Source organism: Cyphomyrmex costatus, unplaced genomic scaffold (assembly GCF_001594065.2).
Source record: "Cyphomyrmex costatus isolate MS0001 unplaced genomic scaffold, Ccosl1.0 scaffold415, whole genome shotgun sequence".
In the NCBI taxonomy this organism is placed as follows: domain Eukaryota; kingdom Metazoa; phylum Arthropoda; class Insecta; order Hymenoptera; family Formicidae; genus Cyphomyrmex; species Cyphomyrmex costatus.
In genome coordinates, this window is record NW_017278373.1 from 698892 (window position 1) to 770980 (window position 72089).

Below are 72089 nucleotides of genomic sequence, written 5' to 3' on the forward strand. Positions count from 1 at the left end.
GTCCATCTTGAACTCGCATAGCTCGCACAGGAAACCGGTCCGAATTCATAAGCGCTTCATGCGTGTTATGCGCGCATTGAAAAAATGGAACAATTTCAAAGTGTTGTGCATCAGTATTGCAGTCCACACGCTTCATGCGCGACTCGGAACGCACCCAGGACTCTAAAGCCCATGGCACATACAAAAACGTAAGGCCGTAAAACGTAATCAGTAAGCGAATTGGCCAATCACAGTAGAGACCGTAAGGCCGGTAGCGAATCCAATGTTACGATTTCCTTACTGATTACGTCTTACGGCCTTACGTTTTTCTATGTGTTTCTGGCTTAACGTGACGTAACTTTCCACAGACCGTGCGGGAAGAGACTACTTTCCGCACACAGTCTAGTTATTTCCTGTACGGTCTTCATTTCCCGCAAGGTTGTCGGAAAATGGCTACTTTTCGCACCACAAAGAATGCAGGAAGGAGCCACTTTCGACGCACATGTCTGCAAACGACGCCATTTTTAGTACTTTTCTTAATAATTTTGCGATACTGACTTAAGCCGGTTGCGCTTCTCTGATATCTAGGACTCTACGTCACGTATGCGACAAAAGTAGCGCCACGAGACTTTCGACACAGCTCCATACAGTTGTCGTCAGCAGTCCGGAAAATCGCTTTCCACATGTCTGCATGCACGTGTCTAAATATATGTGTATGTGTATGCGTGTATGTATATATATGTATGTGTGTGAGTGTGTGGATATATGAATGTGTCAAGGGAAAGTCGGAAAATAAGGGAGAGTCGGAAGTCTTGCGGAGCGAAAAGAGAGCACTCCTTTGATTATCAAAGGAGCACTCGGAGAAAGCGCGATCGTGACAATTGGGGCTGTTACGTACCTTAGAACGAGAAGGCGAGCGATCGGAGGCACCTGCTGAGCAAGCCGACGAGAAATGAGCCACCAAACACTCCACAGGACCACACAGGACTTTGCGGGACACAATACTGGGCATTAAGGTTGCGAGCGACGTGAGCCTACTTATTGGCCGCGGAAAAGCTCCGACGTGTCTGCGCAATCCTCCGAGGGCTCCGAGAGGTATGTATTGATTGCGCATCGATTGAGATCGCGTCTGCCCTAGGGATGGCAATTTTTCAAAAGAATCGATTTTTCGAATCGATCTAGATCGAAAACTCCAAAATCGATTTGCCTAAAAATCAATCCATCAAAGATCCTTCGATTCACTCAACAAAAAAATAATATAAAATTAATAAGAAATGTCAATAAATAATTTTTTCTTATTTTATTTTTTTATTAATTACAATGCATTAATATTATTAATTAATGTTTAAAATGATTTTAATGTTTAAGCTTTTTACAGTCTGACTAGTAAGAGCGTGGCAGGCCTATCTAAAAAAAAAATGGCTTATTAGTCTTAATTTACATTGATTGTATTCAGTTGAATTATGGCCTAATGCAATTATATTATATTAATAAGGAGTCCAGTCACCAGTTGCGTCTATGATAAATTACTAAAGAAATCGTATATTCACGTGGCAAAAATCTCCAGATTCGTCAAATTTCGTTTTTTAAGGGGACTAGTCTTTTCCTGCGCGCGCTACGCGCGCAATTCAGAGTTATTGGAGATACATAAACAAGTCTGGAAAAGACCAAACTGGTTTGTTAATCCCCCTAAAATTACAACGTAAGTTCTTTCTTTACTTAATTTTTTAAAAAATTTAAGCATTTATACATCCTTAAAATTTTTTTCCGGATTTGTCTAATTTATAAGATTATTATTTGTTTTTTCCTTTTTTTCCGTTAGTTTTAATTAACAGTCTTCATTTTAAATTATTGATTTTCGTATTTTTTTTATTTTTTTATTTTTCCCCGCTTCTTGAAATAGTCATGAATAGAGACCTAGAAAACAGAGATGCGTCATTGAAGGGTATGGCTTGATTGGCTGTCTAAATCACGTGGTCAGAGAGCCATATTAATTCACTATTGCATCTAATAGATATAGTTTTATAACGTATGTACATATATATATATAGAGAAAAATTTAGACAATACAGTGTCGAAGTGCAATAAAAAACTATTATTATGGTGTAAGTATTCTTATTTGTGTGAATATTTAATATCGGATTTAACCTAACCTAATCTAATCTTTCTACCTTTTGCATCAACTGTCATCAGCTTATTGGTCAAGAGCACTTATATTGAATTCAAATGGCGGTGGTTACCTAACCCAACCGACGCAATGTCGCATCTCTGCTTTCTAGGCCTCTAGTCATGAAGATGATGATTTTCGTCTTCTTTTAATCTTATTCAGTTGTCCTTCGTTTTTTTTGATATTTTTCATTCGTATTTTTTCGAAAAAATCATTAATTTAGTAAAATGAATTCTCAAGCAATCGATACGAACTCGAAAAATAATCACTTGGGGGATGTTACAATCTTTTTTTGTGTGTAACTTATTTTTGGAGGGTGGACAAATGAAAATAACGGGTGGAAAAACGTGGACAAACAGTGGACAAACGAATGTAATAATGATATTACCAATATTCGCATTTACAGATTCCAACTTTACAGAGCTGCTTTATGAAGTTGGCACCCCTAAATGCGAATATTGGTAAAATCATTATTGCATTCGTTTGTCCACTGTTTGTCCACGTTTGTCCACCCGTTATTTTCATTTGTCCACCCTCCAAAAAAAAGTTATGCATAAAAGAAGATTGTAACATCCTCAAGTGATTATTTTACATTATTACGAAAAATATAATAAAAATAGGGTGGACAAATGAAAATAATGGGTGGACAATCACGTGCGCGTTGTGGACAAATGATACCCGTACATAATTATGAAAAATTATCACTTTGGGATGTTACAATTTTTTTTTGTGTATAACCTTTTTTTGCGGGGTGGACCAAAGAAAATAACGGGTGCACAAACGTGGACAAACAATGGACAAACGAATGCAATAATGATATTACCAATATTCGCATTTAGGGGTGCCAACTTCACAGAGCGCTACGCGCGCGATTCTGTTTTTTTTGACCATATAATTTTCTCTTACAAAATTTACACCAAAGCATAGTCGATTAAGCTTTAAATTATAATTACATTTCTTTGCGTCTTATTAAATTCGTCATATTCGGAAAATCTTATTGATTTCCGCAACACTTCCGTCTGCCATATTGAATTTAAAAATTTAGAACACGGAATCAAAATCAGCGTTCGCGGTAACCCCCTAATTTACCTAATTTCGCTGAAATTTTTAAATTTTTATGTATTTTGTAACACTTTCGTCCGCCATTTTGGATTAACCATTTGGAATTTCCTAATTTTGATCACAGATTCGAAATCGGCGTCCGCATAAGCCCCCTTAATCCAAATTTCGCCGAAATTGGAAAACCTTTAAGATTTTCGCATCTTTTCCGTTCGCCATATTGGATAAGTCTTTTTTAATTATCATAATTTTTACCATGTTTTTAAAAGAGCGTCCCCGAAAATTCCTTGTTACCAAAATTCACCATTTTCGGATTACTTTAACTGCCTCAACGAATAGAGGCTTCAAAAAAGCGTGACACGCCAATTTTAAGATATGATCCTAAAGTAGTCTGTATTATCGACTAAATCGTATAATTTTTGTATCGTAAATACTTTTTGTCATACACAGATTCGAAAATCCTTTTACAGAATTCAAGTTTATGCATTAATACGTGCCTGTGAGGTAGAATCTATGCTGAAAACGATAAAAAATTTCAAAATTGAGTTCTTCTTTACTATTTTTTAGTCCAATATGACGCTCCAGAGCTGTCACATACTACGTCGTTGCACATCGTCGTAATAACATTTGTTTTATATAAAAGCTGCGCAATCTGTACTTAAGAAATAGTAGTCCACAGGCATGTAGTTTGCCTGAAGAAACAGCGCGTGGAGTTCTTAAAATTAGATTTAGATGTCTAATTAAAACATAATTACGATACAAAAATCTACGTATATGTGTGGCGTGCATGAGTAAAATATTGATGTAGTGTTAAGTCTGATGCGCGCGTTTCTATGAGCGGCGTTACTGGCGGTATGGCGCGCGCTGCGCTAAAATTTTATGTTGGCACTAATGTATGTACGTAAGGAAGGTTTCATTACTTTGTACAACCGTGAAAAGGACAGAGTCTTCTTAGCATTAAGAATAGAATAAACTCGTACTGTGGTAATTGACTTATTATTCACACTGCGTATTTATTCTAGTCTTAATGCTAAGAAGACTCTGTCCTTTTCACGGTTGTACAAAGTAATGTAACCTTCCTTACGTACATACATTAGTACCAACATAAAATTTTAGCGCAACGCGCGCCATACTGCCAGTAACGCCGCTCATAGAAACGCGCGCATCAGACTTAACATGTAGTGATGTGTCATCGTCTGTGTGTAAGTGCTATTTCCTATATGATTAATTGTCTTAAAGACAAAAATATATTGATAAAAATATATCTACAATATACATATATTGTGAATATACCATACATATATATAAGATACGTATATAAGAACTTTTTTTAATTTTGCTTGTGCCAATATTTTCATGTCATGCTTATATCACTTCTTTTTACTGAAAATGGCGCGACAGCCGCAATTAATTTTATCGATTTTTTTAAGATAACCGATACAAGCTTTGTCTCGTGGATTATTATCAGTATACCATATCTCTTCGATTATTTTATTCAGAATATTTAATAATATATTCGTAAATTTTAGCTCTTATTTTAAGTGCATAATGATAAAAGAAAGAAGGTAGAGATAGAAATCCCTGATAGAGAAAAGCATAGCTAATTGCCGAGCACACTCTTACGATCTGTTGTCGCTCAGCCGGCGAACTTTATTGCTCGGATTACCATCGCACACTTGCCTGGATAACAGATAGTGTCCCCTTCTTTTAATCCATCCATCTGTTCTCTAATACGTTATTTCAATTACAGAAAGCAAAGTTGCAAAATTACGAATAATTTAAAAAGCAACATAATAAAATTAAATTAATAATGAAACATAAACAAATTTTTTTATAAAGTAAATATATAGTATGCAACAATAAATAATTAAAACTAAAGTACAATAAATTTTATTATATTATTATTTTTATTATTATTTTACTATTTTTTGTAACAATTATATTTTTCACGATTAATTAATTTAATTTCTTTTCGACGTTAATTTTACCCCTTTAAAAAGTTAAGTATTCGGGTAGAAAGGTCGGAAAACTATTTGACTAATTTTAGTTAAAATCCCACTATCAAGTATTAACTTTTTTTTGTGTCTGCAATACTTAAACAATATAAAACATTAAAATTTTTAATTATTTTGAGTTCTTATTTCTCCAAAACTACTTCTATACTTAACTTAAATTTTTTCTGAGAATAAATCTTATCATATGGCATCGTTTGACATATACTTAGTTCAATTTAAAATTCTAAAATCGTTTCCTTAAAAAATTTTTAAGTCCATATCTCAAATAAACTTCATAATCTCAAATTTGAAATCTTTTTTCTCAACTTTGCAATTAACTTGCATGCGGCGTCATTTAGAACAAAAATATCATAGAATAAAAAATTTGATAGGATTTGAAAGCAACAGTTTTAGGTTTTATATATATATATAATATATATATATATAAAGTGACCTTTTAGAAATCGATTTACAACGATATTTTTCTTTATGTCATTATCGATTATTTTTACATTATAGGTACTTATGGAAAATAGAAAGCCGCGCGCGCGCGCGCGGTGTAAAATTCCAAGCATATAAATAATAATAAATCATATAAATAATATTTTCATCAATTTTTTTATAATGGAAAACAATAATAATGCGATATAACTCCGCTCACAGCTGGAAATCACCCACAAATCGTTATCACTCGGCTTGTTCCATCCCACGCGCGTTCGCTACGTCACGTTTGTTTAGTTTAATCCGCTACCCTTCCAATCCCTCAGTCCACCATGGAGCAACATGAGGGTGACGAGAAACCTCCTTCTCCCTTCCCAGACGAACAAAAAGACAATCGTGGTTAATTGCCACGCACACTGTCCGATCACTTGTCACTCGTGATCCAATAGCCGGAGTCGGCGAATTCCATCGCCATTGTCCCTCTAGTCGCGTAGACGGTACGCGCGCGGCAGAGAAATCGGACGGGACTGTCAGAACTCGGGGGACAGTGTCGCGAAGAAAGTGATAAGAAAAAGGACGACGATTCCATAGAGTGACCGTGCGGCGGATGTATTAATTGTGATCGTCGCTATTTATTTGCTCTCCTTTCCTTCCGCAAATCTCATCGGAAAAATTGCCATGGCGGTCAGGTACGTGTTACGGTGCGACAACAGTAGAAACAGCGTATCTTCTCGTCTGTTGAAAATCATACCGATGAAGGCCACGACCGATGATAAGTAGTTTTTATACGCTACGCGAATTTTTCGCGCGCTCCAAGTGATAAGAATGTAAAGGATCAACGAATGCAGTGTCAAATTCGTTGTTGTAAGATGTAACATTATTTTTCTTATGAGCCATAAAAGAGTAAAAGATATTTCATACAACACTACTTCCTCTAATTTCAGAATGCGTTATTCTACGTATTTTTTAACAAAATAAAAAATTATGAAAAAATTATAAATTTTTCTATATTGTACTTGAAAGTAATACAAAAAAAATGTAGAACATTTTTAAATAAAAAATTATTTTAATAAAAAGTAGATATGTTTTAAAAAAAATAGTTGAGATAAAATAAGAAAATTTAAAATATGTTTGTGTAATATAAGACTCAATAAATTTAATAATAATAGGAGAAAGGGCTACGAGCCACAAATTCGTTATTAACTAATATACGTAATCCCCCCAAAATTGCGCGCCGAACAATCGTTGGTCTTGAAATGCAACTCGAATAATCTAAACATACTGTAAATAATTAAATCTTTTAATTATTTCTTATATATTGCGAAGAATATTACATAATTTTGGCGTTTCGTCCCGGCTTCCACTACTGGACTCATCAGTATTGTAGTGAAAGAAAATTTAAAGTATGAATTGTATTGTGAAATATAAATATTGACCCTATCGAAATGTTTCATATACATATAACATTAATTTTTATACAAAAAATATATTGTTATAAATTTCCAACTCTAATCACTTTTTGCAAAACTACACATCTTAATTGCATACATTTTTAATGCATTTCAGTGATTTATTATTATTACCATAATTCACACTTAACGATCGGAAAAATGTGTTGACTGCGTTCCTTCCTAGAAATAGACATTAAACGTTATTAAGCTACATGCCCAAATTACATTGCTGGATTTAACAGTCTGAAGCAGAACAAGTTACGATAACGTCAAATAATATTAAAATGAATTATGATTAATCGAAAAATAACTTTTAATAATAATTAATCATTTTGGAGCCATTATAATGGAGCTATTTTAATGTCGTCATAACTTTGTTCTATTTCGATTATTAAGGTAATTACGATAATCGCACAAGAAATTTGAGAAAATAGGGCGATTGCACATCCCTAATATATCTGCATGTATGACACAATCAAGTGTTCTTAATATATATATGTATAGAACGTCTTGCAAGAAATCCGCTTAGGAAGTTTATTGCAATCTCCTTTCTTTCACGTTGTAACGCGAACGAAAGAAACGTGCTAATATTCGAAACTTTGCTTATTCCCCAGAGTGTGCGCGCGCGTTATTATGCAGCTTGTCATCGTTGTATCTGCATCCAATTTCATCGCCAATACCGATGCCAGTGTAGATCGTCGCGAGGAGTGGGTCGTCAGAATAGCAGGGGGCTCGCAAGTAGCGTCGCTATTAGCCGCTCAGTCCGGTTACAAACACCATGGTCCGGTAAATCCTTCTATTAATTTCGCGTAAACACGGCATGATGCAACAAAGTCTTTTCGTCTACGTTGTCGCATAATATTGCGAAAATTACGAAATGTATTATTACATTGCATTCGTATATTAAAAAAAAAAACGAGAAAATGGAATTGGTAACAAGAGACGCGATATACTGTAACATTTCCACTACTTTAAATCCTTAATTGCTACATGCCCCGAGAACGAGCAGAAACTGTGATACGTGATTCGGACGTGATTATATATATGTATCATTATATATATGTACAATTATTTAATCGGAAACTATATGATATCGCGAAATGATTTCCGATTTATACCTACCAATGTTATTAATTTTATATTCTTCCATTTCACTGATAAATCCCAAAGATAAAAAATTTATGTATCATTCAATACGTCACTGTTTAACAAATACTTAAAAATAGATTGATTTTATTCGGGGATTATCTCGTGGAAGATGACGTTCTATCAGACAGACATGTGACATATGGCGTGCAATAAGCCGCATTATGATATCAAGTCTAAAAGCATATGTCACATGTATTGAAAATATATAATTATATGCGTATTTTTTTATAAACAAAAAATATTTATTTAATTTTAAATAAAAAACATCTCTTTTTGCTTTATACGATTGCCCAAAAATTTATAAATTAAACATCAATTAAAGTTTATCATACGAGTATATTTTGCTAATTAAGCGTTTACTATTATATCATTTAATAACTTAATTAATTACTTAAACATATATATGTATGTATACATATTATATGACAAAATTATTGAAGTTTAGTCAATCTCTTTAATAAGTGTCTTTTAAAAAAGAAAATTTTATATTATATCTCAAAATTTAATTGTCAAATAATTGGCAAAATTGTATTATTATGTTTAATTGTCGTTAAAAGGTCAATTCTTAATTTAAAATTTCGTACATTAAAAGTTCCACATATAAAATATACATATGTATATATTACATAAATAATTTCATTCTATAATAATTTTTAAAAACCATCTATCTTTTATAAATCTTGTTTTAAGAAATATAAAAGTTAAGTTTTATATATATACATATATAATGTGAACAGAATAAAGTAAAACTTAGAATTGGATGTTGCAGAAATGGCTAACAATAAGTTATCAAACAATTGTACAACTTTTAATTGCATCCTACTGTTCTTCACTTTACTTCTAAAAAGGAGTTACAAATATCTTGACAAACTTATTCTTTGACTCACACAGCAAATGTCCGACAAAAGAAGATCTAATCGATTTTTTTTAGTTAACGGTAATAATGATTCGATATAAACATATATAACATCAATCAACGATTTTTAATAAATGTTTGCAAAGTAATTTTTAATGAATGTTTTGTAAGAAGAGAGCTAGAAGAAATTTAAGTTTTATTTAAATATAAAGATAACTTTAAATATTTTAGGCAAAGAAATTTCTGCAATTTAAAAATTGATAAAAGAAGCATAATTTTGTATTTAAAATAATTAAATAATTTTTAATATCTACTAAAAGACTAATAAAGTCGCGCAATGCAGCATAGAGATACACATGGATACCAAGGAATGCAGTTCCTGTGGAGATTAACAGCATCTCATGAAAGCTGTAAAAACTATTCCAATTTTGCGAAAAGTTTCCGTCGTATGGGTCCCATTCAGCTCGCAAATATAGTTCGGGAAAAAGGGATGTCCATCGTATGTGGAGAAATTATCATTTCGCTCGATTGAGTCTTTGAAAAGGCATTCGTACATATACCTCATCGCCTCCGAATCTGACCGAAAAGGGCGAAATGTGTTTTGGAGTTTCGGCGGCGTGGATATACGAGAACGGATATGCCGGCGGCCGCGAAATCATTTCCTTTGCCATACGGATGACTGCAAAGAGATTATCCCCGTAAACGGAGCCTCACGAGCCATTTGATCGCACGTTCATTCCGTTCCGTTCGCGTTCGCTAACGTCGCCTTTACCGCTCGCAGACGTCTCTCGCGCGGATCTCAGGCCTGGTGTACTTTGCAAAACGAGTTTCTCTGCGAGATCACCGCGAGAACCCGAGAGAAAATATCGGGACGAATAAGGCCGATATCGCATCTTTTTCCTTTTCCTTTGACAGGAACATCTCAGGCAATCGTCTTATTTTCATCCGTAGACGAGGAGCGCCGCCGAGTGCTCCCTGCAGTTTTCGATGCGTAATATCGGAAGACGAGGAGAAGCAGCAATACCAGTCCAATTTCCTAGGAATATCTCGTTAATCGTGTGTTAAATCGAGCAGCATATTGCGTACCATAGTGTGCTATTTTCATGCGGGTTAGTAATGCGTTTAGAATAACTCACTTTCGTAAACGTACATATAATCCATATGAGAGCGTGCAATTAAATTTTAAAACATATATCACGTAAGCAAAATTTAAAGGTTTGAGTTTTTATTTATCATTAATTATATCGGATTGTATATAAAGATTTTGAATATAAAATCATAGATGTTTATGCAAATTTACACTTGCATACAAATTAATATTTTTTTATCATGTATTTATTAAAGAAACAAGAGTCTAAAGCTCAATTTTACCGTTTGCAATAACTTGTAGATTTTTATACATATCCTAAGAACGCTACATACAAATCTTAACGTCCCCGTGCACAATAAACCGAAAACGAAATCGCAGTTGTAAAGTATTGCCGCTTACACCCGCAAACGATAGTATCTTTAGTTATCGTGCACTTTACACAACGAGTTTTGCCTCGTGTGCAAGAAGCATTGGTAAAATGATATCGTATCTTTTCCCTTTGACGAGGTAGTATACTATCGATGCTTTCTATCTGTCCCACGATACGTGTTTTGCGTCGTAAATGCTAAATCTACTTCTCTAAAAGAAAGAAAAAATATTTTAATAAGTCAAATTATGCGCTTTGTAAATTTCTTTTACAATATGTAAAATAAATATATATATATATAAAGAAATTATTTTTGAAAGAGCATAGATAATTTTAGTTTACATATCAACGATATGAACGAATTGTTTAACAAAAATCGGTTAATTTTAACTAAACTTTAATGATCTTTGTTTTTCTTAAATTTGATTATTTAAATACAGAAAGAATGATTTTAAAGAAATATATTAAACTAAAAGAGATATTAAGTTAATATTAAAAATATTTGCTTTAACCCTCCCAATTGCAATCTGAGTCCTTTTGTACAAGCTTTTTTTATTACTCTAGGCTTTTGAAAAATGTGAAAAGTTCAAGATTTAATTTTCGACATCTCTTACATTTACATTACCTAATAGATTTTTAAATCAATTGGTAAAATATTTATAATAATAAAAATTGAAATTTTTGCGGAAGAATAAAGAAAAATGTTAATTTGTTTAATATTATGACTTAGCAATAAGGACTTCAAACTAGTTTATTTTAAAGAAATTTGAGAATGAAAATTTTCGCTTGTGTCAAGAAGATTCAAATTGTAGACGGATGATTAAATATATTTTTAAAGAAAAGCAATAATTAATAATGGAAGAGGTAAATATTTAAATCTACGATCTTTTTGCGCATATAAATTTTTTAAAACTTAATGATTTAGAAGGGCTACAAGCCAAAACAATGTCGTTTAATTTCAAGTGTAATATGATAAAATAAAAATATAAATAAAATTATAAGCATTAAAATTTAAATCATATAAACAGACTAAATTTTTTAACGTAAGAATTTTATATGCCTCCAGTGCTATGTCTTTATTCCTAATTTATCAAATTGTTACTATATGTTTAACTGCCAGCATTGTTGAATACATTTTCTTAACGCGATCTGTCATAATTATATAAATATAATATGTAAATTGCTTTTTCAACTTCTAAACATCTTCAGACGTTTTCTTTTTAAGTGTGATACTTTTAGCCGAGAAACTACATGCTACATGCGAAAGGAATCACGAGGGACCGTACTGCAGCAACTGCAACTGCCTCGCCAAGCACGCGGTCTACCGCAATCCGCGAGCGAGCGCAATGCGTGAGATTGCTCTTAGGTTGTCTGTAAGTGCATATATCTAGCGCGGTTACGACATGTAATTATTTCATATAATTAAGCCCACTCGTAACGACCAACCAAGAGTACGCGATGTAACCGCGATGTTAACAGGCCGAATGGAAAAGTGATGAACGCATTTCAAAGAGCTTAATTGCCCACGCAAAGTTGTACGTGTCTCATAGGGTATTCTATAATTTACAGCATTTATTATCATTTAAGCCTATTCTTTAGTCTGCATCGCCGTGTACTGTTAATTTATTTACTTATAGTGAATTAATTAATATAGCTAATTAATTAATAACAATTATAATTAATTTAATTCACGCAAAAACAATTAATTTTTTTTCGTCTTAGAATACATATACAAAAAAAATTAATATCACAAAATCAATTAATAATAATTGTTAAGACATTCATATATTAAAGCGATCGGACGTGGCAATTTATATGTTGTCAAAGTATGTGACAAAATGACATTTTATCAACGAGCTAAGCTGGAAACCTCCATGACTTGTTTCTCATTATCGTACATCTTACGCACCATCTTCTATTATAAAAGGCCGAGATTGCTCAATCAAGACCGAGCCTCAGGGCAAATTGAAATTTGGTTATCGAGAATCTGTTATAGAACTGTCGGAATGAATTTCCCGACATTAATTTTCCTGCCGACAAACAAAAACGGTTTCTTTATTTTAAAGGCATAGCGGCATGGATATTTAGAGATGGAATTATTGTGACGAAATATTGTCATCGGAATAAATTGTCAACAGCACCTGTTTTTATTAAAATAAACTATTTTAGATATATTTACTAAATATTTTATATAAACAATGACATATATTTCTCTTAGTAATTTCGTAATTCTAAGTAATAAATATTTTATATATTATTATAATAAATTTATCTTTACACATCTTGTTTTATTTTAAACTTTTGTTTAAGAAATATTATCCACACAAAAACAAAATATCAGTTGATCTTCTCTGAGGCATGAATATTAATTACACTCGTTTATAAATTATCGGACACTATCAATACGATGGTTCGCTGATTCACCGTTTGGCAGTAATTGAAATTAATGATATTGCGTCCTGCTGAACACTATAATGAACTTCCTGTAAAGTTATGTTCATTGACAAATGTCACAGTGATTTATTGTCTAGAATATGTCTCTTCGCTAGCGTACTTCCTTCTAAAATGATTTAATCTCACGACGGGATCCACTTATGTCACTAATATTTCGGCCGATGATAAATATATTGCGCGTAAATCACTGTAAACTAATTTCGCGTAATTTGTACAAGGTGTTAAGAGCTCATGTAACTTACAGATACGCTAAAATTTGATATTAAGTTTGATAGTTATAGACATATATAATTAATTACATATTAGCTTGATAATTAAGTTACGTATATAAACTTGATAAAATTTCAAATAGTTCTTTTTATTTTTATTTAATTATTAATTTTAATAATAAAAACAAATTGACAGATTTAAACATTAAAAATCAAATAAAAAATACCAGCATATATTACAAACCAAATATATTACAAACCGATTTTAATTTGTTTATATAAACTTTATAAGTTCTAACAGTGATCTGTAAATTTCGATAAAATGCTTATCAAACAAATCTCTATAAGCTAAATTAATTTGTTAGTATTGCACAACTATTTTCTTGGTTGCCAACTTATATACATAGTTGCTGATGGTTTGTCTCAGACATAGGGATAGAATATATAATCAATATAACGTTAATCGGTTCAAAACAATCGAGCGAGATCGACTGTATGGAACTAGTTGGAGCTGTTTGATCAAATTTACGTGATGCTGGTTACAGCGTTGATTTCAATTAAAACTTTAACTTTGACATCGACTTCGATACGATAAAGTTTCAAAGGTCGAACGCATTAATGCAATTTCTCTCTGCTTATACACGCCTGCAGTCCAATTATTACAAAGATTGCCAACTTATTCTGTCTCTTTGAATTTCTTAATACTTAAGCTATTCAAAACGCTCAAAACTCTCTCGAGATATTCTCTACTTCCGAAAAGCAAATAGCTATGAAGATAATACTTCTCTCTTTAGATATGCAACATCTTTTCTCTGAATGTTAAAATGGTAACTGTTCGTTTACTACATATTGAATAAATTTAATTTCTATATGAATTTGCAACGCGAATTCACTTGAATACATTAATTTTCTCTGTATTTTAAAGTTACATGTTTCCAAAAATAAACAAAAAACTGTTAAATAAAATTAAAATATATCGTTAAAATAGCATTATATCGTTAAAATTTATAGCAATCACATGTTAAATTTGCTCTTATGTAAAATATTCAATTGTTTCACTATTTCTCATATTGTTATTACAACTATATTACATCTCATGTTAATTGGAATTATTTGTTCACAATAATATCTTGTAATTATTGAATATATGACAGCAATACAACGATTTCGGATTTGGTAGTCAGAATATATTACTTACTGTAAACAAGGATCTCAAACAATTTATTATACGCTATTTGCGAAATTTGTGCTGAAGATAACTCGAATTGAGTCGAAACGTTCGTATTAATTTATATAAGAAGTTAATATACATATATATATTTTTTAATAATATTACGCAAATTGTTAACTTGCGGTTTAATTCTCACTCGCCCATTTTATTAATATTCATAGTGATTAATTTTTTAATTTTGAGAATCTGATATTTTATTTATAATTAAAATATATTAGAAACTTACTCATTTCTGTGCATGTGACATTGAGTCAAAGTAATCTCGAATTTAACACAAAGTATAAGAAAAATATTGATTATTACCCACATGTTTTCTGCTAAATACTAAATTGTAAAGACTAAGATGCGGTCGTTTGTTTGTACATGAATAACAAAGTTTAAGGTATCATTGTCAGTTTAGGTGTTTACTGTTACATATCACCGCAGTTGTATAAATGCTTGCCTAAAGTGTGAGCCTGCCAGTTTGGGAACCTGCACGTGAACTTGTAGATCGTTGAGAACTTCTACCCTCTGTTGAATTCAATGCATGTAATTGAATTTGCAGTCCGCAAGTGCCAGACATCGCGTAATCCCAAGTAACGTATATTAGAGTCATGGACTGCCACTCACAATGTGTTTAGCTATTAAGAGAAAAATTCCATGCTACCATCTAAAATTTTGAAATCTAAAACTTTGCAGCCCGAGTTATGTAAAATGAAGGAATGCTTGATAGGACATCATGAAATCTTTCTTTATTTTATATACACTTTATGAACGGAATGTGTATTGTAAATTTACGTTAATATGTATGTGCAATCTTGTTTAATATATCTTTGGCAACAAAATATATTTAATAATTAAATATTGTTTAAAATATATTATATATGTGAATATTTATATTACTTTTTATATGTATAATGTTTTTATGAACGTCACACACAGATAAATAAATAACGTATACTTTTTCTTATAAAGAAAGAAAATTTAAATTAATTTTAAAAGGTTACTATACTCTCTTTTATCAATACGGCGAAACTTTATCTTATTAATTTGAATTTCTTAGAAAATATTAATCTTTGATCTTGAAAAATTGAACTTTGATACGTGATGTAAATTCCATCTAAAGAAAACAATAACTTTTCCTTCTTCTATATGATATTTGCATAGAAGCTAACATGCAGTGTGAAACATCTTATTATGGTTCAGCGACGCCTGTCTCACAATACGGCTGCTTGTAAGCCTCTATGTAAATGTAATCTTTAACTTCCTCACAAAGAATCACAAATACCAAGTTAGTATAAAGTTTTGACTATCTAGGTATCTTGAAAATAGTTCTTAATTTTTACGAGAATGAAATTTTTACTAACACTACTGAATCTTCTTGGAGGATGTAAAGCTGTTTATACATATATCTGATAAGATGCGTCTTTTTGAAACGAATGAATATGAGGTGAATATCTTATATTTTGATACTTTTTTGGAACGATCAAATAAAAAAGATTCTATTGGTATAGATTATTTTCGTTGATTGACTATTGTCTTTCAAGAGTGATAATTGAATAAATTAAATTTTATATTTCTAGCTGAATTTGTATCTGACAATGAGTCTTTAACACGGAAAACAGACTTACAACTCTCTGTGCCATGATTATCACAATAAATATTACCAACTAAAATTTTTTTAATTAAAAAATTAATGAACTTTTCTGTTACGTTTTATAAAAATATGTAAATAACGCATAGATACGCGCGTGTGCGTTGATAAAATTTAATATAAAATATATTTAAAAAAAAGAGATAAAAAAATAATCTCATAAGAAACCACGATGAAACTATTTCTTCCATTCAAAAACATCGAGCATTCGATTTTGTGTATACATGCATATATATTGAGAAAAGAGGGGGGAGAGAGAGAGAGGGAGAGAGAGAGGAATTGTTCGATAGTCAGAGTAAAAAACCGGATTTCCTATACATTCGTATCTACGTCCATTTGCTTCCGGTAACACAGTAGCGACGGTTACGTATACATTGCTTATGTAATATACGAGTAAATACAGTTGCATACATAATCATGCATGCAATATGTGTATCAGTATTTACGTATAATATATGACTTACATAACACGATGTACATACAAACGCAATATCTATCGAAGATTGTCACACGTAACGAATTAATATATTGTACGTACGATTTCACGTACACACTTCGCGGGATTATTGATCTATCTTTCAATTTGTACTTAAGCCTTATTAAATTTAGCGAAAATCCCTATAAAAATTCTATAATTTGATCTATTAAGAAAAATACTCTTAAAAATTTTTCGTGAATTATTTTAAATAAAGTACTCCGCAAAATATTTAAAGGATATATACATATATTAATTAATTTAATAAAAACTGTTCCTTTTGAATACACTTATAAGCAAAAAAAGCTTTATTAAGAAAATTTATCTAATATTAAAAATTAAATTTTAAGTAAAAATATTTTACGTAAGATTTAACTTAATAATTATATTAATTATATATAAAATAATTATATTAAATTTATTACAAAAAATTTGGAAACCAGTTCATGCATAAAACTTTAATCAATTATTTATGCCAGAAGTGTTAACTTTGAATTGACTTAAGTTTTAGCTGCTCATTTAAATTTGATAAATTGCACATATTTCAAATTTTAATGCAAAGAAAAGAGAAATAAATGTGTGAAATATATGAAAAAACTATTAATACAATCTTAAAAGTTTTCACATAAAGTTATGATAGACTTACTTTATAAATTGTATATTTTTTCTAAATTTTTGATTACGGATTTTTGATAAATTTAGATACGAACCTTCGTTAAAAATAAAATTTGATTGGTTATCATCTTTTTTGACCATTTTTCAATATTAAATATCTCAGTAAGTGAACTTGAAATCAAAATTTTGATAAAATAAAATTTACTTAAAATTTTATGAAAAACAAGAATGTCGTCTTGATTACTTATACCTTTTTAACGGCTCTTCAGCTGCATTAAGAAATTATTGATGTCTCGACATCAAGACGTACTACATGTAGACTGCATGATGCAGTCTTGTGCAGAATAAATCTTGTAATAATAAGGTAATGCGTAAGAGTTGTCTAATTTCTCATTTATATATTATTTGACAAATTTTAATATGGTTTTCCTTTACGAATCTGTGTTAAAATAGATTGTTTAAAATAAAATTAAGAATATACTCGAAATCTTTTAATGATATCTACATTTCTGAAACTTATCTCCCAGAAAGTGCATTTTATTTTTATTAGTTTATAACTCTTTAGTTTATAATTTATTGCTTCTTTAATATTTCTTTTAAGGCAAAAAGTGGATCTTATTTTCGAGAACTCTGTGTAACTTGACAGATTTAAAGTCTATAAAGTTTGGAGAGATCACGCGATACCTACAACACCTCATATAAACATACGCAGGTAGACAGACATTTCTGTACGCAGAAATACCTCCAGAACACAGAGAATGCTCACAGGAATTCAAGAGACAGGCAAGGTGTGGTCGGGAACCGACGACGAGGGTTGCTCGGGCAAGACAGAGCGGGCAAGCCCGGGTAGGAAGAAGAGGATAGAGACGTTAGGGTTTTCATTGCAAACTGACGACGCCTGCGGGAGCTTACGGGTGCGGGATTACGAGAGACAGTTGGAAATCCGATCAAAACAAATGGACTGCGAAAATTCTCTCTCTCTCTCTCTCTCTCTCTCTCTCTGCGTGTGCTCATCTCTCTTTCCATTTCTCTCATCTTTGCTCACGCTCCACGCCCAATATTCGCCTGGAGGGAGATACAAGCGACTTGGACCATTGATGCGCAGACTTTCTTGTATCTATATCAAATACGAGACACCCGGAGGACATCCCTCTTAGCAGTCGGAAGGCGCAATCTGAATACCGATAAGACGAATCGTTCGCTGATCGCAAAGTAATGACCGGCACTGATTTCTCGCCTCTATCAGAGTTTCTTCCTTTTTACGCGCACAAAGATATTTCTCACGGACGCCTTCGCACACGCAAAAAATACTACTATCAGTGGTATGATGTTCAATCTCCGAAACGCTTTCACCCAAGCTTAAAACGATTGAATAGGAAATGTACAGAATAGCATAATCCTTTTCCAAAAGTTCGCACAGAGGAATCGTTAAATGGCAAGGAAGGAGGATATGACTAAGCGAAACTTCACCAATTGGCGAATATTATCTAACAGGATAACGTAATGTAATGATGTAAAATTAGAAGTTTAAATTGTAAACTTAACTGTGAATTATATACACAAAATAAAAATCGATTCGTACTTATATTATATAATTGAAGTAAAATTAAATTTTTTAACATAATTTATTTAACAGAAAAGTCATATAATTAAAAAACTAGAATTTTTGAGGTAATGATAAAACAGGAAATCAACTCTAAAAATATTTCTTTTATTGGAAAAATGATATACGATATTTATAAATCTCCTAATTTACCGCTAAAGGACAGAAGTGTTGCTTATTCTTTTAAATCAAGTTTACAATAATGTTTCAATAAAACAAAACCATATGAAGATTATGAAGATATGTTGTCAATACTAAAAAATACAGTTATAAAAAACATACTATTTTTTCTCAAAATGTTGTTTCAGTTCAAAATTAAAAAAATGCTCTCCTGAAAGTTATTAATTTGTGTCACTTTTTTATAAACGAGCGATATATTAGAATATTGATTTATCTAAAATTAATCATTGATAAAATTGTTGAATAAGTATATCTTTAAAAATCAATTTCTTTTTGGAAAATATTAAAGGATATTATTATACGCCACAACTTTTTACTAAATTATAATAATTTTTATTATCTATTCGCATTCTAAAAATTAATTTGCAAAAGCCTTCTATTTTCAATAGCTTATAGCTTTAATCAAGTTAAATTATCCATTTCAAATTTAACAGAAAATTGTGTGTTTACTTCTCATCGATTTTAGAATACAATACCTCTTAGTTTAATTAATATTATATTCTCTAATAGTTAAAGAAAAGTAAATTAAGGAAATTGAGTCAACTCGTGTTTATTTAAGGAAAAACCCGATATGTACATCCACGGCTTAATGTTACTAAGGAGAGCTATTTCGTATCAGATTAACATTGCGATATCACTGTAATACTCGGTAATAACCGTAATATTCGCCTCGTCGCTCGCTGATTGTGAAGTAATGACCGTCTCTGATTTTCTCTTCTCACGTACACGTCCGTGCAACCTTCGTGTTCTCTCCGACTGCTGTGCTTACCGATTACGAGGAGAGAGGAAAGGGCCATTATCACGTAGTCGACGAATTCGAGTTTGAAGCGTTCCCACGTGGAATTTAAGAGAGAACCCCGCGTGACACCTAGAAAGAACGTGCTCTATCTGTCCTATGCTTCCGTGTTAAAAGTGGCGACCTTGAAGTCATTTGGTAAAAGGATCGGAAGCGCTCACGTGCCGATCAAGAACCTCCTTTAAGAATTCTACGGCGGAGAAGTTTGCGGAAGCTACATCGAACCGCAAAATTTCTTGAATTAACCCCTTTCACGACGGAACACGTACCCACGAAGTAGAAGTTACTGCAAAATTTTATTATCAGTTATTTTAAAACTTACTTTAAAATTCGTTCATTCGATATCTTCCATAAGACTAATTCTGCTCTATCAGTAAAATAAACGATAATTAATGTCAAGCTAAAAGAGTACGCGGAAGTTATTTGATGAATCCGATTTCCCATAGCAAATATTATGATAAAGGAAAAGAGCTCCAATTAATGTAGTCTTTTCAAATAAAGCAGTAGTATTATTAGTATAACCTTATATTATAATGTAGTGTTCTTCTTTTTCATTATTTTAGTTATAGGCTTGAGAAAATGTTAGCAAATCTTCCTATCAAATTGTTCCACATGTTGTCATTTAGTACTGAATCTATATTACATTTATAAATCTGTGTTCTCACAAGATAGAAGGTCGATCGATCCATGAGTCGCGATGTAAAATCCTAAATGCTTAATGCGGCGTGCGTGGCATACGTGATCACGGATACGCAAACGTGCAACATTCATGCACCGCTGTATTGAAAAGTATATCCCGCCGGATATTCAGTAGTTTATCAGCGAGTTCAGCGAAGCATTTTGATGATCAAATTTATTCCTTCCAATCGAATGTACAACAGATATGATGGATAGTGGATTAAAGGATTTTTGCGCATGTTGTATGGGATTAAGAGGATAGCAGACGAAGGGATTATTGTTTTATAATCCCGGTGGCCTGAATTTCCTTGGACTCTGCTGCGGAGTTTGATCGCGTTTAGTATTATCTATATATTCATGAAAAACATAATACATGAAGGAAACCGCTTGTTTCCCTCTCGGAATTAATTGATAAAATATGCCCGAATAAATAGACAATCTAAGATGTTACAAAGATAGAATTCTTATAATTTAAATTCTTATTAAAAATATATCAATTTTTATTATCATAATAATATATTAATATATGTTTAACAACGTAATTAATTGCGTACATAAAATACAAGTTTAATATTTAATAACATTGTTAATATATAAAATAATTAAAAAGTTTTATACAAAATATATAAAATATTGATTATAGATAAAAGTAATTAGTTCAAAAATAATAACTACATGTCTTTATTTTATAGCATTTAAAAAATTACTAATTATTTAAAATTTATTTAGAATTATTATATATATATATATAGTGGATTAACTTTTTATACCGTCTATAAGCTGTCGAGTCGAAAGTAAAGCACAATTTGTCAATAGATACATGTCAAAATGTCACCATAATACCGTTCGAACTAATTTACGACAATGATGACATAAATGCCAATATGGTTCCATGCGAAAAAAGTGCATATCGACAATTACAAGGACAGGCAGATTGGAGTTAGGAGGTATCTCAAAATAAACGGCACGTGTCTGATGCGTTACGGAAATATCATAGTCTTTCCCCTTGCACAAACGACACCCAGTTTCCTACCAGGTGGTCTCCCCTCCTACACTCTTCCCTCGCTCAGTCTGTCATATTGCTTTACGCCATGCGGAACATCGCATGCGGATGCCATACAAAAACGAAGGCAAACCGGCCACGTGACACTGTGGATAATAATAACGTTACGATACCCCATTTAGACTTTCGATAGTTCCCCCCAAAAGAGTTGCCTCATCTACCAACTACTTTTGTATGCTATCCTGATCGTAGCGTCCCTTTCATCCATTTAACGGGCGCGAACGTCGGGACGTCTAGTTCTACCCTTACCCTAAACTTCAACGAAGGGTAGTTAATATCAATGCGTGAGATAGAGATTCGATATTAATGAATGTTCGAAAAAGATAAATTTTAATTCACGTATTAGTCCACATTAAACGTATTAATTTTGCACAATAGTGTTTTCATATTTTTTAAGTAAAAATATACATTTTTTTATTTTAATAATTCTGATATTTTATTTGATCCTATTATAAATATTATATAACTGTTGAACACACTTCAGCATTATTAATTTTGTAATGCTTTAATTGTTTTCAAAAATATAAAAATGATATCAATAACGTTTGTTTATATTTTAAAAATTAACTGTATATTTATATACAATAAGCTATTGTCTTTAATGTAATTATTGTATATCACTAAATAATGTAAATAAAGTTGAAATAGAAAATGTATTCAATTACGGAGAATATAAAATAACACAAAAATATATATTCGTCGATTCTTATAGATGAAATATATTATAGTAATAATCTATGCTGACTATGAATATCTAGGAATACTGAGAAAAGGGACCAACTGCGAAAAGAGAATAAATGGAAGGTCCGAGTTTTAACACTTATTTAAACAAAAATTTAAATAAAGGCTTAATCTTACTTCAAGTTCATTAAATATGCAATCCGTATTGGCCTTTTTGATAAATTTACATGTAATGGATCTCTTCATTTAGGTTCTCGGATTCAAGGACACATATATATGGCATAAGAATGATAATCCAAGCCAGAAGAAAAGAGGAAATATTCGCTTGACAAAGGCCCTTAATGCAAACTCTAAGGTAATATTTATACTTTACAAACCTTATTTTATAACTTCAAATAATGTTCTATAGAGAGAATTCTTTGACAGAGAGAGAGATTGAAAATTAATAATTTCTATCAATAACTTTAATAATAAATTGATAATAAATTAATAATTTCTAACATAAAATTAATGTATTATCAATAATATTATTAGTAATAAGATTTTTTGGCAACACAGTTACATAAATTTTCGATAAGTATAGTTATATAAATAATGTAAAATTATATACGAAGAGGAAACGCAACTTTCTTAACATAATTTACGTTTTATCGAGGGAAGATCATCTGGGCGGATCAACAAAAAACCATAAAACGTCTTAAACGTGATTACATTTCGTTTGCTGATTTGGAGTCCGAAAAACCTTTAACACGAGAGAAACGCGTACAATTCATGTACGGAGATGTATCAAATGCCATTAACAATGAAAATCATGATGCTGTCGATAAATTACGGATATTCAACGATGAACTTTGGGATCAGGAATGGTATCTGGTAATAACAGTTTGTATTGTTTATATATCATTTTTATTCATATTGTTCATAATTATTTCTATGAGAATTAATATTTAATATTATTTATAAAACATTTGTACATTTTTCCTGTAATAATTTTTGAACAGTTTCTTGTAATAATGCTAGCTGTAGTTACTGGAAAGATTTATAATAAAATAGTTTTAAAGTAAAAATATTGTAGTTTTAGCAATTGTTAAATTTATTTACGAAAGAAGTACTGCTATATGTAATATATCTTATCCATATAATTCCAGAATTATAAATATCATATTATAAAATTATGTATAAAGGACTCTTGTTAATAAATAAATTTAAAAATGAATAAAGGGCATAAGAGTCAAAAATTAAAACTAATCTTATATGTCAATTTTAAAAAAAATTTTTATTACGAAGATAAAATAGAAGATTGATGTTCTTAACAATATAATGTCAATATCATATTATATTGTTAAGAACATCAATCTTCTATTTTATCTTCGTAATAAAAATCTTTTTAAAAATTGACATATAAGATTAGTTTTAATTTTTGACTCTTGTGCCCTTTATTCATTTTTAAATAAATATTATACATAGGTGTAAATGTTTAAGTATACGCATATTTTTAGAATTTTGATTATGATACACCCACACACACACACGCACAAATAAATCTGCAAAAAGTCGGTAAAAAAAAAGTTTACACAGAATTTATACAAAAAATAAACATTGTATCAATAACAGTTCAAATAAATACTATTAATTATTTCGTTTGCTTGTATAATAAATGTAATTTATTTAATTTATTAATTACTATAAAACAATACATAACAAAAGTGTACATCGGTATCTGTAATAATGAAATACACGCGCATAATAAACATACATTGTGCAGTGACTTGTACATATATAAACTTTTCAGAAGCTAAACTATTATAATCAACTTCACTTATCGTAAATGATTAGTTTATAATTTCATCAATTTTTTTCTACTTCACATTTTTAAAAGTGAAGCAATTTGGCTTTTGAAAGGCTCATACATCATATTATTCTGTTCATTTTTTATTTTTAATTTGAATTCTCTTTATCAACTGTCGTAGCAAGATACTAGGACGAACAAAGCTTTGCCGAAGCTCGACTTAAACGTTCTACCTCTCTATCGACTGGGGATAACTGGTCGTGGTATAAAGATTGCTGTTCTCGACGACGGTTTAGAATACACTCATGATGACCTGCGGAATAATTATGTATGTAACATTTGCTTCTAATTTCGTGTTCATCTCATAGATGACGAAACAAGTAATTTAAAAAATATTTTTAAATCAGAAAATTCTCTATTGTTATATTTATGTTTTTCATATTTAATCATATGTATACGTATATTGTATTCAAATTACATACATACGAGGTACAGTCAAAGTCTAATTATAAATATGCTATCAAGCTTTGATTGATTAATTAAAAAAAAATTTGACGAATAAATAAGTAATCAAAGAATATTTTAAAGTATCTGTAGCATCATGTTGACTGTACTCTCATTGTATTTAAGATTAAACATTATAACCTAGTTTATAAAGTAATGTTATGTCTCTTAACAATTTAATATTATTTAAAAAAAGAATAGAGAATATTTTTGACGAATCGTATAATAACATATACATATGCATGTATATATATCTTAATTCTATCTATAATTGTAACATTTAAAATTAGGATGCGGCCATTAGTTACGACATAAATGAAGGTGATGATGATCCTTTTCCAAGATACGATCTGTCAGGTAATGTCTATTAAATATTTGTACAAACGTATATAAGATAATTATCTTATATAAGAGAACTTTTATATTATAAAAGAACGTTGTAAATTTATATTTTAACATATTATTTGAATACAATTTTGTAAATCGTCTTACCATTTTTTATCTTATTAAGTGTTCTAGGTAGCACAATGATATATTTTAGATTGAACTTTCATTTTGATAAGGATCCAAACTAGGATCGAAACGTAAATGTATACATCTCTAATAAACTCTTTTATACAACACACCAACACCAAGTGCATTGACTCGATTAGGCATTATTCCCCCTTCTGGATTTTTATCTTACGAGTCTATACTATCACAACGTATATAAGATAATTATCTTAATTATATTAATGTAATAAAATTCGTGAAAATAGCTCTTTCATTTATATTTATTTTGCTCGTTTATTTAATAAAATATATTTTAAATGTTCATATAATTTAAATCACAAAATACTCGCTTGAAATAACTCGTTTAAAATAGTTTGCGGTACATTAAAACATGTCCAGAACATTTAGTAATTAAATGAGTATCTACCACATAAACCGGTTTGTCGTAAAATTAATTGCAAACTCGCTTGCAGAAAACTTTGTTACTAACTACTACTAACATATAATTTTAATTATTAAAGATAATTTAATAAAATATTACATTTTTCAAGTAATTCACTTAGAAAAATTTTTAGTTGAAAATAAACGAATCAGAAAATTTTAATCACATAAATCAGAATCTGGTTATCTCAACTAAAATTATAACCGATTCAATTAGAAAAATCTGATTTGTATAATTTTAACCAATTCTAATGCAATCAGATTCTTTTTCTAATGTAGTTTATATTTTTGTATATGTATAGAATCCTTATATTTTTATGTTATTATATCATGTTTATTATATTCTTATGAATGTTAAAACATAGGATGGAGATATTTGCAACTCGGTCATTCGAATAACGTAGTAACGACGTATGTAAGAATTTGATCAATATGATTTAATAAATAATTCGCTTGCTGATAAGAGAGGAGGAGGAAAAGTGTTAACGCTCGATATTAATGAAATTTGGGTGAAACTACATTGAATATAGTCGTCAGTCGCTTTGTCTTCAGATCAATCCATTCACAAATTTACAGTTTAATTTCTAGTTTATTAATGAACTGCCGTTACACACACCATATAGATTGAATCAATCATGCAAAACGCAAACGATACGATTTTGATTGCTGCACATTTAAATAAAATATATGTTAATAATTATTACTTAACATTAAAGTTTTAATATTTAAAAATTTTTTCTCCACATCAAATTCTCTTTCGGAAAAAAAATTATTTCTATATTTCTATATTTCTTAAAACAGTTATTATAAATGAAAATTTTTATAAATTAAAATTAGATTTTTTATAAACACAATAGAGGTCTAAGGTAACTTTGCAGAAATTCTAATAAAATACATGATGGGAAAGCGTTTCTTCTTTATATAATTATATCCTACAAGACATACTGCTTGCATTTTTATCAGTGGATATTATATCGCCCGCATGAAATTACGTACGGTTGTAGTTTGAATTTCAAAGTCGAGTAATGCAGCATACTACATAACGAAATATCTCACATAGATGTTACCATCGTTTGATTGCTCTCCACGACGGACTTCGGCGAACTTCGCCGACCCGATTGAACATTACTGTTTCACGATCATATTACAAATTCAACTTCTCCTCAGGGATGAACGGTCACGGCACCAGGTGCGCTGGTGAGATAGCAATGGAAGCCAACAACCAAAAATGTGGCGTCGGTGTTGCTTTCGAGGCATCCATCGGTGGCATCAAGCTCCTCGATGGTCTAGTAAACGATCGTGTAGAAGGCGAAGCGTTGGGATACAGATCCGAACTTATTGACATCTACACGGCTTCTTGGGGACCAGCGGACGATGGGAAAAGTTTGGAGGCACCTGGTAGACTCGCTATTGAAGCGCTCAAACGTGGCATAACAGAGGTCAGATGGTACCAAAATTTTCTAAAATATTTTATAATAAACATATCTCTTAAAATTAAATTTCTTGTAAAAAAAATGTCTTAACAGAGAAAAGATTTATATTATAATTGTATATAATTTAGATTTGAGCCTCGAAATTGAAACAAATAATAGATTATCCTAAAGGCAAAGCTAATCCTATAATTATCGGTAATTTTTGAAAATGTAGCGAAATTTTTTCATTAAGCATTATGTTTTAAATTTTTTTAAATATAAAACTAAAATATAAAATCGTATGTTTTGTTTCTGAAAACATTTATGAAAAAAAATAGAAGTATGGAAGCTTCGTACTCGAAAGTCTCTCTAATAGGATTACGAGTGGGTTGAACTTTACGTCAGAGTGAAACAGATTTTCTGGTAATTTAATGTTTAAACAAGCCTTTAACACCAACTAAGCTTAACTCAACATAGTTAAAGTTTAACAATGTTTTCTACGGTGATACGTTACTTATTGATTACTTTTTTAAACAGTATAAAATTTTTAACGGTTCTTTTTTTACTTGTTACAAACTTATCTTTACTGGTTCATTTTTTTATGATATTTCGTGATTTATGCAAATACTGCGTATATACTTTACGTGAACGTCCGGCAAAATAAATTTATCTCACGATCATCAAAAATTTGTTTGTCTGAACTAATAAAATAAACAAAGTTTTGAGAGTTTTGAGGTTGTTCTGATTTTCGAATTTTGTTTTATCAATAAATACGTTTTGTATATGATTCCAAACGTATATATGTCGGCTTTAATATTACCACAGACATTAGTCCCAGGGCTTCAAAGAGAGTAAGCTTGTAAAACGCTCGCGTTTATAAAGTTCTCTTCTCATTTCTTTTCGAGGATTAAATATGGACGAGAAGAGTCTAACAACGGCCTGAGGGAAAGGCTCGATTTACTTGTGCATATTTATAACGGCATCTTTTATGCAACAGCATCTTTCTTTCTGCGAACATACTTTCCAAAATATTGCAGTCATTTTATAATATACAAAGTTTTCTTCTTCATTTAGTTTTAATTCGTATTTCTCTTCATTTTAGCTTGTTAATAAATTATTTGTTTAAATAAATTATCTGCAATTCAACATAGTATAACGTGAAAGTTTTATCACTTTGTAAATTAATTTGCTTTGATATCGTTTGTGGCAATATTAATATTTGAATATTTGACAGGGTCGCAACGGCAAAGGTAACATTTATGTTTGGGCTTCTGGGAATGGTGGCTCTAAATCGGATGACTGCGGATGTGACGGATACGTTGGAAGCATATACACCGTAGCTGTCGGATCAGCTAGTCAAACCGGAAGATTTCCTTGGTATGGAGAAAGATGTCCTGCTACTCTCGCTACGACATACAGCAGCGGCGCGTATTATGATCAAATGATAGTAAGTTCTTTTCTAGCTCGCGGTGTGTTAATTGAATTGGAAAAACAGAAATTGAATAAAAATTGATTGACAATTCCGTGTGTATTTTATTTATAAAACGTGATTGTATGAGGCATGCAACATTTTGATATCTCATTTTTTACATTAAATTTTTTTAATTTCCTTTTGAACTTATATCTGCAAAACAAAGAAAGTATATTACATATATTAATAATACTTTTAAAGCTTCACGAGTATTTTCTTCAAGGATGTTATACGATTTCCGTGTAATTTCCGGTTACCTCCGTGTCTTGTTATATCTTTAAATGCTATAACGTTTCATAAACATTGTTCACTTCATCAGGGCGAGAAGCAACCTGATACTCTACAGTTGTAAACATTAGGTTGCCTCTCGCTCTGACGAAGTAGACTGCAATATTCAGGAAACGTTAGCATTTAATAATGTATTAATTGTAAGACACGGAAATAACTCATAAATCACATAATTCCTTAAAGTATATTTCTGTTGCGCACGTAAATGTAATAAAACTAAACTTTTACTGAGAGTAGCAATGTAATGCCTTATTCCATACAAAATTCTCAATTATGTTAATTTGACTTTTTAACATCTCTTTTAAAACGATAAATATCCGCATGTGAGAGAACAAGATTCACCTTACAAAAGAGCGCTTGAATAATTTAATAACTTTCATTTGCACTGCGCAGGCAACAACGGATCTACGAAACACCTGCACGACTAGGCACACGGGTACTTCAGCTTCCGCCCCATTAGCCGCTGGAATATTGGCTCTCGCGCTGCAAGTAAAGTACGATCATACTACCAGCAATTCCCCATTGAAACTTTTCTTTGAAACCTGGAAATGCTAACTTGATTACTAATACTCAGCTACGTTTTATTTTTAGTTGCGCCGTCAGTGAAAAGAGATACTCCGGCCCAAATTTTCTTTCCTCGTGACAGTATTCACCCTCTATACCTATATTAATAGTTACAATACATCTCTTTATTAACCCCGAATCTCATAAACTCAAGAAATTAAAATTTGAACTTTATTATAATATCAAATAACTATAACATATAATTATAACAAAACAAACAGTATAATTAACAGTACAATTGCATGCAACACAATTAGTGTAAAATACATATATATTAAACAAATAGGACGAAATACGAATAGTATATAATTCATAACAATACACGCATTAAAAGTATACTCAGAAATTTGTATTTATACATTAGAATTAAATAGATAATTTGGATCATAAATTATTTTTATCATGAAAATTTGAATTTTTTATCAAAATTAGTTTTAGTTCTTATTATTATTATTATTTTTATACTTTGTATAATTCTTTTTATGTGATTTAATTTCTTGTGGCTATAAATATATCAATATAATCTAAATCATAAATGTATATGTATCTATTTAATTTTTCGAATATACTATATACATACATATATATATATATATACTCTATATATCGTTTTTTACGTATCTTTCTATCATATGTGAAAACTAAACATATTATAAAAATGTGTACACACAACCAATATAAAGTATATGTATTATTCAATATAATCTATACTAAAAAGCTGCAGTATATTGAGCTCGATCTTTTCTCTGTTAATCTATACTTTAAATAAAAACGTTATTTCAGCAGTAAGTATCAATATTCTAATCGAAGACGATATTAATATTTCCTTATTTTTGTAGCAACAACTTAACGTGGAGGGACATTCAGCATCTAATAGCTTGGTCATCGGAATACATTCCTCTCAGGTGAGCGTATCTCGAATAACAATTCAGGCCACGTGTATCTGCAATTGTGTCAGTTTAAATTCTTATTCTCTCATGTTACGGCAAAATAGGTCGTGACGTTGTTTGCAATATGAAACCATAATTTAGGTGAAACCTGCAGGAAATAATTTTTCTCGATATGCCGTTAAAAATAATTCTCAGTGCGATTGACCGTGATTGACAAGCGAGGTCGCAAAAGGATTCTTGAAATAAAATGATATCGAGATCTAATTAAAGCTTTCAGAAGTTGAACTCTAGTTAACTTTACATTTCATTTTTTTTATATTTTAGTACCTGAGCACACGATTATAACTTCATCAATTTTCTCTTTCTTTTCATTTTATGGAATTGATGAGTTTAGTTTTTGAAAATTTTAATCAATACTTGTTTGAAAAATCCAAAATAATTTTTTGACATTTTGAAAAATATCGAATATATTTGTTACATTTTTCACGATCATCAAACACACAAGTCACAATTGTGTCATGCATGAAAATTATTTCAAACAATGATATGTAACTTTTATTGAATAGTTGTCAAAGAAACGAGGTCACGCATACATCTAACGCGAGAAAAATTGTTGTTCGATCTGCCTACTGGGATGCGTATGCAGATGGTCATACATATTTCTATCCGTTATTGCTCGTTCTCGTGTAATTTATATTCCGTGCTAATTGCCTTCTATTGTCGTCTTGTAAATTATAAAAACGATCGTGATAGCTTTCATAGAAACGTATACCGTTCACGTTGATGAGTAATAGTTGTAATCATATTTCATACGGAAACATGTGATATTTGACTATTAGTGCTATAAAATATTTTATTTTTATTCAAGGGATATCAATATCAAGCTTCATTGTAATAATACTCTTCCGGAGCCATTGTTACTTTGAAAAATTCCAATAATAATAATACGAATATCATTTTACTTCCATTATAAAAATTTTAATAAGAGAAAAGGAAATCAAAAGAGGTCGAGAACAGTTTTTTCTACTTTGCATATGGTCACGGCAGCTTCTTTCCCAGGATAGGAACTTTAATATTTGAATAAATTTTCAGCGGAAATCCGGGCTGGTTTAAAAACGCTGCTGGATTTTGGTTCAACTCACACTTCGGTTTTGGACTTATGAACGCGTACGCATTGGTAATGGCGAGCTACAACTGGACGACAGTACCGGAGAAGACTATTTGCAGAGTGGATAACGCGTATATGTGAGTAAATTAGTTTAGCGGATTTAGAGCGGTGGCTTAATTGGGTGATATGCGAACATCATACTAACTGGGCAGCATAGGTCTTACGAATAAAATTGATTAAACGCTTCCGTTCTTGCTTAAACAGAAGCAAATATATTCACGCAGCATTTAGTGTAATTTATATTTAAATTTATTGGAATAACAAAACACTCGATCTTACAAATCTTGTTTTTTTTTTTACTTTGTTTTAATTGCTTAGAACTGCATATAATTGCAAAATTAAATTCTAATTTATTAAGCAAAATATTAACGCGGATTTTTTAACGATGAGTTATTAATGCAGATAGACTTTTATAATATCTAGTTATATATTTATGCTGAATAAAATCTAACGCAATGTCTATAATAAAGTAATAAAAAAATTATTAATTATAGTCAATTATTCTCTTTACATTCGACTATAACTGATCAATTTCTTACAGCTTTAGACTTACTACTATTACAAACATCGCGTTACATTTTATTTTACGTCACAAATGCTAAAAGAATAAAGACCTCTCGTGCCATTTTATAATTCTCGAATAATGTCGCATCAATCGAATTCGGCGATCTCGTTTTTCGGAGAAGTATTTGCAGATGCTCGAAGAAGCGCAAGATAAGAAGCACATCATTAACTTGAAGAAGGTCATAAAAGTCTTCATTCGTTACATTACGACAGTGCGATAGAAGCGAGAAAATGGAGCATCATGGAGGACTTTTCTTCGAAATACGTTCCTAGATAGAGTATTTTATTTAGCATCGAAAGGAAATAGAACTTTTCGTACTTATCATATTAGATCGCTAAATATGCATAATCATTTCAAAATGTCATGATCTCTCGTACATGTGACCGAAAATGGATGTTTATCTCGTTACAAGATGTCTCTTTAACCTATGTAATATAAATACACACGTGCACGTATCTCTACACTTTGAGGATTTACCTTGTTTCATGTCCATGTTGTTACCTACTTTGTACTAAGCTTTGCGATTACTCTCATAATCCCTTTGTGAGTGATGAGATACTCACGAAAACAGCTTCGGGCTTTTTACGCGATGCTCTACAGTATTATCATATCGTTATTCTTATCTATAAATTATGACATATCTTATCATATATTGTATATCTTATCATAAATATATGATGCATTAAAATTTATATATTTCAAAAGAATGCTGAGAAAATGGTTTATAGCTATATTATATAGTATATAATTATTATAACACAAATTTTATGTATCTAGGACGAATGAGAGTAAATAATCACCGCTGTTATAAGTGCGTAATAATATTTTAATTTTAAGGTTACAGAACCAATCCAACTTCCGGACGTTTCGACTGACTTCCAGTCATCTTCAGCATACAGCAAAATTAATTAAAACGCAATGGTCATAATAAAAATAACTAAATGTAGAACTAATACAATATATCATTACACATAAAGTTATATCGATATTTATATATATATAATATGTTGCGTTTTTTTAATAGAAATTGTATGAAAGAATTTCTACAAATTTCAATTATACATCAAAGTCCATAAGTTCTTCTTGTGTTCTGTCATTATTTCAAGATTATTCAATAACTTTGATTTTTGTAAAACGCTTATTTTCAAATTTATTGCTTATACATATAAATATGCAATGTAAATGGTTGCAGTGCCGATTTCAGACTGACATATAGATGTTTAAAGAAATTGCAATTCAATGCTACTAACGTTTGCCGGACATCGGGGAGTGAAATAATGTTTTTGGAGCACGTGGAAGTCGAGGCGAATCTCAAATATTCTCGTCGCGGGGCACTGCAGATGCGCCTGACTGCGCCTTCAGGTAGGTTATAGATTTGATTTTTGACTTTTCAATCATTTCTCTTCAAAATTTTCTCTACGTGCTACTGTTAGTAAATTAAATTTGTATATATGTGCAATAGAATTAAAAAATAGAACTTTTTTGTTTCTAAGCTTTGGACTATAGTAGTTATAGTCCGTATTGGGAAAAGAAACAAAAGTATTAAAAAGTAGTACTTTTAATAAAACTTTTTTATGCAACAAACAAGGTCGCATAAGTCTCCTGAGTCAGTTTACTTGACTATGCTTTATTTGAAATGTACCTCTGAAAACGTCAATTTTAATTTATGTCTGATTTATAGAAGTGAAAAAACAGAAAGACGAGGGAATAACCATGAAAATAGTCGCGGAATGGACTGTTTTACGTTCTTAGATAGAAAATATTTGAGAGAAAATATTTAGAAAAGTTCTAAAAATATCAAGCAAGGAAAATCCTTTATAATTACATCGGGGATGAAGTCTCTAAGAATATTCTCGGAAGTTAAATGCAAATATATTTAACTTATATGCATAGCAATTCACTCATCAACCAAAATTATCGAGTTCTATTCATGATTGCGTTTGAATTTATGAAAGAAGAAGTAATTGAAAAATGCGAATAGAAAAAATACATAGATTTGAAGAAAAAATAACATAATTAATATATTAAATATGTAATTAATAATAATAATTAATACATTAAATAATTAGTATATAAATGCATATATAAATAGTAATAATTAATACATGTAATGATTAAATATGTAGCTAAATTATGTTAAGCAATATAATTATGTAACGTTTGAAATAAAAAAAAGATATTGATGGTTCCACGAAGGGAAGATAAAAATTGAACTTTTAAGTCCATTTAAATTGTTATTTTATAATTATTATAGTTATATAAATCTTTTATAACTAATAAAATAACTAAATGTAGAACTAATACAATATATCATTACACATAAAGTTATATCGATATTTATATATATATAATATGTTGCGTTTTTTTAATAGAAATTGTATGAAAGAATTTCTACAAATTTCAATTATACATCAAAGTCCATAAGTTCTTCTTGTGTTCTGTCATTATTTCAAGATTATTCAATAACTTTGATTTTTGTAAAACGCTTATTTTCAAATTTATTGCTTATACATATAAATATGCAATGTAAATGGTTGCAGTGCCGATTTCAGACTGACATATAGATGTTTAAAGAAATTGCAATTCAATGCTACTAACGTTTGCCGGACATCGGGGAGTGAAATAATGTTTTTGGAGCACGTGGAAGTCGAGGCGAATCTCAAATATTCTCGTCGCGGGGCACTGCAGATGCGCCTGACTGCGCCTTCAGGTAGGTTATAGATTTGATTTTTGACTTTTCAATCATTTCTCTTCAAAATTTTCTCTACGTGCTACTGTTAGTAAATTAAATTTGTATATATGTGCAATAGAATTAAAAAATAGAACTTTTTTGTTTCTAAGCTTTGGACTATAGTAGTTATAGTCCGTATTGGGAAAAGAAACAAAAGTATTAAAAAGTAGTACTTTTAATAAAACTTTTTTATGCAACAAACAAGGTCGCATAAGTCTCCTGAGTCAGTTTACTTGACTATGCTTTATTTGAAATGTACCTCTGAAAACGTCAATTTTAATTTATGTCTGATTTATAGAAGTGAAAAAACAGAAAGACGAGGGAATAACCATGAAAATAGTCGCGGAATGGACTGTTTTACGTTCTTAGATAGAAAATATTTGAGAGAAAATATTTAGAAAAGTTCTAAAAATATCAAGCAAGGAAAATCCTTTATAATTACATCGGGGATGAAGTCTCTAAGAATATTCTCGGAAGTTAAATGCAAATATATTTAACTTATATGCATAGCAATTCACTCATCAACCAAAATTATCGAGTTCTATTCATGATTGCGTTTGAATTTATGAAAGAAGAAGTAATTGAAAAATGCGAATAGAAAAAATACATAGATTTGAAGAAAAAATAACATAATTAATATATTAAATATGTAATTAATAATAATAATTAATACATTAAATAATTAGTATATAAATGCATATATAAATAGTAATAATTAATACATGTAATGATTAAATATGTAGCTAAATTATGTTAAGCAATATAATTATGTAACGTTTGAAATAAAAAAAAGATATTGATGGTTCCACGAAGGGAAGATAAAAATTGAACTTTTATAGAAAGAAAGATTTTTAATATACATACACATATCTTTATACATTACATACTTGTATTTATCATAGAATTAAATAATCATCAAGGATCAAATAATCAATTCAAGAGCCAAAATTTATAATAGGGAATGTCGAATTTTACGATTACGTTATTATACATATTTTAAGTAGTTATATATATGTTTTTATATTTATGGATTAATTATGTTTTTAAAAATCTGTTTTAACTAGACGTTACATTAATTTAATTGTTTGACTCTTACATTGCCTTTTTTTCTTAGTGTTGTTTATTTTAAATAATCATCTTTTCTTATGTAATCTAATATAGAAAATAATTCATTTTTGTATAATAATTTTTTATTATGTTTATTGCTATTTTCTAAAATCACATTGTCAACAATCTGTGTTCAATTTCTCATATATAATTTTTTTGATCCTTTTGTTAATGCAATTAAAAATTAAATTTAGACACAATTTCTACATGCACACAAAAACAGGAGAATCATTTCTCTTCAAACAAATTGTTATACCAGTATAATACCACACCATGTCGCTTTGACCGTCAGATTATACCTTTATCTTATTGACATCGAAACATCTTTATGAATCGCTGAAGAAGGACCTATGAGTTCCAAAACATTCGATATTTTTATACTTTTATATATTTTTATTTTATATTTCTTAGTAATATAGTAAACTAGAAATCTAATAATTAAAAAATCTTATTACCGCTCGATTTATACTGTTTTTCTTTATACTTTGTTTTACAAAAAAAACGAGCGAAATCTAATTATTTATTTTTGTATTTATTTGTACAAAATTTTAAATTATATTTTAGTACCAAAATGTTTTATTATTTAAAAATATTTATCCTATATTATTAAAGTAAATGTTTAAAAGATTTTTTTAAGTGAATGACATTAATAAACATTACGCAATTTTAAGTTTATCGATCAGAAATATTATATAATTATTATATAAGAAATATTATATAATTTGATGTAACATAGCTTTGGAAAGACAGCAAATAACGAACGGATCCTAATGATAATTCCAGCAGAATTAATACTACCATTAATATTGCAAGTCACGTTTCTGTGTCGCATAGTAAATGCAGTTAACAGCATAAATACGTTCTTACTTCAATTTATAGCAAGAAATTCAATTTAATGCTACTTCGATGCGGCCTGTTTATTCGAAAAGGTACAGAATTGGATAGAAATAGGATTTATTCGTTCAATAATGATTGTCGAATATTGCGTTTAGTCACGTACTTTACTGTATAAACCTTATAAATGTATAATAAATGCCAGAAAGAAACTCTATAACTTTGTATCAAATAGAACGGTGCTTTAAACGTGGACACGAACGAATAGATACCAATCATCACATCGGCCAATACATCGCGTTATTTAATTCCGTACACGTTTTCCGATTGACGTTGTTATCGACAAACGACGTCACTCGCATCAGAATACTGAAAGAAATCCGAAATGTATTAAAATGCAAGAAAGAAGTGAATAAAAACATCCAGACATCTAATGTAACAATATAACTTTGGAATTTATTCCTTTTTACTTTTATATTTTCTGATTTAACTAACAGAATCAGCGAGAACACTCTTTTTGTTTCAAATCATTATTATATTACATTTTTTAAAATAAATATAATATAATAAATATAAAGCAGAAAAAATGTTGAGCCTTTCTTTATAATAATAGAAAGTAACTTTTAATATCAAGTTTTTTGGATTAAGAGCTTTAAGAAAAAATTTTAATCTTTTGGACGTTTATTTGTTCACGTAAATTATTAAAAACTTTTAATTCTTTAAATTTTTGTTAAACCATTTCATAAAAATATTGAATACTCTTTTTCTCTATTTTTTCTCTCTATTAAATTATTTTTATAAAAAAATTTCTAGAATAAAACAATATGATTTTTTATATTTTATATTTTTGTTGTTATTTCTGATATTGTTAAATTGAAATGTATAAAATTTTATTTTAAACTTATATTTCTGTTCCTCTTAAAAAAAATAGATGTAAAAAATACTTTTTGGCTAATAATATTCATATTTTATTTATTGTGAAATGACAAACAATTTTTCTATTAATTATATCAAGAGATGCTTGCAATTAACATTAATTAAGCAATAAGGTAAAATAGTTCATACGTGTTATCGTGAAAATTTACTTTAAAAAAATGTTATTTTCTTTTATTTTGCACTTTGTAATTAGGTCGTGTGTATAACGTTAATCAAAATGGCAAGCTTACAACACCTATAAGAAAAAATCGATGATGTTCACATGCAACTGTATAAATGTTTTCGTGTTTTGCAGAATCGATCGTATTTAATTATGTTAAACTAAATGGAATGTATGTACGCGTGCTTGTAATAACCAACGTATAAACCAATTTAACGTTTTCATATTAATGTAATGCTACCTTTGTTTCCTGTAATGTAACAAAAATACCGTATAAGAGAAGATATTTATCATGATATCCTTAAAATTGCATTTGCGCATTCATGTATACACAAATTCTACTTATGCAAACCATGTGCTTCATTTATTAGGGACCTCAGTCCAGATTCTAAGTCCAAGGAAGTTGGATAATTCTAACGCTGGTTTCGTGAAGTGGAAATTCATGTCCGTCGCGACGTGGGGCGAAGATCCTCGAGGAACGTGGACCTTGGACATACTTGACGAAGTAAAACTGAGAAAATGTCTTATACTAAATTCTATTATTGATTCACTATATCGCTCCTTTATTTCGAAAATAATACATCTCAAAAAGTTAAATTTCTTAGAAAAGAGTAAAAGCTATTTTTCAACTTGAAATTATGAACTAATCACATAATATCAACAAAAAGAATATGTTCTTAACCTGATCATGTCATTTTTGTCATTTTCATTTCACAACTCTTAAAAAACTACTCTTTTCAGGTTGTTTTTAACGATTTTAACGATATTTAATTTACTTTTGATAAAATAATATCTACTTGAATTATTCATTTTCGTATAAGAAAACTTTATATTTTACCATAGAAACATTTTATATTAAAAATACAGATATATTATTCGACGCAATATATCGTTCCCAAAACATATGTATTTAATAATAATAGTAACTATATAAATTCAGGAAAAGTATTTTGGTTGGGCACATAAAGTAGAAGGGACTTACTCCCTTATCCATCAAACATCTCAAATTACAGCCCATGGATTTCGAAGGTCTATGTATACCACATACAAATATATCTGTATGAATAAATCTGCATATCTACATAATATCTACATATACCAGTAAAAAATTAATCTCCAAAGATTTCTTTTTTATAAAAGAATATATCCGTGGAACCCACGGAAAATATCGACTGAGTAACAATTACATACAATAAATTATTGAAACGTTTAATTGATTTATCGCATACATTGATTCATTGAAATTATTTCTTCGCATGCATATTTGATCATGTATATTTACATCCTTTCAGATAGGCCCGGAACAAAATAACGGCATGATTGGAATATTTACATTAATTTTACATGGTACCGTACAAATTCCGGTTTATCGTCGGAATGGACCGCGAATTTACAATAAAGACTACAATCGAGTGCACAAAACTGTAAGTAAATATCATATATACAATTTGGTTACTTATTATATGTATGTTTTATTATTATTTACATTGTATGATATTTTATTATTTATTACATGTATATTTTACTAACATTGCTTCTTTCAGTATGACGTGGTAGAATCGAACGCAGCAAATAGCATAGAAGATAAATATGATCATATATTATTGCCAGAAATTAACGATATTTGGTATAAACAATGGTTGAGAAAGCTACTAAAATTATAATAATCAACTTTTTAGTTATATTATTGAATATTTTAAATTATTGAAATAATTAAAAGCACTCGAATAAAATTGCTACTATATCCGTCAAAACGGTCATATTTATTAATACTTATTACATTTAAGTTATATGTAGTATATATATATATATATACACATATATATATACTACATATAACTTGCGTTAAAATATACTAATCATAACAATACTGAGAAAAATGTCGAGTTAATTGGAATTCTAGTTAAAAATGGATGACTCTTTTGAGAATTCTAATTGAGATAACCGAAACTCTGAATGATATAATCAGAATTTTCCGGTTCATTCATTTTTAATCAGACATTCTTCTCAGTGAATAACATCTTTTATTAATTATATCGAGCTTCCATTCTGAGAATACGACATAATATAGAAATCGCAAATTTATGAGAATTTGCCTGCATGTATAACAAATGCTGGATAATGGATTGCGATATCTTTGTATCAATAGTCGCTTAATTAAACAAATTTCCCGCGAATACGCCAACGGAGGGAGTTCTTTGTAATATTCTATGTGTATATACGTATAATCAGAGATACATAATTTACCTTTAATTCATTATACGTCGAGTGTATCTCTCCTATCCCTTTGTGTGCAGCTGTCTGGACCATTTAACAACTGACATTAGCAGTAATAAACATTACTGAAATTCGAGACGTTACGGAACTGAATAATAGCTCTTAGTTCTGTGTACATACAGGGTACACTGTAAATCATGAGTTACAGGCGGACGTAACTGAACCGAAGTGGACTTGCAAATCACGAGCATTAACTCCTTTGTAGTTGCACGCAACTAAGATTTAGTAATGAGCCTTAAACAATGGCCTAATTATGGCATATTATGTCAATTATGATTTCATCTTAATAAATTATGTTTTAGCTTTGATAAATGCTTCATAGTTTCGATCTTTTTGTCGAAAAATAAGATTTTTCTGAAAAACTAAGGTTTGTATAACATTTTTAAAGATTCTAATATTCTAATATCTATTTTTTTTAGATTAAAACATAATTAGATATTTACTGTAAAATTTCTTAACCTGAATTTTCTGGAAAATTTCCTTTCCAAGAATATTCTTTAGATATGCAGGCTCTTTCATGCCGTTCTAAGAATCTACATACTCGGCTTTGCAATCGTCGTATAGATCCAAAAGATACATGCAAACGTTCCCCTTTGCGCGTACTAGCGATTACCATATAGGAAAAGAAAGAAAAACATTTGAGTTTACAATCTGAATCATCTTTATAAGAGATAACATTTTATTTTGAACATTTGAATTTAATACGAAAATTAAAAAATGCAAAATTAAAATATTTTTTTCTTACATTTTGCAGAGGTTAATTTTTAAAAATATAACAAAAAATCTGAAGTTTTAATTTTATATGGCAGAGTAGGATATTACAATAAAATATCAAGAATAAAATATAATAAATTGTTACCAAATAAATCATAAAATTTTCATTTATTATATTTGTAAATTAAAATAAAAAGCAAATACAAAAATGTAAAGTATTAGATAATATATGTTTATAAAATATTTATAATATTGCATTTTTACCTGTTTTATAAAGCAAATTATTTTTGTTTTCTCTATTTTGGAAACTATAAGTTTACTTCTTCAATTCTATAAGAAATCGAATATTAATTAAATCTTTTTAAAATAATCCTTGATTTATTAACATGAATCAAACTGTCACAGTAAAAGAAGAATAAGTCATAAAAGAAATAACTATATGTATAAGTTGAAAAAGCAATCTCAATAACACATCTCAATTACAATTTAAAAGTAATGTATAAATTGTAAATAGTTAAACAATTTACAAGTAATATGTAAATTGAATTTTGGATGCATATTGTAATAATTAAATTAATTATTGTTAATGCATTATTGTTAATGCATATAACTATTGTTAATGCATATATAATGTAATTAATTAAATGAATAATCGATGCAAAAATGTTTTAATCTATAATGTAAAAACAATGTTTGCAAGGCAAATACTATCGCTATTATATAGTACGCTGCACGTTTCGACTATAAATCATTCTCTACGCGAGCCTGCAAGAATTGAACTTATACAAGCTCACAAGCATATTTTACGATAATATTCTCACAAACAAAAGCAAAATATTGTATAATTATTTATCGCAACTACAAAATATCAGTAAAGATTCTTTAAATTTTTTTTAACAATTTTTTATTTTAGAATCGCATAATTTTATCATTTATTTTTTAGTAAATATATATTAAGTTTAAAGCAACATTTGAAATGGATAAATTTGTTCTGGTACATACCTTACTGCTGTTCATTTAGAAAATTAGTTTTGCGATGAATTAATTTAATGCTAAGAAGTTGGTTTAAAGTAATTTCGAGAGGAAGATGATCCTACGCGTCGCTTTAATGTCATGTACTGAAATTGCACAGTAATGTTATCTAGCATAATCCATCTCAACCTGAGAATCGCAATGACAAAACCAAATAGATTCATTATTGATAAAATCAAATGGTACCACAATTTAAATTGAAACACTTAAATAAATGAATGAAAAGTGATAGATAATAATCTATATAAAGATTACAATCAATATAATAAATTAAGTGTACAATCACTATAATAAATAAATTATATTGTTAATTAATTTCGTATATTTTAATTTCTTTTTTATAATATTATCATTATTTTTCAAAAACGTCAAAATACATATAAATTTTGAATACGGCCGGAGACACTATCGCGTCTCCTGATAATAAAAAAATCTTATTAAACTATACATGTGAAAACACAATCAATAAGAAATAAAGGTCCATAACTGTCGCGAAGCTAGAGTCGTTTAATGCTTATAAATAATTCCATGTGAATTTACACTATGGGAACCTTTATTTCATATTGATTATCAAAATATTAATATTTGTCCAGCTTTAATTTATTAAAAGTATTTAAATTTTGAATTTGGTAATAGAAGATTCCTGATTATCTTTGTGTATAATTAAATTAAAAATGTCTTCCAATGTAAAATTTTTGAAAATTTAAAAATAATGATATGTGTGTGTTTGGAAGCTAAATTAATTTTTAATTCGAATTCCTGTGCAACTTTGAAAATATTACAATAATTCGTTTCCACAAATTAATAAATTAATTACAACAACTGAAATTACACGTGAATTGAAAAGACAAGATCTTTGATAATGATATTTTAAAACCAAGATAAATCTAATCTTAATATAATTTAAAGTAAAGGTAAACTCGACGTAAAGGTAAAACTCGAGATAATTAATTTAGCGATGGCATGCGATGTAGCAAATTACGACATATTCTCGAAAATTATATTCCATGCATTTATTATTTTAAGACCCCTTAATTTTAAACCTCTAATGATGAGCTTTCAAGATTAATTAAAATTATTTGCTTAATTAATTTTCCCAAATAAGATTTATTTTAACATTTCATATTTCATTTTCACTAATAATACAGTAGCGTAACGAAAAGTGTTTACTACGTTGTCGCATATTGAAACTAATTTCCGCTTTACATTTCTTTATATACACATCCGCGCATAAAACTTGCATGTAGCTTATCCATCGGAGAATTGCAAGTTTGATACACCTACTTTTTATTACAGGTAGCGCTTCCATTTTTAAAACTTTAGATAGATTCATGAGACTAGATACATAGTAAAAAATTGCACTATATGTATCTCTCAGCGCATATGTATTACTTTCCGGAAGTTTACCTGCTGAAATAACGCATTTTAAATCACTTCAAAAGAATCATGTTGCTTTCATTCGTCAGAGTCTTTCCATAAATAACAGTTTTCATTCAATTATTCCACATTATTAAAAATGTTATATTTTAAGACACACTAGCACATTTTTAGATAATCAGATAATTAAATTTCCTTTGTCTATCGCACAAGACTCTTTTTTGTAAGATAGCATTTAACTTATATTCCTCAGGCGATGAGTTTGATTAAAGATCAGAAAAAACCCTGGAAATAACATACGCAATCACTCTGCAAATATGCGAAAAGTCGATTGCTACGCAATATTATTTATTTGCTCCGCGTTATTGCGTCGTGCGTTATTACTAAAGTTTTTTTTATTAGTCATGTCCAATACATCGCAATACAATCAACCCTGTAAAATCATGTAAAGTAGGAATTTACAATACGACACAAATTAGTGATGCTGTAATTACATTTCGCATCGATTGGGCACAAATAAAAATTATCGACGCCTACACACATTGTTCCAAAAAAAGGTCTCCTTGACCTTTCTCAACGAACGAGTTTTAACAAATGACTGTCAATGTATTTTGTAAAATCAGAGGACAATGTATTTATCATAAAAAAGTGCAATATTAGCAAACGACTTAATAGTGTCAAAATAGCGCTGATCTGTACGGTAAAAATAAATACAAACTGATATACGTTGAAGAATTATTTTATTTTATTTCTAGATAAATCGATATATGTTGGAGAATCATTTTTTCTCTGGACGAATATCCTGGACTTTTTTATCAAAACAATTGGCATATTATTTTTATACATTACCTTTCCTTGTTTCACGATTAAAGGTTCGCAGTTTTTGATTCTACGATAAGTGAATAAATCAAACATTACAGTCTTTTAAGATTGTGTTTAATTAATTAATAATAAGGAGATAATTGACATTTAGTAAAAGAAAATTGGTATACGTTTAGATAGAAAAGTAAATACAATAAGACAAATATAATTATTTTAATTATGAAAATTGTCTTAATGTAGTTTAATTGTACTTTTGAACTGTAATGAATATATTGTGGTTACGAAGTACTTTAAGTGCTTAGCGGTACAGTTTATATTTTCATATTGATTTAACCATTTGGTACATTTGCTAATCTTTTAAAATAATATCGGTCAAATATACATACATTTAGCAACATTAATTTTAAGATATTTATATCATTTAATTTAAAAAAAAATATTACGAATTTATTATTTAAAAATAATAGGACTTTTTATAAAACACACAAAGCAGGAAATGTTTAAATATAATCTTAAGTAGCAAAAAAAATTACAGAAAAAAAAGAAATTAATATTAAAATGGTACGAAATTGTAATATTGTCAATATATTATTAAAGTTCCAAAAATGCAAATGTTCTCAAGTCAAGATGGCTGCACTTTTGTTCGTTGATGCTTAGTATAATGGTCGAATAAGCAATGAAGAATAGAAAAAGATTGCTGCGATTTCGAGGCGATTTCAAGCTATTTCCAAATCGGCAAGTCCGAATATACGTGCCAACTAGAGCGATTATAATAGTGGTCCAACCCTCCACATGGCTGCGCTACCGTCGACCTAATAACGGGGGTGCCTCGCAGGCGAAAGGGGATGATTTGGCCAGTAGCATGCCGCCTCTCGTAGCATGAATATCGGGTGAGCTCTCATTGCGGAGAAATCGTGGTGGAAGAATACGACACTTACCTGACTTTTCAACCTCATTGTACCAGTAATCGAAGATCAAGAAAAGAGTGGCATTCTGTCGTGGCGACATTTCAGGAAAACGTAAGCGCGCATTTAACAGAAAAAATTTCTTCACACATTTGAAATTGAAAGAGATACGTAGCAGAAGTAGATAAATTTTATTTTAATTAATAAATGTATGAGTGTATAGTGCATAATAAAAGTGAATAAAGGTACGTGTATAAATTTAATTGTATGATAAAAGTTTCGCGGTAAAATTATTAGGCCTAATGAAGCAGTCTCACCAAACATGGCAAACTCTAAATGATAAAAGCTGAATGAAACCAAATCCCGCTATTAGTATTTCACTCTCATTTACAATACAAAAGTAATGTCGTATCAAATACTACGTTAATTACAGAAACCGGAATGTTAGTATACATTTTACATAAATGTTCGTGAAGTATATTTTATATGTATTCTGGAAAAAAAATCATAATGAAAAAAATTGTATGTTTATAATACTTGGCGAAATACTTCCGCAAATATAATCGTGACTTAATTGAATTGACCTAATGGAAGAGAAAGACTGTTGACACGATCTACGTCGTGCGACTCTACCTTGTACTCATTCAGCATCCATTTCTCATACGTAGTTTCGCATGGGAGGCATCCACGTTCAAGACGAACTAATTAATCATCAGAAACACATACCTTTACCCTGTTCGTGGCAATTTAACGGATTCTTTAGCAAATTACACTTCACGCGATTCCACAAACTAGTTAGAATTTATTTATCCGCGTTTCAGACTTGCGCGTGTCAGTATTTATTGAATCTCTACACATCATTAGAAATTGCGAAAAATTTCAGAAATAAAAGTCTTACTCAATCTTTTAAATGATTTTTTTCTAATATACATATACAATAAATAATATGTACATTAAATATTTCTGTAAAATTATTTGGTTCTTTTTTAATTTGTTTCTTTAGCGAAAATATTGATATACTAATGTTTTATAAAAACGTTTTTTGAGAACTGAATCGTTCAATTTTATTTTAACAAAATAATATCATATTGTTTAATGATAAAAATCAGCAGATTATGAAAGAAATAGAGAATTAAATTTCCATTGAGAAAAAATTGATAATTTGGAACAATCAAAGAATCTTGTAAATCTTTGAACATATGCTTCATTATAACATTATTTTATTATTTAGTTTTGTCTCTACATACATCAGCCTCGTTACGTTAAAAAGTACAGCTTTCCCATTACTGTATAACAGAATGATGAGAGAGGAGAGCGAGAAAGAGAAGCTACGAACTTTAAAATTAAAGTCCCTTAAGAGATTTATAAAAGCCACTCGTTAGTCCTGAATAGGAGGTAGCAGCTATTGTTATAACGTTAACAGAAGCATATTCATAAAGTCAGAACATCGGGAAAGTTTTTACAAAAGCGTAAACTATGATTTCAGAGGATTATACTCAGCATAGTAATACTAGTATTGAAAATGTACTCCGTCACAAAAAAGTTAAAAATTTAAAATATAAAAAAATATATATACTTTATTTTAAAAAATGTAAAACTGAGAGTGCTGTATAATCTTAAAAGTATAAGAAAAAAAAGAACGTATTAACGTATTTACATCTTATTCTGATTTATCAATTTCAATACGTACTTACTTTTCTAATAATTATAGAAAATTACGTAATATGGGATAATAATAAATTACAGCATTTTCACGATATCACTGTTTCTATTCTCCAAATAATTCGCTTGAAACGATATTGCATATTTTATATATTAACACCGAATCTATTGATTAATCGTAGTAATAATGTTGTCATTTGGAAGGGGAAAAATATTTTTAATAAAAGATTAAAAATTAAATACCAAGACATTGAAGATTCCTTCTTATAATAATAATCAGAATAAAGGTTAGTGTAATGATAAAAATATTGCAAGTAGCATTAGTAAATAAATTATGTATATATTATTGATCTAACATTACTACACTTAATATTTCTTAAAAGTTAAACTTGAAAGAACATGTAAAATTGAAAAAGGATAGTACAAATATATCAAAGTAGAGCTTCAAAAAAAAAACTTGTGTAATATGACTCGTTTTTAAATAAAAACGCCTCGCGTTTCAGCCAGTCCTATAACTTTTCAGGTCAGTTCGAGCTTAATGTGACAAGAACTGGAATCTATAATTAACAAAACTTACCTGGAGAACTAATCAGATGATATTTCTCGTGAAATTCAAAGTTGGGTGTATGCGCGTGACGCTAACAAGCACGGGGATAATACCTAGCAGTAACGCTAAAATAATTTAAGGCTACGCGAGAGAGAGAGAGAGAGAGAGAGAGAGAGAGAGAGAGAGAGAGAGAGAGAATGTTTCATCCGTGCATCCAGTTCACGTGTATGTACAACGATACACGGATGATTTACCGTGAGACTGATCGACGTTCATGTTTCGCCCAACACACGTCGTTTTACATCGCAATATATCGTATTCGACGAATACGTGAAAACACACAACGGGAATTGAAACTGACAGCGACGTAAACAAGAAGCGAATTAACAATTGCGTTACGCACGCTGCTGTGCCGTCATTAACAAATCAATATGAACTGAAATGTTTAGATGATTAAAAGATTATCATTGCAAATCGTTTCATCAGTATCATCCTTAGCGCATAGAACTTAAAAATGTTCTTTTATAATAAAAAAAAAAAACGTATATTTACATTGTACAATAACACGTATAGAATAAATTTTAGAATTAATATATTTCCATGATAGACATTGTTTGATATTTCTGCAAGCTTCGAAAAACGCACGAACGAGAGAAACTCTCTATTGCACAGTAAATATTTGAAAAAGGGCTTCCTTTTCTCTACACTTTGTTTTACAGCTAACGTACTCGTGTAAATAAAATATATATTCGAAATTTTTCAAACTACTAATATTTAATCTCTTTGAAATATTGTTTAAAGGAATGATCTTCATATATTGTTCAGAGAAACAGTGTTCTACAACGTACATTATTCACTCGTTTACGTTGGCGTAGCATCGGCTGTTCAACAGAGAGAATTGCGCAACCACTAAATAGCAATCGTAAGCGGTAGATACATACCTTCAGGTCTTGCAAATTAGGTTCTCAAATACCACAAGTCGATACTCAACATTTTCTCTTTAATGCTTTAATTAATAGCTAACGATTTCCTGTAATAAAATTTACTGTTCGCTTTATACTATTTCTGAATAAATAAAACATCAAATATTCTAAACCTATAATTTTAATATAATGAATAAATATTTATTAATATTAAATAGATTCGCATTAAATAAAATATATTGAATAGATATATTTATGTAGGGGGGTATCAAAAGACACAAATATTTCAAATTCAAATTTTCGAACATTTAAACTTTTCTTAAGAATATAAAATGGTTATAAAGCTGTGTCTAATAAATTTTTAATAGTCGAATTTAAGTAACTTTTATTAAGTCTTTGAAAGTATTTTAATTTAATGTTCTCTCTTAAATATCATTAAAAAAGCATGTTACATTATGTAGTGTAGAAGGAAGAATATAGCGTACCCTAGTTCCTGACTTTCTTCGGTAAAGCCTTAAAAGATGTTGAGATATAGTTAAGTTCAGGATCACACACAACAAACACAACACACACACACACACACACACACACACACACGTACGTACGATCTAAGAAATTCTAAACCCAGTTTTAAATTTCATTTCAATTACTGCACTTCTGCAACTTAATTATTTCTTCAACAAAATTGATAACTTTCTTACTATCTTTCAGCTAATAAACAATTAAAGTTCAATCGAAAGAAAACGTAATTCGCTCACAAATTCCATGTAACTTCCTGTATACTTTATGGAAGGTAGTAACTGGATGCTGCGCGCTGGAAATTCTAGATGCGTGATATATGTTTGTGCCGATGTTCAGATACTTTGTAGGTCCGTAGAAAGTTCCGTTCGACAGTAAGCTTGAATTATCGAGAAAGCGTGAACAAGTTCCTAAGTCTCGCTCAGTAAACTATGCTGCCGCCATAAGACAGACGACTTAAGTGTCGGGTAATTACACTTGCGGAAGCTCGAGAGCGATTATTTAGCCAGATCGTTTTTCACGCAAAGGAATAGCGAGGTGACTAAGTGATTTAAACATTTTTTACAACTAATCGGGTTAATTGCTGTTTTTTTTATCTAAAAGCATTTTTTATTCCTTTCTTATTAAGACCTTTAAGGCCCCTATTCTATAACTCTTAACAACGGTAATGATATCGTTATATTATATAACGTATCTTTTTTACTATGTATAAAACCTGAGCAACGATAATGTAATAGTACCATTACCGTCGTTAAGAATTGGTATTGAATAGAGACCTAAATCTACATGCACGCAAAATGTTTATTTCTCTATCTTCATTTCTTTGTACCATGATATACATATCTTGCTTGATGTTCATCGATATGATCGTATAGTTAGCATTTACAATAACTATATAATACCTATTGCAAGATCATATCATATGCAATACATTTTTTAACTTTCGATTATTTGCGCAATGCTTGATACATATATTGATAAAAAAAATGTTAAAATTTTAAATTAAAATTACGTTAATGTATCAATATAATCTCATTTATAAATACTTGATTACTTATTAAAAAAAAATTTAATTCTTAAAACAAAATATTCCTATTCAATTAAAATTTGATTTCAGATACAGGAAAATAATCTTATAATGAAATTTTACAAATTCTCTAGACCATAAATTAATAGATATTTATTGCGTGAACTTCGTTAACACGATTTATTGCTGGGTTTCAATTTGGTTCAAAAGTTAAAAGTTTTGCGTAGGTGTGTACAGACAATTATTTGTTAATATTATTACTCTATGTATCTACGATAAAATTAATTAAAATCTCCCCGAGTTTGTGACATGAGAAATACGAGTTAATTATCGTTATCGTTGTTCAACTGATCGTATCACGCTTATTTTTAGCGTGACTATGACTACTGTATACACGTCGGGGCGCTAGTTTAATGAAGTTCTGGACGATCATTCTTTCCTCTGAGCGATATGAGTATTCTATTTTTTTCCATCCGATTGAGCTCGTTCCTCTTCGAAGCGAGACTTGCGAGGGAAAAAGCAAATAAGCGCGCGCCTCGGAAAAGCGAACATTCGTCATTCATTCAGAGCACGATTTTTCATCGATCATCCGGCAACTGAGTGATAGAGCAAACGTGTGGTCAGACATCAGTATAATTTCATAATAGAGAAATGTGCGCAACCTATTTCTTTTACATATAAAGTCTCTGTTGTTACGAGTGCATGAAGATATTACATGCCATATGCAAGAAATAAAATGTACTTTTATATGATTCTTAAATTTATCTTCAACCTAGAGAATCTATAACTTTTTATTTACCATATGAAATTTCATTTCCTCGCTACGTAAATAAAATCGCACATACGTGAAGAAACATAAAATTTCTATCTTAACGTTTGATTAAAAAAATCAACTTTGCCGACTTGTTCTAAATGCACACATGTTTTTATTTAAAATTGTAAAAATATAAACCCTCTAGATTGAGAAACAAAAATATTATTTTCCGTCTAAATTGAAAAATGGCATTTTCAAAGAATTAAAATTACAGTTTGAGAGTACAATATATATTTATATTTTGCATATATCTATATTTATGAATATTTCAATCACAGTTCAATACAGAATATTGTATTCACAGCTCAGAAAAATAAAACGTTACTATTGCACAATTATTACATACTATTTTTTTATCATAAAATTAGTTTCTCAAACACAAACTCACTCGGCTTTATAAAATTAGATTACAACAAATTTTTAATTAAAAAAACTCGTATTTGCTGATATACTCGTACAGAGTCAAAAGTAATTTTAATTTCTCTCTCTTTCGTATATTGAAAATATAATTTTGTATGTATTGTAGTACAGTATGTAATGTATACATGATTTTAACTTTATGCCGACATCTTTTATATTTGAAACTCTATTAGAATACTTCATCATTCCGTAAAAATCGGCACAATTGCATGTATACATAATATCACAATTGACCCATTAATAGGATGTAATATGTGTTTCATTTGATCGGATTATTCATCGATTTGTATAAAACGTCATTCGCTTGTGCAAAATTGAAGCTACTCGATTAAGTATGCCGAATTATACGAGATATTCAAATCGAGTACATTCTTCTACCATAGCATAGAATCAAGTATCATTTGATGTTTATCACATTATTCAGATACGTAAAACCTAGCAAAATTTGTATGATGGTAAATTGGAGCACACATTTCTCTTGCATCGCAATCCTGTTAATATACTGTTCTCATATTACTTTTAAATCATACTAAAGCTTTTATTATTTATTGTAAGCTTCGAAACTTCTTTATAGTAATGATTTTTCATGCTTCATGAATTTAGAAAATGAGAAATAAAGGTTACAATTGTGCTCAATAGAACTAAAAGCTCCCTACAAATCTAGAATTTCAATAAAATTTGAAATAAATTTGAAATTTATAATCTTAACAATAAACTTTAATATTCTGATTTTAACTCAATTTGCTATTACTTCATTTGATTCTGCAGTTGAACTTCAAACATCGTATAATTTTTTAAATTTTCTTTACGAAGAGTTTCGAAATTTACTCAAATAATGAACTAATATTCAATTTGAGGATATATCTCACCCCTCCCTCCCTCTCCCTCTCTCTCTCTCCCTCCTCTCTCTCTCTCTCTCTCTCTCTCTCTCTCTCTCTCTCTCTCTCTCTCTCTCTCTCTCTCTCTCTCTCTCTCTCTCTCTCTCTCTCTCTCTCTCTCTCTCTCTCTCTCTCTCTCCCTCCTCTCTCTCTCTCTCTCTCTCTCTCTCTCTCTCTCTCTCTTGCTCGCTCGCTCTTTCTCTCTTTCTCTCTTATTGCTCATATATCATCTTCGATTTTAGCATGGATCTATTATCTGCCCGTGACATTTGAGTTCCATTCGAGAGGTCAGTACCATTGCATTGCACAACGCCGAAACCTTGCCGCATGTGTTGGCAATGGTTATACTGAGAGAACAATGGTACACCTCCAAACGTTCCTCGAAATCCAATTGCGCATCTGTCATTGGCCGCGTGTTAAATGCGCTTCGATCGCAATACCACGAACGATATAGCATTAAATACATTGATAATACGATGGATTTTTAGAAAATTTATAATAATAAAGAAACAAAGTTCTCTTGTAGAGCAAAAGTTATTTGCTAAACCATTTTATTAATAATAAGTATATAAAAAAATTTATTAATAATAAAACGGAATAGTTCTTATTTATAAAAGTGCTTTAGTTTGCCTTCACGTTTTCGTTTATTCTTCAATACAAATAAAATACAACAGAATGCATCAGAGTAGGTAGAATAAGTTTATTATTTATAAAATATCTTTTAAACGTTCTAATTTTTTATCTTTATAATTAAAAAATGGATTTTGCAAATTAATAATCTAATCTAAGTTATTTTATCTCTAAACGTTGAAAAATGATGTAATTTTTTAAATATTTCAGTCAAATATTTCAATTCCCATGACACTAAAAATTGTGTACTATAATATTAAAATTGTTATATAATATTGATGAACTAATCCAAAAATAAAACATCATGCAAAAGTGGCATAAATTACGGAAAAAGCAATTATATAAAATTTTATACGTGTCGTCGCAATTATATTATATAAAATTTTTCCTGTTTTTTCTCTTCAGAAAAATTCTCAAGCGAGTGCATCTTATTATACAATATTACAAAAAATATATCTTTATTAACACAATGCGTGTCACAAACTGCAATAACGAGATTTTAGACAGAACGTTAACAGGAAAAAGAAAAAACAAAAAGTTTCAAGAAGAATCAAAGAAGCATGAAATTCTCTTTAGAGAAAACTCCTGCATGACAGTAAAATATGAAAAAATATGGTAGGAGATAATATATATATTTCAAGATAATGCTCCCCTCTCGACGATAGAGATTTACGACTATATTTGCTGAATGTCGCTTGCTGCCTCTCTCTTCTGCTAATTTAATAACTGCACTTATCCCTTTGACAAGATGTTAATGCAACCAAGTTGTGAAATCTTTGCATTGAATTTCAAAGATGCTGTTTGTGAGAAATAAATTTCCTTGGAAATAATATTAATTACGCTTTGCGTACACTAGATTTATTTATATATATATTCTTATTCATTAATAACTTTTCTAAAGATATTAATAACTTTCTAAATTCTAAATTATACACACTGCGAGTAAATACAAAAGAAATCGAACTTCTAATTTACACAGTACGATGCATAAGTTTTGAAATAAAAATTATAAAAAAAATAAAGGACGTTTAAAAAAAATATTTTTAACATCTTTTATTTAAAATGAGATTTTGTTTACAATCAATGCACCTCTTTGCTCTTGTTTTTCATCTTTGCATCGTTATTGATACTTCTCTTTTATAGCAACTTCTGCAGTAACCGGTCAATCATTAAAATAGCTTAAAGTTTTGCAATATCGAAACTTTCAGTCTTCAGCAATTTCAATTTCGAAAACAAGAAATAATTAGGAGTTGTAATGAAGAATACTTTATAATTTATTTGCTCATTGCCCTTATCTCTTTATATTAGTTGTTAAATACAGATTGAGCCTTATCATAATCTTCTCTCTCTCTCTCTCTCTACATTTTAATATTTTATAAAATTACGATATTTCTTAAATATTCATCGATATTCAAATCTGTAATCAACTAACTGAAAACAATTAGGAGAATTTACTCAGCGACGTAAACATTGAAAACAAAAGTAGAATAATGTGTTTAACTATAAAAAATCTTATTTCAAAATTTAAAAATATTTAAACACTTTTCTAAGTGCTTTATTATATATATTTTTTGTCTAAAAACTTATTCTCTTAGAGTAAAATTTTACTCCAAAAGACTAAAAATTGAACTAGTTTTGAAAAAAAATTAAAAATATTTTTACCGTAGAAAAAGAATGAAAAATTTTCACTCTTTTAGGCTGGGTTGTTCCACCTTTCAGTAAACTTCGGTTCACTAATTTACTCTCTTATTCTCTTATGAGATTTTACTTGTTTGGAGTAAGATTTACTCCAAAAAAATATTACTCCCTTTTTCAAAGCAAAATCTTGTTCCTTAAAGAAAATCTTATTTCAAAAGACTAAATATCTGCCACTCTTTTTCAAAAAATTTTCTCAATTTTCATTCTAACAGATTTAAAGAACATGGACCGCACTATATACAAGTCTTTGTCGTTACTACATTTACCTTTTTATCATATAAAATAATTAAAATGATTACTTTGATTAAAGTTTATCATGCATCAACTTAAAATTGTTATAAAGTTTATTATTTTGGAATTTTACTTTTTAGTACACGATAAAAGGATAGTATATGTATTATGCAGCTGAAATAATATATTCAATTTAAAGCTCGAATAATAAAGTATTGTAATCCGAGAAGCTAGTGACAGTAATTTATGTCGCTTTGTTTACTACATTACAGATCGCACATTTACTTTTCACTACGCAGATGAATGCGCGTTACGGATGATCAGGAAACGGAAACATTTCTGATATTACATTATTAACGAAACAACATGCTACTAGCTGAAAAGGCACTCTGATCGCATGTAGTCATGGAACGTACAATGGCATGCAATGCATCAGATAATAGAGCTAATATATCTGTATAGAATAACAAAATAAATATCAAGTTGTATAATATTATGTCGATATATATCATGTAATATTATGTCTGTGTACATATATATATATATATATACATGTAACAATAAAAATGTATTCTTCATTTATCTCATTATAAAACAATTCTTTTAATTTATATATAATACTAATGTCCAAATTGTATCTCATGTAACAATTTTTTAAAAATATGTACGTTCAGAATTTAACTGACAGACTGAAAAAGTTGACATAATTTTCTGCATTATTTACACAATATTAATTTCGCAAATATATAATATAACAATATTAAATATATAGCATTATAATATTTACGACATTTCAACCAAATTTTTAGATCTGTCTACAGAATGCTGACGAGAACTGAAATGTATCGAGTTATTTTGTAACAGTGAGCAACGGAAATATCTGAGAAGTCATACAAGATTAAACGAATGCAAAACTTGCACAAGTTTCAGCAATATCGGATTATGTAGGATTTCAGTGATAAACTCCGACGTGGCGCGGCACCTTGGCCCGACAGAAAAGCCAGGCACAATCAATCATTAAAAACAGATGGCAGTTGTAACTTGCAATGCTAATGAATGTCTTATAGATAAAAGCGCGTTTTCCCAAGCGACAGACTTAACAATGAAATATATTCTGCAACTCGGAGATATAGTAACCCGTCAGTACGCTTTTCTACTGTCATCTCTGAAGAATATATTCGTCGTTGAATTAGAAATTTTATTTTATTATAAAATTTACTATAAATATTAATGTTACATTATGTATATATATTTTTGTATAATAGTGTTTTACATTATTTTATTACTTTAATCTCTTATTAAGTGTTCCAATAAACTGATTCTATAATATCATGAATAACTGACATTGCATCAGTAATTGATGAAATATCATCAGTTGTTGTATAATTGAACAGTTTATTGGGACATTAATCAATTCTCTTTGTTAAAGGATTCTAATACTATATTACAAATATATTATATTGCGCTTCACTGTGAAGCATATCTATTTTTGTTCAATGTCTGCCGACAGACATATTTTGCACATGTTACGCTCGTGTCAACACATGTCACATCCAAAATAGAAAAATGAGTAAATTTAAAAGACAGATTTTAATTATAATAAGAAATAGCGAAGATAACATGATTTCCTGTTAACGATCTGCGATCTATATCTAACAGATGCGAAAATGTTTGATATAATTTCCATTCGGATGATGATTATTGAAGTTTCCGCAATTTCGTGAAGATCTGATTCAACTACGAAGTTCTGCTAAATTTATGACATATTGCCGCAAATGCCGTTATAGATATAACGGAAACCATGTGGTAACTCAATCAGCAAAATTAATGTTTAAATTTCCCACATATTTGAGCAAACGAAACCGACTCGCTTTAAATATATATATCAAATTTATTCCGGAAAATCGTAATTCAAGTTGCAAGGAAAAAATGTATTGTACGTTATAAGCTCATAATGCGTGATTCCTTAATTAACAATGATATAAACATAAAAATAATGAGCATGCAGCCACAAACACAAGGATGTTGTTTGCAAAGTAATATATATATATTTTTTTAAATTAATTAATATAGAATTCAACGTTTCGGTCACTATCTGACCATCTTCAATACAATTAAAAAATTTCTATACATATAATAAGACAATGGTAATAAAACTAATTAACTTTTCGATGTTTCTTCTTGTTTGCATCTACGATTTCAGCCGTTATCACATTGAAATTTATAACTATGTTTTTAACATCGGATTTCCAGATTCGGTGTTTTTTTTAAACGGTCATTTTAATTTCTATACGCCAGTATTATAACTGTGGACTCTTTAACCAACGGAGGCCCTCATTGAATTGTACATACAGCATTATCCATATTTACACTGATGAGTTTAAATTTATCTACCGATCGAAATGTGTGTCTTGCGAAATGCGTTATACGAAAGCAGAAAAAGTTGATATGATTTTCATCTATGGTGATCTATATATTTCGCAAGCACGTACTTCGATTGATAGATAAATTCAAACTGATCAGTAAATATGAATAACGCTGTGTGCGATTCAATGTTTATTTATATATCGTGATATACTCAAACGATATACCAATAAACAGAGAAGACACGAAATTATTCGAAGAGTGCCTTAAAACATTTTATTTTCCATTCAATTATTTTCCATTGACCTTGCGTAACCTTGAATGACATTCAATTATAGGTCACTGTATTCTTAAAATGTTCTATCAAAATATAAATAAAAAAACGTATCATTCCATTTAAAAAAAACAGTTTTGACCTTTGCCTATCCTTTATGTCTCCACCTATAAAACAATTATTAATAATACATTATGTATTGTTAATCCTCAAAACCAAGCAATTTTCGTTTGATACTTTTTCTTCTATTGTTAAAAATAAGCTAATTATTCAGGTGATATATCTGTTTTAAATGCCTCACCCTGTATATATTATATACATATTAGAAAAATATATATAAAGTCAGTTCTCAATATAATTGTCCAGCTTTACAACACATTCGTGTAACGATCTACAAATCTTCCAATACCGTTTGCAAAGATTTTTAGCTGCGTTTGAAGTCATACATGCACCGTTTACTAAACAATAGTATATGTATGAAATCTTACCTTCTTTCACATATATATCCAGTTTGTACTCTTGACTTTGCTACTTCGATTTCCATTTGTTTGGACCATTAACAGCGTTGTTCCACCTTCAAATAAACTATGTGTTTATCTCATGTTTAACTCATTTATCTAATGGACAAAAGAAAAAGCGAAAGAGAGAAGGAGAGAGAATGAAAGCAAGAGCGAAAACAAGAAAGTGTATATCGAAAGATTTTTATCGAAAGATAAAATAATCTTGTCAAAAAGAAGTTCTGCGTCTGATTATACCAGACTAATCATACCAAATTTCATTTCTTACATCAATTAAAAGAAATGAACTTATTTTTGATCAAAGCTGATCTTAGTGCTTAAATATCTCAGTATAAATTATTTAAGTACATATCCAATTCTGCAAACCGCGAACTGAAATCTTAAAACGCAATCGCAGACAGAACTAAAGTCATGTCACATATTAAATTGACAAGTAATTTAATAATATTGATGTTATTAATAATTTTTATTGCTCATACAAACATCTTAAAAACTATATATAATTTATTGCGAATGAAATATTTAAACATTAAGATCTATTCTTTAATTAAAAATAGATTTATTTTTCATAATTTTATTTATTTTTCTTAATTAATATATTCTCGTTGATTTAATTTCGAACTATAATTGTTCAGTTCTTAGAGTTTAGGAAACGATGTAACGTGGAGATAGAGTAGCTCGAAACCTTTGCAGACAAAATCAGAAGACTTGTAAATTGTTACACAAAATGTTTGTTGGAAAGCGATCATATTAAGAAATAAAAATGTTTTGCTAATGTGTATCGTACGTGAGAAATAAATTTTCTTATTTTCCGATTTTTCTTCGTATTAAATCTTTAATATATTTTTGTATTAAATTTTAATGTTATTATTTATCGGTGTATATACAAATTATATTATAATTAAGAAGCAGTACAAAATGTCTTAACATATTAGGTAACAAATTACAATTGATTGTAGTGCTGGTTAATTTGAAATAATTTAATATGAAATAATTTAAAATGTATGTAAATGCACCTCTTTTACATTTAGTATCATAATGTCTCTGATATAATTACGAAAATTAGAATTTATGAATGAATTATCATTCATAAATTATATATGTTGTACTCTGCTAACCAAGCTTCCAAACATATTGTAACCGCATTAATAGTAAATTGTAATAACAGATTTCACCGTGATAAAACACGAAAATTCGAAATACGACAAATTGAAATGTAGAACGAGAAAGCTCGTGATTAATTTGTCATTAATATGTTCCAGCGGCTACAGTTGTAATTGCACAAGATATATATGCAAGTTTTAATAGACAGTAATTCCAATTTCCGTAATAAGCACAGAATATTTTTGATAATTTGTACTCATGATAAATTAACACCTATACAGTAATAATAAGCCAACGACATATAAATGCGTTGCTGTATTTTAACTATGATCTTTTAAATCAAGGAAAACAAACTTCATTAAGTAGGTATATACATCTGCTATATAATATTTGTATCATTTAAGTCATAATTTCATGCAATATTTTAAATTGTATTTTTATTTCTCAATTCAATCATACCTCCAAAGTTTATGTGATGCGGATATGTCATCACATTAATTTCCTTTTTTATTTAAAAGCACTATCAGAGATTTATTATAAAGACTTCGATTTCTTTTAAACTGCTAATTTCAACTATTTTTGTAATTGTTATATTTCGTTTTCTTCTTTTGATTTAATGATGACTTGCCGATGAAATAACGGCAATTTCAGTCAAAAGCGGTACATTTCGTCACTCATCACCGTTTGGCTTCCTAGGTCGTTGATAATTAGCAGTAGAGCTGCAGCCCAGACGCATTAACGTCACACACAATCAAGAAGCGGCGACACCGATGACAATGCTAGGCTCAGAACAACGGCAGTAAAAGATGGTGGACAAAGAAAAACTGAGAATAACGAAGGCGAAGGCCCCACCACCACCGCTGAATCTCAGCGAGGCGATCGAGGATGAAGTGCTGAACCAAAAGACTGCTAGAAGTGAGTAAAGCACCGCATCTGCCTCATACAAAATGTGCTACGAAGCGTGCAAAGATTTAAAGCTGTCTCGGCAATCCTAAGTAAAATGTGAATATATGAGAAGTGTAGAAAAATGAAATTCACGTTCTCCATTTTCCAAGATTTACGGAAAAGCCGGAAAAACTACTCATCCATTTGAAGCACTGAATTGCCTGGATTTCTTTTAACCAATTGGTTTTCTTTCGCAATTTCCGCTTTCTTCTCTCAAATCAAACAATTTTTTTTGTTTTTACAATGCAATATCGTGTATAACCATTTATTATATCTCTATAATAACGGTGGGCTTTATTATAAATGAAATAAATATATACAAATATAAATTACTTACATTCAGAAACAAGCCTTAACAGTCAAGTTAGATCTTGGGTGCTTCTATAATCGCGTGTGAATTTATATACTACGTATGTAGATTAATTGCGCGCCGAATTACTTTCAGACTTGAAACGCAAGCTCTACTAAACTATCGCAATAATATCACAAGTGAAATTGATTAATATTTAACAATTTTTGATCCTCTTTACGCATCTTTGATCGACATACGTAGTACATAAATTCACACTCGATTATAGAAGCACTCAAGATCCAGCTTGACCGTTAAAGCTTGTTTCTCAATGGTTTTAATTCTTACGGTCTTATAAGATTTAATATTATAAATTACTTATATTTATAACAAATATACAAAAGTGTGTGTATATATATATATATATATTTATTGTTCAATGAATTATATAATTCAGAAATGTAGTATAATTGTAGTATAATATTATACGGAGATCACTTTAATCACTTTCTTAAATACACAGATAAGATGAAGATAATTTCTTTGAAGAAACTGCCGCGTTTATTTTTCGCCTCGTTTAATCTATTTATTTAGAAAAGAAAAAAGAAAGAGAAAGAGAGGGAGAAATTAATATTGTAAATACGCTTTTGTGTAATTAAAAAATTTTTTGCATATTTTTCTGTTTGTAAACTATACAGTCCATACAGTCGCGCGGAAATAAAAAGATATTTAATTTGCATCGGACATTCGCAAAATCAACCATTCAACTAATTAACGACACAGTGTGCACTCCCGTATTTCATTCCCGCTTTCCTTCGTTTCACCTCAATTGCACATACGATCGATATCTGTGCGGACCGAAATTTTCTATAAAAACAGTGTGCACCAAGTAACGACAGCATGTGTGCGCTACTACGTGACTGTCAAAAGTTAAAATAAAAAGCGAGTAACGTGCACAAGCGAATTAATTGAATCCGTATTATTTCACGTTTCTCGTTTAAGATCACTTTCGCAAAAACCATTACAAAGCGGTTGAAAAATTAATCTGCGTACATCTATGTTGTATTAAAAATACGATTCAATGTGTATTTTACAAAACCAATATAAAAAAAAAATAAAAAAATAATTTCTCTAGATCTAAATTACTGCATAGATAGAAAAATGATTCGACGTATTTCATAAAAAAAAACATTGTAAAGAGATTGAAAAACGTTACGCTCTGGAAAAGTCATTTGATGTATTTTGATAAAGATTCGAATGAAATTATTTTCTAATAATTTATATCAAAAATTAATTTAATAATATTGTAAAACAATTCATATGCTTTAATTGTGCAATTGTATAAAACTACTACATTTTATAGATAGTAAATACTCAATTTTACATGCTTTCTTGTATTATATTTTTTGTCAGTTCTTAAGAATGATCTTCTTCTACACGAGGCTGTGATAAAGAACGAAGCGGACGCTGTTCGTAAAGTACTTAAGGAGACTGTCGACGTAGATTCCAGAAATAACGTAAGTCATTATAAATGCTTCGAAGAAAAATATACACAGAATGCTTTTCAATTTAAAGTCTGCTTTATTTTTGACAAATTTTTAATTGAATGTCATTAAAAGCGACAAGCACTTCTAATATTTATTATTAAATCTAGTATGGTCGCGCTCCGATTCATTGGGCAACATCTAGAGGAAACACAGAAATTATTGAAATGTTAATACAAGCCAAGTGCGATATTGAAGCGAGAGATAAGGTATAATACATTTTCCCTTTTCCTTTTTCTAATTATAATCTATTAATAAAAATAAGCGACGGGATTCATTAAATATAATAGTAAATTGAGATAACAAAATAAAATATAAACAGTTCCTTGTAAAAAAAACTCTTACACGTAAAAATAAATGGAGCCTTTAGATTTAATACCGTTGAGTGCTTCCACATAGAAAATTAATGTAAACGTAGTAACCCATAAAAGGGCACTTTATTACAAATTACGTTAATACGTGTTTGGAGCGACACTTCTTTTGGAATTTAATCTAGACGACGAGCGACTTGATGAAATTCTTCGTCGAACATTAATTTCCCGACTATTCATTTCTCTTTCAAGTATGGAATGCGACCCTTGCATATGGCCGCCCAACATGGACACCGAGACGCAGTAAAGATGCTGATCAATGCTGGAGCAAACGTATCCGCGGTTAACAAGGTATCATAATCGTCCTTCAACAATCGTTTCATTAAACATTTTATATAAAAGTGGATTCAAAATTTGCTTGAAATGAAATTTACGACACTTCGCAAGTGTCAAGACTCTGTAAAATTTGTTAAGCATACATAAAACTTGTGCGGAATATTGTGAAAATAGTCGCGTGAAAAAAGTTTGATTTAGATAACGAGGAAACTTAGTTCAAATAATTGCAAAAAATTTTAACCAACGGAAATTTGCAGAACATGCTGTACAGAATTAAATCAAACGTTTAATTAGAGTTTATTGATCGCGGATATTGTACAAAAAGGAAATATTGAAACAGAAATCTCGCGGAGGTCGTGAAAAAAAGTGAAATAAGTCACCGGGAAACCACGACGGAGTTGAAATCAATAACGTGTCAATATTGATATTGGCATCGGTCTTAAATAATAGGGAAGCGCTTTCATCATGGCTCCTTGGCGCGTCGCACAGCATTTTATCACGCACGATACGAAGAAAGTGAGAGACGTGAATTGTAAGAGAACCGATACGAAGGCAACAGCGGTCCATATTTTCCTTTGCGGATTGAAATTATGAGACAACATTATGGTGTAAAAATCGCAAATTTCCCTTCGCGGAAATTCTCCTTTTATGAGATGGCACAAAAAAATTTTTTTTTTCTGTTTAGAAACAACACACCCTTTTAATGTGCGGCGCTCGTGGTAGCAACGTCGCCGTAGTGGAATACCTCGCGGAAGCAGTGGAATCGTTAAACGGTGAGGCAACTGACTCCACCGGGGCGACTGCTCTTCATCATGCAGCCATCACCGGACATCCGGCGGTAATCACAGCGCTTGCAAACATCCCGCGGATCGTACTGGACACCACGGACAAGGTAAATGGAAATGTTCCCTCATTTTAGTACGTCACTTCAAATTTTACCGCACGTCTGCACGTGAATACCCATTAGATTTCATATAGAAAAAATAATTTAGACTAACGTGTAAAAGATTCTCTTTAAGTCATTTTTCTAACGAAATATTATATTATTTCGTTGATTTCTGCAGAAACCACGGAAACGTACTCTTTCAAGAATTTTACTGTATAAAGATATTATCGTAAGGGAAATAGATTTTATTCAAAGATAAAAGATGGATTCTGCGTAACATCAAAGCAACTCAAGAAGTCACAGTAACTATTTCGATAGTTGTATTGTCAATAAAATGTGGTGTACATTACACACGCATACATGTACAAATATAAAGATATTGACAGTTTGAATTTGAGCATAATCGTCAAAGAAAAAATATTTTCCGTGAATTTGATATCAATTATTAAATCAATGAACAAATAACGTAATATATATATATATACAAATGACGATTGATCTATCTCGTTACAAAATTGGATGATATATATTAATTTACGCATCGTATACATACCGAAATGGACCAAATACGTTCTTGCGCAATACAGGCGTATTCCGACCTCAGTTTCTCGAATTTCGCATTGCAATTTGCAATGAGATATTCCACACTCGGAAATCTGATTCCCACCATTTTACCCAGATTCGGTGTATGTATTATATACATACATATATAGTATACTGAGATAGGATGTGCATATGTATATACATATATCTACAATATATACATACATATATATACGTATATATGTATAATATACACACACATATGCATACATCTTAAAGGATACTCGTCCATCTATCCATCCATTAACATCTTGATTGCCCGAACTTCTCCGGCGGAAGTTCTCTCGCGTAACAACACCACCAGTCAAAAGTGCTTCCACATAGGAAAATCATTTATGCGATCGCAACTGTGCGTACAGTTCGTTCTCATAAATTATTAATTAGTTGTCTCTCTCAGAAAATATTTGCATACATGAATTATGCGCAATTTCATGCCATCCTTCGCTTGAGAATCACAGACTAATTGCCTATAACAATATTTCGAAGCATAATTTCGCCTTTAAAAGCAGTAATTATTTGTAAAATAATGCAGAGTAGTACGGTTAATATGTGAATACAACGCTTTCAGCGATATATAATTCTTTGCGCGCGAATTGAAACTTGAAAGTAAGATGATTTGTCTGATTTAGCTCGAATAACGATCAATTAGTGTCCAATATAGCGTTCAATTAGCCATAACGTTTAAGAGAATAAAAATTCATTATCTTCCAATTGTAATAATAATTCAATCCAGCAGAAATTGTACATAAAGCGGATTTCGGAGAGAAAATCCGCTTTCTGGAATCAGTTATCACTTGACAACGCCATTCTCGATAAATCATTCGTGCAATCAATCCTCACAAGCGTATCTCTCTCTCTCTTTCTCTTTTCCCTCTCTTCCTCTCCCTTTTCTCGCTATTTCCGCTGGATGCGGGTCTCCTATGATTTTTATTCATACGCCACAACGACGATAAGCATCTGTCTACAATCCAGGATCAGGCTTGACGTGTGACCTGGGCATTCTTTGGAAGCTGCTTTCACAAGCTGCTTTCCGATGCAGAGAATATTGTTGTAGCATCCCTATAAGCACATTTAGGACATGCTTAAAAGCCCTGTTGATCCTCTGGCCCAACCCTTTATCCATCGAAAATATGTTATATCAAAAACGAAGCTCGATAAATGGAAGGGAAATTCTTATTTCTCGTACCGATCTTATTTGAATCTATATTTTCAATCGAATAAGATATTCTGTGGCGAGCTCCTGTATATTGCGTGAGTTTAATTCGTTTATCTCAATTTAATTTATTTTATACAGGCATTAATCTTATTTATAATTTCTTTGTCTTAATTTAATTAATTTCATCACGTTTTAATTAGATTTTGCTTTACTCCGAGACTTGACCATGAAGAACGTATGACTATATCCAAAACAAGATCGAGATTTATTCTCGCATGCAGGGGTTGACACAAAACATTTCAGTATGTACAATCTTATCACCATTCGTTGAAACATTATAATTTCAATCCACACATTTTCAATGTTCCAATTAAAATTGCGCGTTCGTTGGTTTCTTTTATATAAACTAAAGAAGGTCCGTGCTCCGAAATGTTCATTATATTATATGATATACATCTCAAAAATTAAAATTTAATTTTACCTTTTTTTTGGCTCGCTTCCTGACCTTCATATTGCATAATTTTTATTTTATTTGGATGCTGCATAACCTAGCAACTATTATGTGCGTAATAAAAATTAACGATTCAAAGCCGAACTTCTCTCAGCAGAATTGATAAATTATATTAAATTAAATTATATTGTTATTTGATTATGCTGTTATAAATTATATATTATTGCGATGTATTAAATCTTCCCCGCATACACGCAAAGTTATAATAAACATTTTAATGATAAAATTAAATATCACAAATTTATCTGAAAAACAGTGAAAACACATTAAAAATTGTACTAGAATAATAGCACGATGACTCGGCCATGGAACAGTACGGTATCGATCGCGGGGCGAATGAAGACACAAAAGGGGATATTTATAATTTATCGACAGGAACAATCGACCGTCCGTTTAACGCGCACGACGGTAAGAGGAACCGCTCGGATTTCCGCATGTGTAGTCGTATGTGTATATATACGTTCGCAGGTAGGTCAGAGCGCGAGCGCATCTCTCTCTTTCTCTCTTGATTTAAATCCTGGGAAACTGGATCTCTCTTTCTCTCTCTCTTCGGTGTCGACTGCCACAGTGTCCTTATCGAGAGGCAAGCGCAATCCCCTGAGGACTTCCGCAACTGTGAAACTCGACCAATCGCCAGCTTGAGTACATTTTACGGGAGCCTTTGTAAACAGACCCTCATCTCCCCGTATCCTAGATACTCTTGCTTTCTCATTCAATTTACTCGCGTATCCTTTCTCGATTCTCTTCGTTGCCGCGTACGGAATTCTAATTTCCCTGCGAGATAGGCGCGGCGCTCCTATTTTACATGCCACGCCGATTGCCGCGTATCGGTTAATCATTTTTGAGTAATCAGTTTTTCTTCCATCCTCCCAAAAATATCGATTTAATGCTGACTTTTAAAAAATCATAGAATCTATTGGAATAAGTGTGAATAAAAATTAAAAAACATATTAATATTTTCTATAAATAACGCAATTAATAATAGTCAAATATCTACGTATTTCTAATTTTGTGATATCTATGAATTAAGTTATTTTTATCCCATCAGAATTTTTATTTGATTACAAAAGCCGATTAGGAAAATTATTGAAATAATTGTGGGTAAAAGTAATCGCTTATTAAAATAATGTAATTGATAATCATCAAATCTGTATATCATAATAGAAAATGGAAGCAAGTCGTAGAATATCTTATCCTGTTTTATTAAAATATAACTCAGTAGATATTTATGTGACTAATTTTGATACAAGTTTGTTCGCTATAGAATGATACCAATTATGCTATAAAGAGTTCAGGCAAATAGAACGAATGTAATTTAAAAACTAAAAAGGAAAAAGAATTACTATATCATAGAATAAAAAGAGGGATACCCTAATTATCGTACAATAACTTTATAGGTCGTACATATTTTTATACGTATAGTTATATATACAGTTTCGTGACTAAATTTAGTTCAATTATATCATTTAAAAGACAAATTCATGGCTTCCAAGTTAGACCAAATTTATAAAATAAATATTAATTTAGTTGTCAAAATTACATAAAGAACATTCATCTGTAAAATTGTCTGCTACTTGCAAAACTAAAATGCAGTTTTTATGATAACGCAATAAACACCACTGATCAGTGGTCATGTTACAACGTCTAAACTAAACTATGAAGAAGTAATTTTGAGTCACTATATACATATATATATATATATATATATAGTCCATAACTTTTCACTTATTCCACTGTCTCCTTTCATGTAGTTATTAAATTAGACTATTACAATATATATATAATAATTATATATATATATATATAACATTTATACTTTCATTATATTATGACCAATTATATTTATTATTCCAATATAACATTTATTCAATATCAAATTATCATAATTTACAATTCAGATATGTATAATAATAATCTGTTATCTATATAACAGGAAATGTAAAAAATGGTTTCAATATGAAAATTTATATCTAAAAGATATTTCTCAATGTGACATTCAACAACTACATTAAAAACATTGCAATGCTGATATAATAGTCTCACTGCTAGTTAAAATTTTTGCTCAAAATTTCTTTAAATAAAAAAGTTCTCTCTCTTAGTTCTTTGCAATAAAATTGTTAAATGTCATTATAGATAATTTGTAATGAGATAAATTTATATTGAGTTCACTTTCAATGTTGCACAACATTAGATCATAAGTGTAACAGATATAATTGATATCTGAAAAAAATTGATATTAGAGAAAAGAAGTCACCCTTAGAGCTGAAACTATTATATCTAAAATTTTCAAACAGCTGTATTTAACATCCTGTCACTGCCTAAAGTTTGTAAAATGTCATATGGATCACAGAAATATTGCTTTTAAATTCCGCATGGTTTTCATTCGTTGAATAAACGTTCTGTAAAATAAGAAAAACTAAAATAGTATGTTTTTCTACATTCGCTGTAGAAGATACCTATAGAGAACATATGAATTGTATAAAAACGTTGTATTTTCTTTTATGCAAATATTACTGTTCAATCGAAAGATCTAAATAATTTTCAGAAACTTTTTTATTTGCATTTCAAAATAATATGATTAATATTATATTAATTCGTGTACACAAAAAAATAATTTTACTAAAATATCTAAAAATTTAGCTAACCACACAGAGAGATTGGCGAGAGAGAGAGAATAATTTTATTGAAACTATCAAAATAATTATATAAGCGAAAGTCAAGCGTAATGAATATAATACTGCAAAAATTATGACAATCTTATCTCGGGAATTTTACACGCCTGATTAAATTACTTTGACAGTTTAATAAAATTATTTTCAAATCTATATTTCATTAGCTTTTTCTGTGTAAGTATCAGTGTTGAATCATGAGAACGACCTACACCGTAAATATGAGAAAATTGCGATAATCGCGTATTTTTTTATAATGAATATACATATCAAAGTCTCAAGCACTAATTGACTTTCCTAAATCTGGATTTACTTCCAGAAAGGACAAACATCGCTGCACTGTGCCTGCGCCAAAGAGCACTTGGACGCGGTTGAGGTCCTTATAGGATTAGGGGCGAATGTAGATGCTCAGGATAACGATGGCAATACTCCACTTCACGTAGCTACTAGAACGAGGCACACAGGAATCGCGCAATTATTATTAAAGGCTGGAGCGAACACCGAGCTAATTGACGCGGTAAATTGAATAGTTGAGCGATTACATCTACTTAACGAACAGATGAAAAAAAAAAACCAATTTAATAGGATAAACGAAATTACGCGTATAAATCTATATTAGTAGCAATTAAACATTAATATTAATTTTTCAGAATAACTCTTACAGCGAATTTATATTTTTACTTGGCGTAGCTTCGATCTAAATAATATAATTTATATAATAAAGGATCATTATTGTGCATTGCATATTTCATATTACAATCATTATTTCATATGATTAATCTATATCAACTATCTCTTCAGGAGGGTTTTACTCCCCTTCATGTCGCCGCAAGTCAAGGATGCAAAGGAATACTCGACTCCATGATTCAGCACGGAGCAGATCTTAACAAGCAGTGTAAGGTACAGATATATCTCGGTATTTCCAAATATGATCCGTGCGGATACTACCGCATGCATAACGACTACCAATATTTTGTCGATGCATTATTATACACAGGAATACCTCGACAATCGATCGCAAGCACACAATCGCAATGCAATGAATAAAATTAAATGTCGGGAAGAAAATAGAACGTAAAAGAATTTTCACCGGAACAAATTGTTCGAATTTGTTTCATTATCTGTTGCAGAACGGTAACACACCTTTACACCTGGCCTGCCAAAACAACGAAGTAGAAACGGTAGAGATATTAATTAACAAAGGTGTCGACCTCAATTGTTTGAATCTGGTATGTAAAACGAGAACTACATTTTGTGTACTCTTAATAACATTGGCCGATACAATTTCCTTTTTCTTATATTAAATTGAACTGATAGGGTGTTTCTTATAGTATTTTTTGCGCTAATTTCATATTTATTTGGCAAATTCATGAGAAAAGCAGAGTTTTAAAATAACATGCATTAAAAAATTCTTTTACTTATTTCTTCTATTTAGACATAAATAAATGATTTATAGAGAAAACTGTACAACTGAATTTAATATAATTTTCTACTTATTAAAAAATTTCTCAAACAAACAATATTATTTCAATTTAAAAAAAGGTCACACATATAACAAGCAATTCAAAATACATAAATATTGTATTTAAAAAAAGATATCAGTTACAGAAAATTGAAATTCATAGAATAAGTTCTAACTTCCTTTTCAGAATCAACATCAATAAATACATAAGAATCAGGCAAAATTATTCATTTAATAAAATCATTATCAATCAGTGTAATCATCGTGAGATTGCACAAACGCGTTACCGCAAGCAATATTACACTTGCCAACCTTCAGACTAAAATTAAAATTTTTACAACTATATACGATATCGGAAAACTTGCAATAAGGATTGTTTGATTTTTCCATTTCCTATCGATTTGCTTCAGAGACTTCAATCGTCCATACATATCGCGGCTGAGATGGGACATACAGATATTTGCGAATTACTTCTTGCGGCAGGCGCGAATATCGAGCAAAAAGAACAGGTAAATACGTTTATGTAGTTTAGAGGTAAAACTGGATATTATCGTGTTATCCTTTGACGATATAATTAACTGAATCCGTTTGTGTTTCATATAAACCATATTATCGACGCTTGACTAAATTTATGGACATTGCCTCGTTATCGAATAAATTGCCATGAGTTTAGAGCTTGCACTGTGGTAGAATTACAATCAAGCACAAATTATTCAATAGTCAATTAAACTTTACTCATAAATTAATTGAACCCGTTTGATAATTTAAATCGTAATTTTTACAACATGAAAGAAAGTTCACGAGATGCGAGAACTAATAAAAAAGAGAATCTATTTAAATCTCCGTAAAATGTTGAAATTGTATGTTATAAATACAAATAAAGATAACTGTTTGGTTGTATATTATTACATTCTTTAATAATGCCTTAATTAAAAGATCCGCTTTAATGGTGACCTTCTACATTACAATGCTTTAAATCCAATCAAGATAACATTACCACAGTGCAAGTTTATTAGAAATCAAGATTATTCCACATGAACAAATTAAGCTAATACCCGACATGTTAATTATAAAAATGTTAATGAAATTAATGAGAGTACTTATACTCGTAAAATAACGAAACTTTAATGATTTATTTTCCAATATATAGTAAATGCAAAAAATATTTATATAAGGAAGTTATTTTTTTAAAACTTTTAAAACCTTAACTTTTAAATTTTTCTTAAATCCTGTTTTTAAAAAGCAAACGTTAAGTAGCAACTTATTGGTAAAAACAGTATATTTCTTAAAATCATTTTACTAAAAAGAATGTGTAACAATTAAAATATACATATTATTTTAAAAATAAACAAAAATAAAAATTGTTTGGATACACAAAAAGTATTCGTCGAAAAATTTAGATCAGGAAGAGAAACTCTTATTTATATTAGGACAAAACTAATTTACATTCTTTTTACATTCTGTTTATGAATATTTTGTTTCTTGCAACTTTTTGTTTTGTAGAAGCGCTACGAAAAAAAGTGCTGTAAAAGATTCAATCTTAAGACACAGCTCTAATAATATAACATCCCACTCTTGATTAACACATTGGACGAAAAGTCTGTTGCGCGTGCACGGTACGAAAGGAACGTCGATTCCGTCGACAATGTGACACGTGCCACGAGAAATTGACTCGCGCTATTTGCAGAAAGCAGCAAACGTCTTATTCCTGATCCAGCGCGCTGCGGTTAACGCGATATGGGTGCCGGATTGACGGCAACCGTCGCAAACTTCATAATAAAGTTAAACCGAAGTTTATCCTGACATTTACAGAGCGGCCGTACACCACTTTACATTGCGGCGAGGGGCAGTTTCACAGCCATCGTCGACATGATCATTAAGACCGCTAGATTAGATTATCCGACCCCGGTAGGTACACATCGACCGTAGTTACAAGAATTTCGCTCAACGTTAAACGTCTTTTCTTACCTCGAAATATCAAAGACGATAAAAAAAAAATAGAGAATATGTGATATTAACAGCCTCTCGCATATTTCAATCGCAAAAGGTGTCAATTTTAATTTATTTAGATCGTTTTTTACATCGCATTAATGTATAATTTAATGTATAATTCTGTAAAAATTTTATATTGCTTCAAATACTGTTCCAACAAAGGACACAAATTCGTGCGAGTCTAAATTTTAAACAAGGATACATGTTTTTAGTCACTACCTGACATACAGCACCGATCAATAATATTACAGCAATATTATTAATAACATTGCAATATTGTTACGAGCTTTGGTGTTATATGAATAAAGTCTGCTTGTCCTATATGTATTAAATTAAAATCAGATATGGTGACCAGAATAACAAATTGAATTTAAGGAAATTTCAAATTCTGACAAGGAGGTTCGAGAGTTGACTCCGGCACGAAGATGGTGGAGAGAAGGATCGCGTGGTGGCAGCATCTCCAGCAATAATGATCGTCTCTCGAAGCAAATCCGATCCGTTCTTTGGAAATTGGCCTACAAACAACTTGCTCCTGAAGATTGGAAGAAATTAGCTTTTCACTGGGCCTTCACTTCTGATCAGATCAGAGCTATCGAACATCAGTATACGGGTAAATCGATATTATGTATCGTAACATTAGTCTCTCATCGCAATTAATTAATTACGTTCTCAGAATATCAAAATTATTTATTTAGTTTCATATATATGTTGTATCTTAAAAAAAAAAAATGTTAAAATTTAGAATTAAAAACACCTCTTTCAGTTAAAGATTTTAAAAAATAATCACGGAGTCTAAAATTCATACAGCACAGATCATTCTAACCAAATTGTTACGTTCCAGCAATATTGCAGAAACATTGCAAACATTGTTGCAAGCTTCTGTACCATATGAAAAGCTATATCGAGGTACAAAATATGATAGCGAATTCAGTTGGACTAGTGCATACTCACAATCAGTACATATTAGTCGCTATACATTTATCTAATATTAGAGCATAAGTGAAATAGAAACATATTTCGAATCATAAAATACATATTTTACCAAACAGTAATAAAGTATATTAAGGATTTTGCGGTTTAACCCATTTCTATATTAATGCTAAACACATCTTTACACGTCAATATA

General features: G+C 30.0%; 2 protein-coding genes across 5 annotated transcripts in view; both read left to right on the top strand.

Annotated features, from left to right (window-relative positions):
* Positions 1-6318: 6318 nt before the first annotated feature.
* Positions 6319-39187, top strand: LOC108777210 (neuroendocrine convertase 1). The gene is made up of 15 exons (XM_018544036.1): positions 6319-6329; positions 7706-7877; positions 22422-22526; positions 22832-23044; positions 24142-24288; positions 24755-24821; positions 26565-26836; positions 28044-28256; positions 28962-29062; positions 29972-30037; positions 31115-31267; positions 32948-33117; positions 37895-38028; positions 38816-38947; positions 39068-39187. Exons 1-15 carry the CDS (start codon positions 6319-6321, stop codon positions 39185-39187), a joined length of 2076 nt encoding a protein of 691 aa, XP_018399538.1.
* Positions 39188-44628: 5441 nt separating this feature from the next.
* The window catches only part of LOC108777216 (ankyrin repeat and death domain-containing protein 1A), a 29509-nt gene continuing 2048 nt past the window's right edge, over positions 44629-72089 (top strand). For 2 of the 4 annotated variants that reach the window (XM_018544043.1, XM_018544044.1), the window contains exons 1-12: positions 44629-44764; positions 58956-59174; positions 60907-61010; positions 61148-61246; positions 61601-61699; positions 62370-62576; positions 67829-68026; positions 68311-68409; positions 68640-68738; positions 69382-69480; positions 70784-70879; positions 71339-71573. In XM_018544043.1, coding sequence (XP_018399545.1) covers positions 59066-59174; positions 60907-61010; positions 61148-61246; positions 61601-61699; positions 62370-62576; positions 67829-68026; positions 68311-68409; positions 68640-68738; positions 69382-69480; positions 70784-70879; positions 71339-71573 — 1444 coding nt within the window. In that variant the 5' untranslated portion in view covers positions 44629-44764; positions 58956-59065. The remainder of the gene's footprint in view (positions 44765-58955; positions 59175-60906; positions 61011-61147; positions 61247-61600; positions 61700-62369; positions 62577-67828; positions 68027-68310; positions 68410-68639; positions 68739-69381; positions 69481-70783; positions 70880-71338; positions 71574-72089) is intronic. The other 2 variants (XM_018544045.1, XM_018544046.1) reach the window with 2 other exon arrangements.

Excerpts from the sequence above, each read along its gene's own strand:
- LOC108777210 (XM_018544036.1), top strand. Across the intron at positions 24,822-26,564 it reads TCCAAGATACGATCTGTCAG|GGATGAACGGTCACGGCACC; the intron begins GTAATGTCTATT and ends ACTTCTCCTCAG. Across the intron at positions 26,837-28,043 it reads TCAAACGTGGCATAACAGAG|GGTCGCAACGGCAAAGGTAA; the intron begins GTCAGATGGTAC and ends AATATTTGACAG.